General features: G+C 33.9%; 1 protein-coding gene and 2 long non-coding RNA genes across 3 annotated transcripts; all 3 read left to right on the forward strand.

The window, feature by feature from the left end:
- Positions 1-4409: 4409 nt before the first annotated feature.
- On the forward strand, positions 4410-5920 carry LOC140920599 (uncharacterized). The gene is made up of 3 exons (XR_012163319.1): positions 4410-4675; positions 4849-5213; positions 5328-5920. It is a non-coding gene; the product is annotated as an uncharacterized lncRNA (long non-coding RNA).
- Positions 5921-6346: 426 nt separating this feature from the next.
- On the forward strand, positions 6347-8054 carry LOC140920600 (uncharacterized). The gene is made up of 2 exons (XR_012163320.1): positions 6347-6409; positions 6499-8054. It is a non-coding gene; the product is annotated as an uncharacterized lncRNA (long non-coding RNA).
- Positions 8055-23514: 15460 nt separating this feature from the next.
- Positions 23515-54407, forward strand: LOC101489091 (uncharacterized). The gene is made up of 24 exons (XM_004499359.4): positions 23515-23882; positions 24664-25017; positions 25614-25746; positions 35660-35835; positions 36440-36513; positions 36730-36765; positions 36859-36949; positions 37381-37440; positions 37750-37930; positions 39306-39451; positions 40641-40742; positions 41048-41158; positions 47383-47448; positions 47543-47641; positions 48520-48711; positions 48808-48936; positions 49019-49123; positions 49483-49797; positions 49933-50120; positions 50200-50302; positions 50397-50542; positions 50697-50776; positions 51540-51688; positions 53766-54407. The coding sequence occupies exons 1-24, from the start codon at positions 23595-23597 to the stop codon at positions 53880-53882; spliced, it is 3441 nt and encodes a 1146-aa protein (XP_004499416.1). The 5' UTR covers positions 23515-23594; the 3' UTR covers positions 53883-54407.
- Positions 54408-72089: the final 17682 nt, after the last annotated feature.

Raw genomic sequence — 72089 nt, forward strand, 5'->3', positions numbered from 1 at the left:
TAAAGAATCAATTTCTTTAAATCTTTTATTACGAAAAGATTTTATATTCATATTTTATGGCTGTTAATTTATTATTTGGTTTAATTTTTGTTGTGGGATGAACTGACCCCTTACACCAACATTTAGGTACTAATGATCTCAAAAAGTTGCATGAATGATGTTTGATTGCTGCACGCGCGGGAAATTAAAAATGAGACTTTTACTTAAAAAATAATGTTTTGTATTACTAAAAAATTTGTGGTACATTGTAAAGTTATTTATTCGTCATCATTAACTTTTAATAGAAATATGGAAGTGAGATTTCATTCGCTAGTAAATAATTGAATGTCATAAATTTTTAGTCAACCTTGTTTCTTTTGAATTTCACTTAAAGAGAATTTATTTTATTTTGTACCATAAATGAATATCGATCTAACAATTGGAATATTAATTCTGCAAATGAATAAATAAATAATATTTTAGTAAACTACATTACGTTCTTTTACGGAAAAAAAATATATCAAGTTATTTTCTTATGCATCTTCAATTTATTACATGATGAACTACTCATAAGAAAAAAAAAATAGTTGTTTCTAAAAAAAAAAATTTAAGTAATATTCGGATAAAAAAAATTGGGGCGTTACACAACTTAACTTCCTAAGCCCAACAAGACTGTAAGAAGGTGTTAGCAAGGTAGTTCCAGGGAAAGCAAAGAAAGCAACAGGGTTAGAACAAGGAGATAACTGAGGAGTTATACCTAACTGAAATCAAGGGATAACAAGCAATAATGGATTTAGTTTCTAATGCTAGGTAAAACCTCTTTGCTTTGCTCGAGCATCTTCAAACCTCCTAGATTTCTTGTTTCTAGTCTTCTCTCTCCCTTAATCGGACTTACGATTTTGAGTTCATCAATCATAACCTGAGCTTTCTCTTTTTCCCTTTTTTTTCTTTTAAAACTTGATCCTTTAAAGAGCTACATTTTTTAACAAGCAGATTTGAATCATTAAGTAAGCTATCAAAATATTTTTCAATTTGATCACATAAAAGACATGGTTCAAAATTTATTACCTCCTTGTCTTCAGTATCTGCAATTAAACATAAGTTGGCTTCTTCAGGTTCCTCTGTTTCTGATTCATCAGAATCATCTCAGGTCACCATCATGGATTTTTTCTTGAAAGGGAACTTCTTTGGTACTCTTTTGTTCAAGGAGCATTCAGTTTTATAATGTCCTTGTTATTGCATCCAAAACATGTGATTTGACTTTTGTCTACCTCTATTTTGAAGTTTTCCTTTTGATTTGAAAATCTCTTTTTGATATGATCCCTTATTCTCAATGGTTTCTCCTTCATTCATTTCAAATAGTTCAAAATTTCTTATGCTTATATCAATCCTTATTTCTTTCACATGGCTTGTTCCTTCGTGATGAGTTTGCAATGTGTCTCAGACTTCTTTAGCAGTTTTGCATTCAACAATTCTTTCCCTTTCTTCCCTGCTTAAAGCACAAGATAAAAATAATTGAGCTTTTGAGTTTAGAAGTACAAATTTTTCTTCTACTGTCCAATCTACTTCTTTCATTTCAACAGAGGTTGAATCATTTTGGTCGACTCTTGGTATGAAATATTCATCTATAATGATGCACCACATTCTTGTATCTTGAGATTTTAGGAACAAATGCATTTTGGTTTTCTAGAAATAGTAGTCTGTGCCATCAAAGTAAGGTGGTCTGTATCATGACCCTCCTTCAACAATGTACATATCTTTTGACATTTTTCTTCTAGCTCTTTTTCTCTAACATTTGTTAGGTGTTCAACTTTAGAGACCGAGCTCTGATGCCAATTGAAGTAGCAATGTCAGTTTACAAGAAAGAGGAGTTTGAATTGTATATTCACCATTTTAAAAATTCCTGTTAAAAACTTAAGAAAATAACTCAAGATTGATATTGGTTTTGCAAACAGAAAACGAAGAACGTTCTTGGGTTTAACCAGAAAATGGAGAACGTTCTTGGTTAGTTAAAATCAGTAATTCAGTCTATGCATTTAACTTGATAATCAGTCAGGCTGACAGTAAATAGATAAGGGAAGAGATACCACACAAGGATATATCTTGGTTGACCCAACTCGGGTTACGTCCAGTCATCACAATTGTGAGATTTTCCAATAAATGTTCAAAACAAATAACCTTTTTGATTTTACAGCACCTAGCTCAGATCAACCTTGATCTGTTACAAAGTTAAAACATTTCCACCTAGAAAGGAGTTCAATCAGGTCACCTATCAACCTTGATAGGATTTCTTACAATCTACCAAACTATATTAAACTCTTATAGTTCGAGTTTTACAATAATGATGAGATTTTTTTGATAGAATCTGAGATGTCTCAACTCTTGTTTGAGATTCGATTCTTTACAAAGAATCCAGTACAATAATAACAAAGTAATATATGTAACCAGAACTGAATCTTTCTTTAGAAAATGAGAATTTCAAGTATGTGAATGTGAATGATTTGTGAGACTTGATAACACTTGAATTTCTGCCATTTCCCTGAGTATTATCCTTTATTTTATAGGCGTTTTGGAGCATTTAATGATGGTCAAAAGAGTTGTTGGTAGTGCTATGTCTTTTTGACCAAAACCAATATATATGAATAAAAATATTTCAACCTTTGAACACTTTTTGAAATCTGTTTGATTGGGCTGGTTTACACGTTCTTGATCAGATTTCTTTTGTGTTTAATGATCCTTTATGCTTGAGATATATTTGTTGATGTTATATCTTTGATTTGGAGACTTGATTCTGTCCAAAATAGTTTGGAGAATGATGATGAACTTCTGCAGAAAAACGAAGATTGATTTGAGCTTCTGTAGAATCGTGGAGATTGATAATCAATCTGGACTGTCAATTTTGTACTTTTTGGAGATTGATGATCAACCTGGAGGTTCAGTCTTTGATCATTCTTGATGACTTCCTGATCAATCTGGATGACTTGTACATATCAAGATTGATTAACTTTCTTGACAGTTAAGCTGAAGAAGGTTCATACTGGTTTTAACTTGTTTGATTCATGAGCTTTTGTCTTAGTGATTCGAATGCCTTCTTTGATTAGAATGGATCCTTCTTGATCCTTGTCAAGTACAGATAACATTAGCATGAAAATCAGAGACAAAATATTCTTTGAACTAATGTAGATTTATTGATCTTGAGGCTGTGATGATCAATCTTGATCTTGGAGAACATTCTTCGTTTTGTCCATAATGTTCTTGTTTCTTTATATGTTCAGTTTTTTATCTGATTTCTTTGCTTTGTTTAAATCATATATTTAAATTAATACACTTAAAATCATAATTAACATTCTTAATTAACTTTTTGTTTGTTTTCATTAAAACATTAAATTGAGATTTTGTCTCAACAATTTTAACATTGTAATGTGACTTTTGAAAATCTTATTTTCCTACGGGCATGTGTTATGGATAATGAGTTACAATTGAACTCTTCTATATTTTAAACCATAGATCCAATTTGAAAATATTGTTGGCAACACTAAATGTTATTTTTGAAATAAGATTTATATATATATAAAAAATAAAAATAAAAATTTACTCGGGTTTTTATAAGACGAAAAGAATAATTATCTTAAACTAGTTTCGAAATTAGAGTTTTGAAATTCACTTGTAACACTTTAAAAATTTGGGTGTTAATGCAAGTCATGAAAGCATCAACTACAAAACATAACATCAAAATATATGGGGCCAACAAAAAGCAACGACTCAACAACCAAGATCCATTGACTCACATCTTAACCCTAATATGATAATAATATAGCAACAAAAACTCTCTAGATAACTTCCCCAATAAACGGATCTTTCTCCACCTCTACTACAAACAAAATATTCCCCACATCTACATTTTCTAATTGAATTTTACTCCAACGAAAAATACTTATGTTTCAACTTTTGTACTTGCACTTATTACTTGAATTGTGTGATTTGGATGATAAAAATACTAACCGTTAACTTAGAATTGAATAAATGATATAGATAAATGGTTCATTCGAGGATGTAGTGTATTACATGATTGGTGGGTGTTAACCCTATTAGTTTTCTATGATTTTTTCATGATTGAATTTTTTCCCTATTACAATTTGATATTTCTAGGAACTGCAAGGCAAATGAAGTAAGTCCAAAAAAATATGTTGTAGTCATCTCCATCTAACAAAAAATATATATATAGAAATCTATATCTATCTAGATTAAAAATTCACTATAAACAAAAGTATCTACTGTGACACTCAGATTTTGTGATATTTTTTTATTTGTTACTAAAGCTACTTTTAGCTACAGTTAAAGTGTCATTGTTTCTAAACATATTATGTAAAAAAAAATTAAATACACAAAATACGGTTTTGCCCCTTTGGTCTTGTACAAACACTTGAGAAATATCTCAGGGTGATAGAATGATAAAATGATAAGCTGGTAAGATCACTCATCATCGCTGGAGCTCAATATCAGAAAGGGAACAAAATATCACATCATCACTGCAACTACACCAAACACTTAAGAAATCTTTTCTTTTTCTTTGTATTTCTCAAACCTTTTTCTCTCTACTATCTTCAACTAACTCTAATCCCCAAAACCCCTAAATTCAATTTTGAACTATCCTAAATTCATCTCTCTCGTTTCACTTTACGATTTGCAGTAGCAAGTAAGTTCTATTCTCTTTCCAAATCATTTCAGTTTGCGATATCAATTTTATTTTGGTAATCTTGCTTGTTAAGTGTCATTTTTTCGCGATTTGCTGAATGAGGTTGTGGGTTTGCGATTTTTTCTGTTTTTGCGATTCATTCACACGACACATTATCCTGATTTTTGGATTAGGGTTCATTTTCTCTGATGTCTTTTTCTCTCTCTAAACTCTACGATTCCTCTTGAAAAACTCACCTCAAAAGGTCTTGCACCTATTCTAAAGTTATAATTTATTATTATTTTCACTTTTTTCTATTTGTCAATTATCCATTTTCATTTATGTATGCATGCTACAATTCGCTAAATGTTGATTCCCATATATAATTTTGATTTGATCCCAAAAGCTGACATATGTTTTTGCTTGATTTGTAGGGAATTATTATAGCATGTTATAGATGAGTTTGGTGGATACAGAATGCTCAGAGGAAGGTTCATGTCTTCTTGAGCCTTCTGATCCTGATATTATTAAAACTGATCCTACTTCTCATTACCATAGGGTAATCTAGTTCTTCTGTTTTTTTTTTCTTTTCATTTTTTAATTTACCTCCATTCCCCCAAAAAATTAGAGGAAAAAAAAACTAATTTTATGTTTATTTTTGAATTCATGGCAGTATAAGGAAATAATCAACAAAAGAGCTTTCAAGACCGTGTATTCGTTGAATGTTTTGGTTTTAGAGAAGCATTTCTATATTATGTTGTATTTTATAGGAGTAATTGATAACTAATTGAATGCTTTTACCTCATTGTTAGTTGTTTTTATATACATCATAATTAAAGAAGATTCGAATGCGTCAGACATTCGAATTTTTGTATATATTTTCCTTAATTTGTGGTTAATTAGTTTTAAGGCATTTGATGAAGGAAAAGGACTCTAAGTTGGGTGGAGCCAATTTCGGATTGATGAGGTATTACAATCATCGGGCAAACTAGTGAGGCTGTATTCAGAATTGCATCTATTGAGGTCGTTGAAGCACAATAACATTGTAAGGTTCTACAATTCCTGGATTGATGACAAACACAAGAATGTTAACAAGAGAGTTGTTCACCTCAGGGAGCCTCAAACAGTGTGTTCACTATCTTTTGTATATGTGTTTAATTTGTTTTTCTGTTTTATTGAGATATTAGTCCTTTTGTTAGTTGGTTTGATGCATGATTTAGGTACTGTAAGAAACACAAGAAGGTCGACATGAGAGTATTTGTTAAATATCGGACTCAGGTGTGATTTATTTGAAGTATTTGTTAAATATCGGATAGTATCTTGTATTTTAATTTGATTGTTTAGAGTGATTTAAAGCCTTTCACACTTGACGAAAAACTATGATATCTTAGCAGTACATAGGGTCATTTGGATCAGTAAACTAGTTTCTATTGCCCTTTTAAGATGGAAATTAAATTAGTGGAATATTATTACACTTGCATCTTTGAGAGTTAGAATTACTTTTCCTCTCTCCTATCTTAATATACTTTTGAAAAGTGAACATTGAAACAAAGCTTTTTTAATTGTGAATTCTTAACTAAGCTAATGAATACAATCAAGTATTATTTGCAAATAAAAGTAACGGTAACAGCAACACACCTACTTCTTATGTCTTTATTTTGCTTCAAATTATTTAAACAAACCATTTTCTTTGAACAACATAAGTGTTTCATTGTCGCAACATGTGATCGTGACTTGAAGAGGAGAATCCAGAAGGTAAAATCATTTATCATTTCTCTGATTATCAATGTTTTGATGTTTTGGACATGGATGCATGACCCATTAACTTGGTTTCTGTATTTCAGATTCCTAGTGTGCCAATAATGTACATCACTAAAAAGGTCAAGAGTGTAATAGGTATGTTCAGCTATATTCAGTAAGTGGCAGAACTAGTCTTCAATTCATGTTGAATAAGTAAGTTGCAGCCTCTAGTAGCAATTTTCTACATCTTGATTGTGGTAATTGAAAAGCAAAGAACATGTTAAATAGTAATGACAAACTTCATGAGCAATGAACATTCATTTACATTGATTTCGGTCTTAGCTCTGCATGGTCCACAATTGAAAAAATCACCTAAGCGTATTGCATAGAGATGATGGCTTTTTTCTTGAACTTTTCTTATATATTTACATAGATACTTGATTTTGATCTTTAGATTAGGACCCTAGGTATCACCTCTTATCTTATAAAGTGCTTATTATTGTTTTGATTCTTAATTAGGGATGACTTCTTCTTTGTTAGATTTTTAATTCCTCTTACAGGATATTAATTTTTGCCATTCAATCCATCTAAGGCCAGTTCAATCATTCCCATTTCAATGCTTTTGTTTCTAATAATTCCTCTTACACTCTGAATGCAACATTTCTTGAAACAAATAGTAGCATTTTTTGGCATTGATTTTTGCCCTTTTTCTTGACTCTCTTTTGCTCTTTTTGTTAAATCTATGACTAAACTAGCAAATATTTCTTTATATCTTTAACTTTCTAGAAGACTCTAGGTCTTCATTTTGTGATTTGAAGACTTATGCTTTCAAAATGTAGTATTAAATTAATTACTGCAATACCATAGAATCATACACACAGAGTAGATAAATAATAGTCTATTCAGGAATTGCATTTTCAAAATATTTGGTTCATTTGTATACATATCAAGCACCTAATGACATAAAGCAGCAAGGGGAGGCATGTTCTGATCCAAAAAAAATTATATATGAATCTAATACAATATATATACTTTTTAAATTCCTTACTTAATGTTTTTGTTTCATTACAGATTGATGCTCATGATGGTGGTGTTAATGACTTGGGATTTTCATATCCAAACTGTTGAAAGTGTGAGATTTTAGAGAAAAGGAGAAGAGAAAATAATAAGGGTTTGAATATTATTGATAATAGCTTAATGCTGACTTGATTACAAATGACTCAATACTAATCTCTATTTATAGAGAAACATAAACTCAATCCTAAATCAGGAATAAATCATAATAAATAATGAGAGATATTATAAGATATCTCTATAAATATAAATTGATCCTAGATAATAACTCAAGATACTCTAATATAATATAAAAGATATTATAAGATATTTTCTAATATTCTAACACTCCCCCTCAAGCTAAAGCTTACTAAGCTTTAGCTTGCTACAAGAAAATATTTTGCTCCACAAAATAATAAAAAATATGGAGAGGCAACTCAGGGATGCATGCGAAGTCGGAGAGAATTGCTATAAATATAGCCTAGCCAGATAGTCTGATTAATCATCAGCCTGAGAGAAATTCATGGATGGCAATTGAAAAAAGCAAGCTCCGTTCTTCTAAAAAACTGCATTTGGAAGCTTCAAACCAATAATAATGGAGAGGCAACTCAGGGATGCATGTGAAGTCGGAGAGAATTGCTATAAATATAGCCTAGCCAGATAGTTTGATTGATCATCAGCTTGAGAGAAATTCATGGAAGGCAATTGAAAAAAAGCAAGCTCCGTTCTTCTAAAAAACTGCATTTGGAAGCTTCAACCCAATAATAATGGAGACTCAAAATATTTAAACTAAAATCTGCTTCAAGGAGAGAGAGGCGTGCTTCAAGGAGAGATTACAATATGTAGGATTAAAATATGGATTACAAACTTTTATAAGATGTTATGTGTAACACCCCGTTTTTCAAAGCGAGGGTATATTTTTTTTTTAAAAGTAATTAAAAACAACCAAAGAATTAAATCAGGAAATGCCTATGGATAATTAATTGAGTCACTATAATTTACAAGCAGCGGAAAAGTTTCTCCGATTATAAATTCCAAGACATTTACACAACAACAAATGGTACCTGGAACCCATTCAAATAAGAAGTCAAACTGACAATATTAGTATAAGTACAGTTTTCCAAACTAAAAATACTCCAATCCAAAAAGAAGGACACCTAGTCCCTATACATCATCCTAATCTGATCATCCTACCAAAAAGCTATACACCCTGAGTATCTCCACGCGCCCCGTGAGATCCTCCTAACGTAACTGCAGTCAAGCGTTCCCATCTCCATTCCCGTCCGTAGGGTACGAACCGGTAGGACCGTCCTGACTCTCATCTGAGGGCAAAGCCCAGATTTCCACAATAATTGTAAAGGGTCACCAACCAAAAAAATAACAGTTAACACATAGCAATTAAGATTTTAAATGCTCAAAATAACCTTTCAACTAAGCATGCACCTTAAAAGGGTTTCCATATGCCAAACATGCATAAACAAGGTTGAGAAATGAAGTTTTTAACAAAACAACATTGTTGTATTCGAATACAGCATCTCTGTATTCGAATACAAGGCTGTTTCAGCATTCAGCAAAAAAAACAGCATGTCTGTATTCGAATACAACAGTCTGTATTCGACTACACAGCAAGTCAGTAGCAAAATGTATTCGAATACAGCAGTCTGTATTCGACTACACAGTAAGTCAGTGGCAAAAACAGCATGTCTGTATTCGAATACAACAGTCTGTATTCGACTACACAGCAAGTCAGTAGCAAAATGTATTCGAATACAGCAGTCTGTATTCGACTACACAGTAAGTCAGTGGCAAAAACAGCATGTCTGTATTCGAATACAACAGTCTGTATTCGACTACACAGCAAGTCAGTAGCAAAATGTATTCGAATACAGCAGTCTGTATTCGACTACACAGTAAGTCAGTGGCAAAAACAGCATGTCTGTATTCGAATACAACAGTCTGTATTCGACTACACAGCAAGTCAGTAGCAAAATGTATTCGAATACAGCAGTCTGTATTCGACTACACAGTAAGTCAGTGGCAAAAACAGCATGTCTGTATTCGAATACAACAGTCTGTATTCGACTACACAGCAAGTCAGTAGCAAAATGTATTCGAATACAGCAGTCTGTATTCGACTACACAGTAAGTCAGTGGCAAAAACAGCATGTCTGTATTCGAATACAACAGTCTGTATTCGACTACACAGCAAGTCAGTAGCAAAATGTATTCGAATACAGCAGTCTGTATTCGACTACACAGTAAGTCAGTGGCAAAAACAGCATGTCTGTATTCGAATACAACAGTCTGTATTCGACTACACAGCAAGTCAGTAGCAAAATGTATTCGAATACAGCAGTCTGTATTCGACTACACAGTAAGTCAGTGGCAAAAACAGCATGTCTGTATTCGAATACAACAGTCTGTATTCGACTACACAGCAAGTCAGTAGCAAAATGTATTCGAATACAGCAGTCTGTATTCGACTACACAGTAAGTCAGTGGCAAAAACAGCATGTCTGTATTCGAATACAACAGTCTGTATTCGACTACACAGCAAGTCAGTAGCAAAATGTATTCGAATACAGCAGTCTGTATTCGACTACACAGTAAGTCAGTGGCAAAAACAGCATGTCTGTATTCGAATACAACAGTCTGTATTCGACTACACAGCAAGTCAGTAGCAAAATGTATTCGAATACAGCAGTCTGTATTCGACTACACAGTAAGTCAGTGGCAAAAACAGCATGTCTGTATTCGAATACAACAGTCTGTATTCGACTACACAGCAAGTCAGTAGCAAAATGTATTCGAATACAGCAGTCTGTATTCGACTACACAGTAAGTCAGTGGCAAAAACAGCATGTCTGTATTCGAATACAACAGTCTGTATTCGACTACACAGCAAGTCAGTAGCAAAATGTATTCGAATACAGCAGTCTGTATTCGACTACACAGTAAGTCAGTGGCAAAAACAGCATGTCTGTATTCGAATACAACAGTCTGTATTCGACTACACAGCAAGTCAGTAGCAAAATGTATTCGAATACAGCAGTCTGTATTCGACTACACAGTAAGTCAGTGGCAAAAACAGCATGTCTGTATTCGAATACAACAGTCTGTATTCGACTACACAGCAAGTCAGTAGCAAAATGTATTCGAATACAGCAGTCTGTATTCGACTACACAGTAAGTCAGTGGCAAAAACAGCATGTCTGTATTCGAATACAACAGTCTGTATTCGACTACACAGCAAGTCAGTAGCAAAATGTATTCGAATACAGCAGTCTGTTCCGGTACCGCGAGTAAAACCGGTACAATCTTCGCTCGTAACGTCGCCTCCAAATTGGTCCCCTAGCACCGTAGCGTGGTAGTGAGCAACTTTCCCTTCTAACTCTTCGCGAAATGAAGCTTGGATCTAGAAGAAACGGAGGGGTTTGTGTTTGGATCTCAAATACCGTTTTTCTTCGTTTTCGAATCAAAGAGGAAGAGTGGAGTTGCGAAATCCTTGTTCTAACTCTCACCCAACCTTGGGTTACTAGTTTTGAAGAAAAGAAAGCGACGAAAATGAAAACGAGAGAAAGGAGGGAAATTGGCCGCGGGTCAGAGGAAGAAGACGATGGAATGTTTCTTTCAGTTTTCCTTCCTTTTTCCTTTCCTCTATTCTCTTTCGTTTCTATTTCCTTTCCTTTCTTTTCTATTTTCTTTTCCTTTCCCCTCAAACAAACATATATACATAAATATATATATATATATATATTACTTACTTTAACAAATATCTCCAAAATATTATTAACTTTGGCTAAAAAGCCTCCGAGCCAAAATCCAAAATACACAAAAATACATAAAGCACACTTTAAAATTACGGGTCTTACATTATGTGGTTTAATTTTCGCGAATGAGTGATTGTATGTGTTGAAAGTTTGAATTTTTAGGATTATATTGGAGAAAGTTTGATTTTTTATGTCGTATATGATGAAAATTTGAATTTTTATGATGTATCGATGAGAATCTCAATTTTTATGATTATTTGTTTATGAAAATATGATCTTTATGATATGCATGTTGACAAATTTTATATTTACTATAGTTGTTTATGGATATATGATTTTCATGATAAGTGTGGTAAAAGATTGATCTTTGTCATAGTTGTTTACAAATACACAATTTTTTAACACCCCGATATTTAACAAGAGTGTAATGTTTTTTATAAAAAAAACAACTAAACAATTTTGAATAAAATATTCATAATCGTACTTTAATTTAAATCAGAGTAAAATATTTAATTATAAAATTCTTTTCTAAAAATGACGATTAGAATCATTGTTGCAATATATAAAATGATTTTGACACAATTGACTTATTCACAACCGAGCAATTCACCTTAACAAAAAAAATTCACAACTATTTCAGATACATAACTTTCATTGCGACAACATTACAATAAGGAAGGAAAAATAAGAAAAATTCTAAGTTGATCTTAAACTCTAACTGAGTATAATTGGGTACTGAGGACCAACAGGTAGCATCAAGCTTCAATGCTTCTGATCTCCACCCCAAATCATTGCTCTGTCACATCTTCAACGTCGCTGTACTTCCCACACGACTCAAAACTCTAAGAACTTGAGGCATAAGTCTAGTCCACAATAATAGTAGAGGGTCACGATCTAAAAACAAGGCAACAACATTGTCTCAGGTGTTGATGGTCAACCTTGTTCTTGCAAGGATTATTGAATCGTGCTAGTCTATGAGAAACTGCACCTCGGTAAACAGTATTGGTCTGTGAGAAGTTGTACATTTATGATTTACGCCTCTCGAGGAGGATTTTGAAATTCTAGAATCATGTGTAGTGGTATATAAGTGTTGTATTAAGGTACTTTGTCACACGAGTCATGTTTGTTATATGATGATATATTTATATGTCTGCTTGTTTATCACTTGATACCATGTCATGTTATACTTATGTGTTTTGTATTTTCGTATATATGTTGTTTTTAGATCGTGACCCTCTACTATTATTGTGGACTAGACTTATGCCTCAAGTTCTTAGAGTTTTGAGTCGTGTGGGAAGTACAACGACGTTGAAGATGTGACAGAGCAATGATTTGGAGTGGCGATCAGAAGCATTGAAGCTTGATGCTACCTGTTGGTCCTCAGTACCCAATTATACTCAGTTAGAGTTCAAGATCAACTTAGAATTTTTCTTATTTTTCCTTCCTTATTGTAATGTTGTCGCAATGAAAGTTATGTATCTGAAATAGTTGTGAATTTTTTTTGTTAAGGTGAATTGCTCGGTTGTGAATAAGTCAATTGTGTCAAAATCATTTTATATATTGCAACAATGATTCTAATCGTCATTTTTAGAAAAGAATTTTATAATTAAATATTTTACTCTGATTTAAATTAAAGTACGATTATGAATATTTTATTCAAAATTGTTTAGTTGTTTTTTTTATAAAAAACATTACACTCTTGTTAAATATCGGGGTGTTAAAAAATTGTGTATTTGTAAACAACTATGACAAAGATCAATCTTTTACCACACTTATCATGAAAATCATATATCCATAAAAAACTATAGTAAATATAAAATTTGTCAACATGCATATCATAAAGATCATATTTTCATAAACAAATAATCATAAAAATTGAGATTCTCATCGATACATCATAAAAATTCAAATTTTCATCATATACGACATAAAAAATCAAACTTTCTCCAATATAATCCTAAAAATTCAAACTTTCAACACATACAATCACTCATTCGCGAAAATTAAACCACATAATGTAAGACCCGTAATTTTAAAGTGTGCTTTATGTATTTTTGTGTATTTTGGATTTTGGCTCGGAGGCTTTTTAGCCAAAGTTAATAATATTTTGGAGATATTTGTTAAAGTAAGTAATATATATATATATATATATTTATGTATATATGTTTGTTTGAGGGGAAAGGAAAAGAAAATAGAAAAGAAAGGAAAGGAAATAGAAACGAAAGAGAATAGAGGAAAGGAAAAAGGAAGGAAAACTGAAAGAAACATTCCATCGTCTTCTTCCTCTGACCCGCGGCCAATTTCCCTCCTTTCTCTCGTTTTCATTTTCGTCGCTTTCTTTTCTTCAAAACTAGTAACCCAAGGTTGGGTGAGAGTTAGAACAAGGATTTCGCAACTCCACTCTTCCTCTTTGATTCGAAAACGAAGAAAAACGGTATTTGAGATCCAAACACAAACCCCTCCGTTTCTTCTAGATCCAAGCTTCATTTCGCGAAGAGTTAGAAGGGAAAGTTGCTCACTACCACGCTACGGTGCTAGGGGACCAATTTGGAGGCGACGTTGCGAGCGGAGATTTTTACCGGATTTGCTCGCGGTACCGGAAACGCACGTTAGAGCTAACGCGAAGGTAAGGGCTCCTTCCAAACTTTTAGTTTGCATCTAGGGCCTTATCTGTGGTTGTGTGGAAACGAATTGTGTTAGGATTGGAGTATTGTTTTGGGAAAAATGAATTTACCTCACGTATGTAAGATTTTGAATAAATGAAATTTATTATGTTGATTTGTGTTCATCGTATTTGGCATGTTCATACTTGATGTTTGTTGATTGATGTGTTTTGGTGTGAATTATGAATTGAATGTGAGAATTTGTTTGAGTTTGTTTTGTGTGGAATTTGAAAACCATTAAGTTAAATGAGTATTAAGAATGGGGAATCTCTTAATGTCTTGTTTACTTAATGTGCGTTTGTTTGTGAAAAATCGTTTAAGTTAACTGGGCGTTAAGAATGGGGAATCTCTTAATGTCTCGGTTACTTAATATTTGTTTTTGAAAATCGTTTAAGTTAACTGGGCGTTAAGAATGGGGAATCTCTTAATGTCTCGGTTACTTAATATTTGTTTTTGAAAATCGTTTAAGTTAACTGGGCGTTAAGAATGGGGAATCTCTTAATGTCTCGGTTACTTAATATTTGTTTTTGAAAATCGTTTAAGTTAACTGGGCGTTAAGAATGGGGAATCTCTTAATGTCTCGGTTACTTAATATTTTGTTTTAAAGAAAAATCGTTTAAGTTAACTGGGCGTTAAGAATGGGGAATCTCTTAATGTCTCGGTTACTTAATATTTGTTTTTGAAAATCGTTTAAGTTAACTGGGCGTTAAGAATGGGGAATCTCTTAATGTCTCGGTTACTTAATATTTGTTTTTGAAAATCGTTTAAGTTAACTGGGCGTTAAGAATGGGGAATCTCTTAATGTCTCGGTTACTTAATATTTGTTTTTGAAAATCGTTTAAGTTAACTGGGCGTTAAGAATGGGGAATCTCTTAATGTCTCGGTTACTTAATATTTGTTTTTGAAAATCGTTTAAGTTAACTGGGCGTTAAGAATGGGGAATCTCTTAATGTCTCGGTTACTTAATATTTTGTTTTAAAGAAAAATCGTTTAAGTTAACTGGGCGTTAAGAATGGGGAATCTCTTAAATGCAGCCTCTTAGGTGTGACTTTTGCGGAGAAGCACATATGAATGGAAATTGTGCTGATGACCTTGCCGTACTAGTAGAATATGAAGATTTTTTTTTGAAAGTCACAGAAAACGACGAGCGTTACATTAAAAAGATCTATTGGGAACAAATTCTACCTCCTAAAATTCTATCCAAAGAATCAAATGACAAAGACTTTCACATTACAGACGTTTTGGTTGAATTCATGAAGAATAACATGTTTCACTTGAAAGATTTGAAAGTCAATGTGAGAGGTTATTTGAGCAAGTGGTTAAATTTGAGAAGATGGAGGAGAAGTTGAAGATTGAAGATAATTTCATTGTTGTGGTAGAAGAAGATAAGCAAGAGGAAAAGACGAACGAGGAAAAGAAAAAAGAAGAGATTGATAAAGTTCGAGATTCAATCTATTCCTTGTTCATCAATGTCCAATTGAAAAGGACATGGAAACAACATCTTTTATTTCTTAAGTTCATGGAATTTCTACCAAACAAAAAGAAAAAGAAGGATGATGTGTTCTTCCTGTCATATATGCCACCTTGACAGTAGTTGAGACGTCAAGCTCAAGACACTAAACGAGCGCTTATTGGGAGGCAACCCAATTTTATATCCTTTGCACCGTATTTATTTATTTATTACATTTCAGATTTATTTTACTCCATAGGTTTCCAATTTTAGTCTCTAATTGCTAGTTTTATTAGTTTTGATGTTTGGTATGAGCAAGGAATCAAAAAGATGCATTGAGAAGCGATTGTATAGCTCCAAATGACAGAACACGCGCCCAAGTGCGCCCAAGCGCTTTTTCCAGTATACGGGCGACCATAGCGGAACAGGAGCAGATGATCTAAACGAGAATCCTTGAGCTACTAAACTGAGAGAAGTTTTCTTTCCTTTTTGTTTCTTTCTGTTGTTTGTCTTGTTTCTTTCCGTTTTCTCGTTTTCTTTGTTTAATGTCTTCTTGGTTCTTTTGTCAATGTTTGAGAATCTACATAATGAAAAGGTGAAGAAAAAAAAAACGGTAGAATAAGGTGGAAATGTATGCCTAACTCCAAGTGGTAAAGCCTACTATCCTAAAATGTCATACCCTTACCTAAGCCCCATTACAAACCGAAAGTCCTCCAAAAATGTATGTGTTTACTGCGTTGTGATTGCTAACTAGAATTTTTTCAAGCCTATGGTAGCGTGATACATGTTCTAGGATTTGAGTGATAAATTTATAACCCTTCTAAACACTTGAAAGAAATTTTGGTGAGATTGTGTGAAGAGAGAGTTGAATTTTATGAATGAATGCCAAGGTGTACAAATCTTGTTGTCTTTATTTTTGAAAACAACCATAGAGCATGATGAATGTTTTGCAGTAGCAAGAACTTTGAAATTTGAGTTTGATGTAATTTGAGAAATTGAATTTAAGTGTGAATTTAACAAGACCAGATATGAAATTAATTGTTGCTTGGGGACAAGCAATAGATTAAGTTTGGGGTTGTGATGACTCTTCATCATATGCATATTTTCCCACTATTTTAGTCTTATTTATCCTCAATCATTAGTTAAATTAAGGATTTATTTGATATATTTTGTTGATTTTTGTTCTTTGAGTTAATAAAATGTTTTGCGTTTTATTTTAGTGATTAAGTAGGGATTTTTTTTCGTAATTTTACATTGCGTTGTGTTTTGGTGCAGTGCTGAATTTTTGTGAGAAATCAACATGACACATGTAGAGTATTTCAGCCATATCTGGAGTTGTAGATGTCCAATTGGAGTCAAACCAAGTGCAAATGAAAGCTAAGAGCCATATCTACAACCTTCATGAAGCCACCGGAACCGAATTCAGACTCGAAAGAGGAGAAAAAAGTAATGTACGCCGGACAACAGATGCTGAGCGCGCCCAAGCGCAAGCCAAGCGCTTTTTCCAGCATTTGCTACTGCCCAAACACGCTGGAGCGCGTTTTTCTGCGCCTGGGGCGCACGACCCGCACCAACAACCATAAAAACACAGATTTTTACTGTTTTAGGGATCTTTTTCACATTTGGGAAGTTGGGAGACTTGTGCCCTAGCATAGAAACTCAAAGATGACCGTTTCTAACATCATTGGAGCAGTTTTATCAAGAACCATTCATGAATCCTTTTTGTAATTCTTCTCTAATCTTTATCTCTTTTATTTCTGTCATGAGTAACTAAACCCTATTTGTTAGGGATGAGTGTAACAAGATGAAACCCTTATTTTTATGATTTGATTTCTAGTTATATGAATGAGTTTATTGAATTATTTTCTCATCTCTGTGCTTAATGCTTTTTATTGCTTGATCAACATTAAAATGTTATACGATTTGTATTTTGAAACGGAAGTGAACTTTACGAATGCTTGAGATGAGAAATTCATGAATTTGTAGTCTAGACATAGGTGCAGGTCATGAAACCAATTAAATTAGTTGCAAAGCAATAATTTACAAGAGAATTTCTATACGGTAATGCTTAATTCTAATCTTAAATCTACTAAGGAATTAGGGGTTACTTTGGAATTAAAGGTTCTGTTACTAAGACATTAGGGCAAGAATAATAAAGAGAATTCGGTAATAATTCAATAAAGGAATTCAATAACTAGGATCAAATTAGACATCAAGGTTGGATTCGAAGTGAAACTCATCCCTGACATTTTTCTCAATTTATAAATGATCAATTTTGCTGCTGCTGCCAATTTTAAATATTATTTCAATCAACTTGGGAACCTTTTGTTCAATTTTAGTAACTAAATATAATTCAATAGTAAAACGCAATCCTTGAGTTCGAAACTCGGTACTACCGTTTTATTATTAACAAATAGCAAAACGATAAACTGATTGTTTCCGTTATCAACAAATTAAATTTCGACTCATCAATTATCGGATCCGATCATTTTTCAATTATGATTAACATTCCCAATTCGATTTCCAGTAGTTCCAGTTCCACCAAGAATCTGGTCAACGAATTGAAAAATCTTGTCAACCAAGAAATCCTGAAAGCGGGTTTCACCTTGAAACGATTATTATAGAAGATAAAAACTAAAAAAAAATATTGAACCAACAATTTTGAAAGAAACCATTTTGAAGTTGTTAATTTTATATTTTTTTAGGGTAGAAGAATGAAATATTTGGAGTTAATTCTAAGTTAAAAATGGTTATAATTTAATTACATTAAGAGTTTATCTTTAGGTTAAAAAAAGTTATATTTTAATTATATTTAAGTTTAACAGTGTTACAATTTTTGTAACGGAAGTTGGATCGAAGAACTATTTTAAAAATAAACTATATTTATATGGATGTGAACCAAACAAAAAAACTTACGAAAACTAAAATAAAAAACAATTATAATTGCAAAGACCAAAGATATATTTAAACGTTAAAAGTATATTAATAAGAACAAAAACTCTCATATTAAAAATTATTACTATATTTACTAATGTATGCATTTTTAAAGCATTTTAACACCAAGATAATACTTTAACACTAGCCTTTGACTTATTAAAGCGCTTTTAAGCGTTGTCGTAGGTATATCTTTCATAGCACTTATTGAGTAAATGTTATAAAGTGTGACTTTTTATAGCACTTCCTTGAAGAAGTGCTATTAGAGACAAGGTTATTTATTTTAAATTCTCAAAACAATTAAGCTAAATTCTATATTCAAACAACCATGTTGTTTCCTTATCGCAAGATATACTCAACTAATATATAACACAATATTGGTTACACAACAATACAAATATCAAAATATTGAAACCCTTTCGTAACATATATTCAATATCATCAATAGTGCTCCATAACTAAATGTAACTAATGTAAAACCTCTTATTCACATCGATCTTCGCCTATGCCATAAACCACTAGTTTATCTTTAGTTGAATATTGAAACTTCACATATAACTCATGTATCTTAATTTGTTGTTTTGGTCATCTCTATGTCCCTTCGTGCTCATTGCCATTAGCCTCGTCATCTAATTGCCCATGTAAATAAACAAAACATGACTCAAGAAAAAATCTTCTGTTTTTCTTTGATATTTTATCACAAGATATACTATTGCAAAAACAGCATATGTAAGTAAAGAATACTAATAAAAAGAGACTTTGTATGAAACCACTATGACGAGTTTCACAAAACATTCTCTAAATTTTTATTTCATGGTAAAATTGTTTGCACACAAAGCATACCACTTTTTCTTTTATCCTAAAAGTATATTTCTACAATGAGTTCCACATTTTATCGATTGACATCTACAAACATGAAACTAAAACTCATATCTTGCAATCTCTCGTACAAGTAAAGTGTTTATTTGCACAAGAATAAAAAAAATGAGAAATATAACAAATGATGAGTAAAAGCCAATTATATAAACACACACAATTGCTAAAAAATCGTTAAATAAAATTGATTTTTCAACCACAATTGAGACTCAACCAAGTATCTCAAAAATAGTTTACAACTGCGATAAAACTAAAAAAGTGAAAAATGTTTTTTAAGACATGTTTTAATTACTAGAGTATCAAAAGAGGCTTCACGATTTCAACTTCACCTTGAGAAGCATCCTCAATATTATAAATAGTTAGAAGCAATTAAATATAACAATCGACTCATTTAAATCAAAGACACATAAAAATATCACATTAATTACCAACAAATATATACACACAAATAAGTAAATATAGCTTTTATAATTTATATTACTCATTAAATCAAATATGTATAAAATTATCACATCACAACAAACTCATATATAAAGAAAATTAATCACAAAATTAATCAATATATACTCTAAAATAATTTTAATATTAAATTAATTCTTTAGAATTCTATTTAATTAATAAAATAATTTATTATAAAGTTTGGGGTGTTACAATTCTTCTCTCGTTAAATTTTGTCATTGGAATTTGGGGTGAACAATAAACGAACTAATATCTAACTAACCACCCTCAAGATTCAAACTTAATCTTTAAAAAATAAACATATTTAAGGAAATCACTGCTCATTTAAACACAGTATGTCAAGAATCAATTAAGATAGACTAACATGTCAGTATGTCAGGAAATCACCGCCGTTGGTCCGCACCATATATGCGCCGTCGGCTCGCGAATCTGCTCTTGAATTTTTATCCTTTACATTTGTAAAAGTCAAAAAGTAATAAAAGTATTTTCTTAAAATAAAACGATACACAAATCAATATACAACACATCACTCATATTATTATTATTATCATTATTACTATTATTATCACCATTATATTGTTAATTTATTTTGATATGTATATAAAGTAAAATTAATAATAAAATCGATCGATACATAAATATTTTCTACCCAAGAACTACGTGAGTTTTGATTTCCCTATTGCACATGGGGATACGTAGGAGCAAGGTCTTTCCCTTTGTCAAACCAAATTAATAAAAAATATTTTTCCTTCTTTCATTAATGTAAATAATTTCTTTTTTAATTATTATTTTTCGGGTAAAAATAAATAAATAAATAAATAGTCTGCATATAATTAATTATAGGGTAACCGTTTTAACAGACGTTATAGGATGGTAATACTTTTCCTACTCGTAATCGATTCCGAATCCGAATTTTTTGTTTCAAAAATCAATATTTTAGATTTTATCCAATTTTTCCTTTAATAAAAATAAAATTGGTGGCGACTCTTTTTCCGCGGACAAACCGGACGCGACAACATCGTATATGTTGAACAAGTTGCAACTTTGGATAATTGGATGACACTTCTAGAAATGGGATATGTGATTGCTTTTTCGTCGCATTATCACTTTACCAATCGGAAACATTTTTTTCCACTTAGAAGTCCACCACCCACAACTATGTTAGATCATCGCATGGTAGTTATTGTATTTGTTAAGAATTGTCATTCTGTATATGTATTAATTGTGATATTTAATTTATGTTTATCAAATTTTTTATAGTTTAATAAATTATTGATTTTAACAAGTTTACTTAAAGTCAAATTCTCCTATACTACCAGCAAATAATTTGTGAAAAAAATATTGCACTGAAGAAGCACGACAATATGAGTTTATTTACAATGGTCTCATGCGACATTGGTTGGAGATATTTCCACACACGATAAATGAACATATTGTAAGCATAATAGTTGATATTTAATATTGTATCAATTAAAATATAACGGTTGTTATAAACTATCAAAATCAGTATTACACAAATCTTAAATATTTTAAATAATCAAAATATTTCAAACATAATACATATCCAAATTATTCCCTACATTAAAAAATACATTAAATAATTTAGTTAAAACAATACATGACTAATTAATTTAGTTATGTCACAATTTTTATAATTAATTTACCATTATGTTAACTTGTTCATCGGCGACAGGTTCTCCAACCGAAGGATCTTCATGAACAGATTCTCTACGAATGATGTATGGATGAGAAATTATACGAAACTACTTCATATAATCATTCGAACAATTTGCAGATCCCTATACAATTGTGCCATCATCCATTACATGGACAACGTATTGCATAAACAATATGTCCATTTCATCTGATGCGGTCGTCTGACCCATTATCTTTAACGGTGAGCCAAAAATGGTTTGGACATGACCGTATTGACGCAATACCCTGTCTGGGAGATGAGCATACATCTTCGAACCCCAACGTATCCACCCTCTAAATAAAGAAACATCTTCAAACGGTCGCTTCACTCGATGCTTTTCAAATGGTGTCCAATATACGTGATAAACATCAATCTCATCAAAAGCTTTCCTAAATGGAAGAACCAAACTCTTATCCCTTTTTGGCTTCCAACTAAGTGCTCTAGGAAAATCCTCAACATAACTAGGAAAAAGTCTACAACAATCTACACATAATATTGGGAAATGCTCGTAGACCCACGTCTGCACATATATATTAACATATCATTAGTTTATAATTAATAATAGAAATTATTAACATAATAAACAACCATATAATTTATCTGCAATAGTGTCAGATACCCATAAACTGTTCTGGTATGATGCATACTCGTTTTGAGAAGATTATCATAGAGATAAGCAAGAGAAGCAACACCCCATGCATATCCCTCGCATGAATTAAGGTTTCAGAAGCAGTCTAGATAAGCAACGCTAAATGCGAAGGCACTCTTGCCACTGAAAAGGGTGCAACCGACCAAAAATAAAAGAAATACCATCGCAACCATCTGCCAATGCTGGTCACGACAGCGCTGATAGTATACTTCAAGTAACCAACTAAATCAAACTATGGTTGTTCGTGTGACATTAAACTCAACATAAGCAACAACCTCAGTAACTTCGAGAAGTTCAGCCAATATATTTGCACCAGCATCCTTGTTAAATACATTAACACTGAAGAATGCACCAGTGATGGGTATATGTAATAGAGAAGAGACATCATCTAGAGTAATCATCATCATCCCCATTGGAAGATGTATTGGTGTCACGATGCCACCAAGGCAAAAATGATCCATTTGTCTATCATTTCGTAACTCCATTTTAAAAACGAATATAATTCAAAACTCTTAACCAATTGTTCAACCTCTTGGTGTTCAATCACAACTTCTTTTAATTTTTTTTTTTTCTGTTGCTAAATACTTTTAATTTCCCACGATCCTTAAATAAAATAAGCGAAAAAATATAAGTTAAAACACATTATGACAATAACTATTAAAATTTTAATATAATTGATAAAATTACCACACCATCCCAAAATCGAGTGGCCACATGATCACCAATGTCCTAAGGTGAGACCTGTTAACCGGACCACCAAGATATCCATCATCATGTGGAGGTTCATCTATGTCCTCTGGTTGGGCTTCATATTGTGCCTCTTCCTGTTGAACCTCTTGTGCTTGCTGCTGGTGTAATCGTCGTTGTTCCCGTTCAGACCTGTCAACAAGCTAAGCCCGTGCGGAAGCGGTTGGTCTAACACGACGACCCTCATCATTAGAAGTACCCTCATTAATTATAACTCGACCATCTCTTTAAGTAAACATAGTGCACACCATATATGCATAACCAAATCATAATCAAAATCAAAACAATAAAACCTACGTGAACTGGTTTTACGCAAGTCCTACGTTAACTGAGTTCATGTAGCAAGTCCGTAAACGTACATGAACTCAATTTGCATACGTGAACTCAAATCACGTAGGGTATACGTGAACTAAGTTCACATATATTTTTGGATTTGCAAGAACAACAACAACACTACATGATTTTCTAAGCTTGCTTGCATAAAACATTGATAAATAGAAACAACAACAATATTATAAAAGAAACGACAACAATATTGTAAAAGAAACAATAATAACATTGATGCTTACTTAATTGAAGATGATTGGAGATCATGAAGATGTTGAATATGATAAAACTGTTGAAGATGATTAAAGATAAAATAAATAAAGTTAGATGAATGAGGATGAAAATTAAAATAGAGAGAAAACATTTTGAATATATATATATATATATATATATTTTTTTTTTTAAAAAAATGAAGTGTGTGGATAACAAAAGTGTATACAGACAATAAAATGCTAATATAGTCGTAGTCGTTATTTAAAAAAAAAACACGCACAAGATTTGGCAGCTTTCAGTTTTGAAAAATTACAAAACTGCGCTCCGCATTTGAAAGGCACCTTCTCTCATTCACTCGTTGCAATGGAACTGACAGAAGAACAGAGAAAACAAATGGAAGCAAATCGCTTAGCTGCAATCGCAAAACGAAAAGCCTTCTTAGAATCTCAGCAACCTCAACGAAACCCTTGGCACCTTTTCAAATGCCAAAAATTCTCTCAACCCTCTCAACCCAAACCCAACACTAAATTCCTCGCAAGACTTGAAATATGTTCTCATGATTCTTTCTCAATTACTCCTCTCCCTCTCCCCAATTTCCCTTTTCCAACCCTAGATACTTGCTTCCAAATTATCAACGACATTATCTCCCAAGTATGTCATCTCAAATCATTTCACACACTCACTCGCCATTTCGTTTTTTTATTTATTTTATTTATTTATTTATTTATTTTTTAATTTAATTTGTATGCACCGACAATTTAAAACTGTGTAGCATGGACAGATACACCTAGTTATGTTCGATTTCTTATATTTTTCAAATTATTATCCGTGTCAATGTGTTACTTTGGTGTTTGGCATCAGTATTTGTGTTAGTACTTTATAAGTGTAAATGTTTGGCATCCGTGTCTGTGTTAGTACTTTATAAGTATAAATTAGATTTTTTAAATTATTATCGGTGTCAATGTGTCGGGATCGTATTTGGTGTTCTTGTGTTAGTACGTTATAGGTGTAAAATAGATTAACATAGACATTCAATAAGATTTCATCATTTAGATGTTTGTTTATATATTCTAGAAAATAATCTTGTGACATATTTGGATGATGACATCTAATTTAGCGCAAAACTTTTTTCCTAACATATTCAATCAAATCTCACTGTATGTATAAATATTTGTGGAGATCTTGTAAGAAATTAGTATAACAAAGTGGCATTATGGTGTAATTTGATTGGATAAGTGTATAAAACAATTTTACATTTGTAATGCATAACAATTAATCTCTTAGATATTTGGGTAGGTATTTTAGAAAATAGTTGTGAAATATCTAAATGGTGAGATCTTATTTGGGCGTATGTGTAAAATTGTTTTAAACTATCCGTGCATAAAAAATAAATTTCTTTTTTTTAATTTTTATTTTGCAATTGTGTTTCTAGATGAATGTGGATCCATCGCATTTTACTCAGACAAGCATGGGCGGAAAAGCTTGTGTGTTTAAGTTGACGGACTATAGAACCGTTTTGAAGCTGTTAAAGGCAGAGATTGAGGTGGAGGAGATTCCTTGGGTGACTTTCAATGTCGTCGATACGCTTTCGCATTTGGAGGGGAGGTGGAATCCGGTGAGGCCAGAGCATTTGAGTGATGATGAGGTTGATGGTTTGATTGGGAAGTTGCCTAACAGATTAATTGATGTGTTGTTGCCGTTTCAAATGGATGGTTTAAGGTTTGCACTTAGAAGAGGTGCTCGATGTCTTATTGCCGATGAAATGGGACTTGGAAAGACTCTTCAGGTTCCAATCCTTTGCTCTCGTTTAATTTTTGTTAATTTTTCTTGAATGTTTCTAGATTTAGAGGGCATATTTGATCCTTCTTTTGGAAGTTTGATAGGCTTATTATTTGACATAAACATTTAAACTTGTGTTTGGTTAAACTTACAAAAATAAATATAGCTTATGAACTATATGTAATTGTAAGCAAGGTCTTAATTTGTGCTCGTGGTTTTGTTGCAGTTGCATTGCAATTCTTGATACTTTGGAAAATTTCCAAAATCTTGACGTTGAGTCAACAATCGCGTCGCAGATGACTTTTAAAACATTGCCTATAAGTTCTTTTAAGTTAATTTCAATAAGCTTATGGTCAAAAGTTTGACATAAATTCTCACGAGATACAGTTATTGAATAAACTCCTAGATGGCTTAACCTGCTTATCAAATGTGCCCGTCGATGGTTTGTCGTTATGCATGACTTATATTATGATGATAGGATACTGTGATGTTATTTGACCCCTGTAGATCATTTAATCTGACGGAAAAATGCTTTTGTTGTTATTATACTTGTTGTTAAATGAATGATGACCTGAGATGTGTATTGTTTGTTTGTTTTTTCAGGCTATTGCTATTGCAGGATGTTTTGTTGACGAAGGATCTATACTTGTTGTTTGCCCTGCTGTTTTGCGGTATTCGTGGGCTGAAGAACTGGAGCGGTGGCTTCCTTTCTGCTTGCCAGCTGATATCCATCTTGGTAATGTTTTGTGATTTGAGTTGTGTATGGTGTTGTATACTTGTTGGTATTCGTTGGCAAGGTTGGTGAAAACTGAGAAGTAGATGCATTGTTTGTTCTTGAGAAGAATGTAGGATATTTGTAATAACAATGCAGTGCTGTATTTTAGTTATGAACTTGTAACCATTGAATCATTTCTTACTATGCACAGATATAGACTTATAGTTGTCTTCTATTGCATCATACTAGAATTGGTTAGGTGAAACATGGTATTGAAATTGAATATAGCACTTTTAGTACACGGTAGGATTGGTTAGGTGAATCAGCCACATTTTAAACATGGTTTGAGAACTTTACCATAAAAGGAACTGTGCACGGGTTGAAGTTTTGTTGACTTGGAAGTTACTTAAGAGTAGTTTGCAGTTACACATTACTTATGAGTGGTACGAAGACAGGGGAAGAGAGGGGGTAAAGAGAAAGGAAATAACTCAGTTGCAGGAAAAGACCTAGGTCTTGGGTTATCTATATTTCTTTTCCCATTTCTGGTGCTCTTTTCTCTGTAATTTTTTTCACTGATACTGACATTACACTGATGTCAGTAGCCGAAGTGAGTTCGTACACTAAAATTATTTTCTATAGAGATCTTTTTTTTTTTTTTTTTTTGTGCTTTGGCTGTGATAGGAGGACTCGTTCACTCTGCCTCTGTTATATCCTTTTTTTACAGTTTCTCTTATAAACAACTCTTTAGGATTATTGGATTCTAAATTGTGGCTGAGAATAAATTATTTACTAACTGATTATTCTGTAATTAATTTATTATCATATTATATAGGACATCTGTAGTGAATATCAAGGGACCTTGTACAGTAAATCCCTTCTATTTATTTATTAGACTAGGGAATGCTGTATTTAAAACCAGAATTGTAACCATTCTGATTCAAGAAATGAAAAAATCATTTCCTCTATAATTCACATGGTATTAGAGCAAACCTGGTCCAAGTGAAAAACACCAGTATTCCATGGCTGAAGAATGCAGTTCAGTCACAGACCAAAACACTAAAATGACAGCTGGAACTTCCACAGTTACCAGCCTGACCGAAAACACCACTATACCCATCACTAGCTACAAATTAAATGGCCAAAACTACACCCAATGGGCAAGATCTATCCGGATCTTCCTTCAAGGAAAAGGGGAGGAAGATTACATCTCTGATGATGCTAAAGAGCCAGAGAAAAAGGACCCCGACTACTCAAAGTGGAAGCTAGAGAACAACTTAGCCATGACATTGCTACTGAACTCAATGAGCACTGAAGTTGACAAAAACTTCATGTATTACAGCACTACAGCTGGGATTTGGAGCACTGCCAAGGAGACATACTCAAATACTGATAATACTTCCGCCATATTCGAGATCAAGAGTCTCCTCCGTGACCTGCGACAAGGAGACACCGCAATCACTGATTACTACCATACCCTCACCCATTACTAGCAGTAGCTGGATATCTATGAAAATATAGTATGGAAATGCCTTGAAGACAACAAACAATACAAAAAACTGGTGGAGAAAGACCGAATATACCAGTTCCTCCTTGGCCTGAACAAGAATCTAGATGATGTAAGAGGAAGAATCCTTGGATCCAAACCTCTGCCCAACATCAGGGAAGTATTTTCAGAAGTGAGAAGAGAAGAGAGCCGAAGGAAAGTCATGTTTGGAAGCACGGATCAAATCTCCATTAATGAAGGTTTAACCTTGGCTGTGAAAGGAAACTACAAAAAATATACGCTCCCATGCTGCCACATCAGAAGGAGGCAAAGTGTTGGCAGCCCTAGCACAAGGAACAAATGGAGATGTTGCAAAAATTGCTACAACAATCCCTTCAAAACACTTGCACACACTCAACTGCTGCCTTGACCCAAAAAGGTAATTCTTCATGTGTTTATTTTGTTGACAAGGAAATATCTAACTCATGGACTGTAGACTCTGGAGCCTCATACCATATGACTGGGGATATCATTCTATTTGATGACGATTCTCCATGCAATGACAATTCTATGGTACGAATAGCAGATGGCACAAAAACAAAAGTGATTGGTAAAGGCTCAATAATCTTCTTAAAGGACATTACTCTTAACTCAGTTCTTTATGTTCCAAAGTTGAATTGCAACCTTTTGTCCATAAGTAAATTGACTCAAGATCTAAATTGTTTCACTAAATTCTTGCCTCACCTATGATGTGAATTTCAGGATCTGGATTCGGGGAGGAAGATTGACAATGCTGAGGAATGTGCAGGTCTCTACTTCCTTCAAGCTAGTGAATTCAAGAAGAGAATAAATAATTCAGTCTATGTTGCTGCATCAAGTGGTGAAAACCTAGAGGAAGTTGTCATGCTCTGGCATTATCGTTTATGACATCCAAACTTTATGTACCTTGAAAAAATGTTTCCTTCTCTATTCAATAATAATTCAAATTTGTTTCAATGTGAAATCTTTCAATTATCCAAACACTAAAAAAACCATTATCTTCCTCAATCTTATAAACCATCCCAACCTTTCTCATTAATCCGTAGTGATGTTTGGGGACCTTCCCGTGTTAAGAACGTAACTGGTTCAAAATGGTTTGTGACCTTTATAGATGATCCATACACGAGTTACTTAGGTGTTTCTTATGAAAGAAAAATATGAAGTGGGAAAAATCTTTGAGAACTTCAACACTATGATCCAAACCATATTCCAAACCAAAATCCAAGTCCTACGAACTGACAATGGCCGTGAATACTATCACCATTCCCTCAAATCTCACCTTCTCAAGCATGGAATAATTCACCAAACCAGATGTGTGAACACACCACAACAAAATGGTATTGCCAAGAGGAAAAATAGGCACCTCGTGGAGGTTATTAAGTCTCTTATGTTATCAACTAATGTACCAAGTCATTTTTGTCACGAATTAGGGTTTGATGCCCTTTTTGCTTTGATATTTCTCGGTATAAATAATCGTTACAACATTTATATCTAATAATTACAAATTAAGAGGATCAAATCAAATCCTGATTTGTCTAACTAATTTTAAGAAAGCTGATAAATATAATTATAAATTATTATTTATTTCCTGATTCACATCCCCCCTCAAATTGATGCGGCTGGTCAAGAAGCATCAATTTGCTAACTAGAAACTGATGGCGCGGGCGAGGAACAACTTTGGTAAGAATGTCTGCAACTTGAAACTGAGTATTGATGTAAGGGATGGATATAATCTGATTATCATAGGCCTCACGGATAGAGTGACAATCTACTTCAATATGTTTGGTGCGCTCATGAAAAATAGGATTTGCAACAATTTGAATAACACTTGTATTGTCGGCATAGAGAGACGTCGGCTCTGTTTGAGGGAATCCAAGTTCAGCCAAAAGACCACGAAGCCAAATTATCTCAGAACAAGCAGTAGACATAGCACAATATTCTGATTCTGTAGAGGATTTAGAGACTCTTGTTTGTTTCTTACTTTTCCATGATATCAGTGAAGAACCGAGAAACATGCACCAACCGGTGACTGATCGCCGAGTGTCGGGACACCCTGCCCAATCAGCATCACTATAGGCAATCAATTTGGGAACTGTGCCAATGGGAAAGAAGAGACCTCGTTGAGAGGTACCTAGCAAATAGCGAACGAATTATGCGACGAACTGCTGCTAAGTGAAGGTGGCGAGGAGAATGCATGAACTGACTTACTTGTTGAACAGCAAATGATATGTTAGGGCGAGTAATTGTCAAATAATTAAGACTACTCACAAGTTGTCGATACAATAAGGGATCCGACAATAGATCACCCTCATCGCGGTGATATTTCACATTAACCTCAAGAGGAGTATCTACCGGATTAGCTGATTGTAGGCCCGCCATAGAAATAAGGTCCGTCGCATACTTATGTTGATGAAGAAATATACCCTTTGAGGTAGAATGAACCTCAAGGCCAAGGAAATACTGCAAGTTTCCAAGATCTTTCATATGAAATGCAGTTTGCAATTGATGTTTAAGTGCTTGGATAGATGCCTGGTTAGATCCAGTAATAACCATATCATCAACATAAAGGAGGAGCAGAACAATGCCTGTAGATGTGCGATGAATAAATAAAGAGGAGTCATGTTGACTTTGAATGAAGGAGAAACCAAGTAAAGTGGAACGAAATTTCTCATACCATGCTCTAGGTGCTTGTTTCAAACCATATAAAGAGCGTTTGAGCTTGCACACACCATGAGATGAAGAAAATAGACCTTGAGGAGGAGTCATATAAATATCTTCAGTGAGATCACCGTGAAGAAATGCATTCTTCACCACATCCATTTGATAAATGGTCCACCCATTAGAAGCAGCTATAGAGAGTACAGTGCGAACAGTTGTCATTTTGGCTACCGGTGCAAATGTCTCATCATAATCAATTCCATATTCCTGTTTGTTTCCTAAGGCAACCAATCGAGCCTTGTACCGATTCAAGGACCCATCAGAATTCAATTTAATAGAATACACCCATTTACAACCTATGGGTTTGATATGAGGAGGACAAGAGACAATATCCCATGTGAAATTCTCTTGAAGAGCCTGAAGTTCCTCATTCATTGCTTTTATCCATCGCACATCTTTAACAACCTGTGAGTAACAAGTAGGAATAGATATGCTAGAGAGAGATGCAGACAAAGAAGCATGTGAGGAATTATACCTGTCTGGTGAATATCTATCGGGTGCGCGAGACGCTCTGCTAGAACGCCGTGGTGCAACCGCAATAGGATCAGGTGGCGGATCAGGGTCGAGAAGGGGGGTTACAACCTGTTGTTTGTGTTTTCTAACATATACATTTCCTGGTTTAAAACGTTCTATAGATTGAGGCATAGTAGAAAAATTGGGAAGAATAGCAATATCATTCATGGCATAAGAAAGACAGTGAAACATAAATTGATTATCAAAAAATGTTACGTTCTTAGAAATGCGAAAGCACTGGTTAGAAACATCATAACACACAAAACTCTTATGAGAGTTACTATACCCCATAAATGCGCATTGAGCAGATTGCACTCCAAGTTTATGTCTTTCAAATGGAGGTAGGTGAACAAAACACACACATCCAAAAGTATGTAAATCACTATAATCAGGCTGAATTTTAAAAAGACGAAAAAAAGGGGAGTCAAGATCAATAACTGTAGAAGGAAGACGATTGATCAGGAAGACAACTGTGGAAAGAGCCTCCACCCAAAATCGAGATGGTACATAAGCTTGAAGAAGTAAGGTGCGCATTACATCAAGCAAATGACGATTCTTACGTTCTGCCATTCCATTTTGTTGGTGGGTATTTGGACATGATCGTTGAGACAAAATACCTTTTTGCTGAAGACACTCCTGAAACTCATGAGACATATACTCACCACCAGAGTCAGAGCGAAAATTTTTAACACTTGTTTGAAATTGAGTTTCAACATATGTTAGAAATTTCTTAAACATAGAAAACGCTTCAGATTTGAACCGAAGAAAATATATCCAAGTAAAACGACGTTAATCATCAATAAATGTGACAAAATATTTATAGTGAGCATGAGAAGTTACAGGAGACAATCCCCATACATCACTATGAATCATCTCAAAACACGTGGAAGCACGATGAGCACCAGACGGAAAAAGAAGTGTTTTACTTTTAGCCAATTTGCAAACAGAACATGGCATAGAGGCATTAGAAACAACATTTTTATTTTCCAATAAACCAGTTTTAACTAAATGAGATAAAACAGTAGAGTTTGGATGACCCAATTTTCTATGCTAATCCTCATAAAAATTCAAAACACTATTACAAGCAAGAGATAAATGATTGAAAATAAATTGAAGTGGAAACAATCTTCCCACTTTAGGCCCCTTCGCGATCACCTTCCCCGACACCTGCTCCTGCACAAGACAACCATCACGAGAAAAATTAACATTACAATTGTTGTCCACAAATTGTCCAACAGACAATAAATTGGAAGCAAGTTCAGGTGATACAAGCACATCCCGAAAATCAGAGTTGATATCACCAACATTAGTGATAGAAATAGTATTACCATCAACAATTTGAATTTTCTGATTACCATGATAAGAATGTAAATTGTGCAAGAATTCAGAAGAACCCGTCATGTGATTGGATGCACCAGAATTAAGAAACCATGGATTCGAAACATTGGAAGACTTACCCTGAATTCCCAAGGCTGAAAGGGCAGAAAGTACCATTTGTTGAATCATTTCGGGCTGTAGAGCACCACCATTAGAGGCACTAGGAATGGAAGGACCAATTGCAGAGCTCTTAGTGGCATGGAATGCCTGCACAGAATGTTGTGTTGGTCGTGGAGGGCGCGTGGGACAATCAGAGATAATATGACTTTGATTCTTGCAATAATTACAAAATTTCATATTACAACTACGAGCGACATGTCCAAACTGTTTACACGAGAAACATTGGACTTGTCGCATATCACGACCTTTACCTCGACTTTGAGCAGCATATGCAACAGGTTCAGAAGTGACAACATCATGAAACATGGTTCCTTGAGTAAAGAGACGTTGTTCCTCTCTGAGAAGTTCACCAACACATGTATCCAAAGAAGGAACAGGATTTCTGTTCAGCAAAGCACCTCTAACAACCTCAAATTCTGGACGAAGTTTCATGAGAAATTGATCCCGCTTGCTAGTGTCGTACACAACTTGGACATCCGCGAGAGAAGTCTTGGGAACCGCAACAAATAGAATAGCAGAGTGTTCTGTCCATAAATTCAAAAATTCAGAATAATATTCTTGAATTGACAAATTACCTTGTTTGTAGTTGGCTAACTCTAGCTCCAAATGAAAACGTTTGGCAGTATTGTCTTGGTTGTAGATACGCTTCAAATAGTTCCACATTTCTTGAGCAGTTGAAAACGAGCGCAAATTATTGATCATATGAGGATCAATAGTATTGAGAATCCAAGAAATAATCTGAGCATCTTTGATTTCCCACGCATCTAACCAGCGCTGCACTGCATTTGTGCATGACAACCAACCTAACAAAGGAAAGTTAGAGCCCAAATCCTTGAAATGCATATTCTTAGGATACCCACCAAATAAGAAGGGATATAGGTGCTACTGCCCCATAAGCAAAAAATTCTAACATTCCATGGATGTAACCTTCTTTGAAAATCAACCTTACTACCCAAAAGTTGGCCTTCAGGGGGAGAGAGAACAAAACATAGCAGAATCCTAACCTTGGGAAACGGAACAACATTTGCAACATGAAATGGCACATAATTTACAGTAGTAGCAGCATCATTTGCAACATTTTTTAGAAACAAAACAGACCTCCATACAACAACAAGTTGTAGAACCAGAAATTGACCTTGTGTCTAGAGAAACAGGAAAACCTGCAACCAGATATGAGACATAACCGGAAAAAGAACTATTGGTGTACACAAGGAAGAAGAAAACTCAAAGGGAGGAAGAAATCTGTACATCTCCAAGGCCAATTCAAAATTCTGAACTTAATACAGATTTAGAAATTCTACCAGGTAATATTATTTTTGAGCCTAATGATAATTGTGGTCTAAATGAGAATGATCTTAATTTACCAATTGCTGTGAGGAAAACAGTGAGATCATGCGCTCAACATTCAATTGGCAATTATGTATCTCATAGAAATCTTTCACAAGAATACAAGGCCTTCATCACCATATCGGATAACATAAAACTTCCAAAAAATATTTAAGAAGCTGTCCAACATGTTGAATGGAAGGCTGCAGTGGAAGATGAAATTAAAGCATTGGACAAGAATGGAACATGGAAATTTGTGGAGCTGCCAGAAGGAAAAAAACCAGTTGGGTGTAAATGGATCTTCTCAATAAAGCACAATGCTGATGGGAGTGTGAATAGGTACAAAGCCCGCTTGGTGGAAAAGGGGTTCACCCAATCATATGGAGTGGACTATGAAGAAACATTTGCTCTAGTGGCAAAACTAAATTATGTTCTTGTCATTATCTCGTTAGCTGTAAATCTAGATTAGACATCAAGAATGCCTTTCTAAATGGTGAACTCGAAAAAGAGGTATACACGAAAATACCACATGGCCTAGAAACTCCCCAAACAATTGGCAAGGTATGCAAGCTCTAGAAATCACTTTACGGTCTTGACCAATCCCCACGGGTATGGTTTGAAAGACTAGCCCGAGTTGTTACGGGTCACAACTTTACTCAATGCCAAACCAACCATACAGTGTTTGTCAAGCATTCTATTGAAAGGAAGGTGGCAATATTTATTGTTTATGTGGATGACATCATAATCTCAGGCGATTATGACAAAGAGATAGAAGAACTGAAGAAATTTCTTGCTAAAGAATTTGAGGTCAAGGACCTTGGACACCTAAAATATTTTCTTGGGATGGAGATTGCTCGTTCCAAACATGGAATCTACGTATCCCAAAGAAAATACATGCTAGACCTGTTGGAAGAAACAAGAATGTTAGGGTGCAAGCCAGCAGATACACCGATGGAACCTAACATTAAATTGACAGAACAAGAAGGTAGTCCCCAAGTTGATAAGGAGAGATACCAAAGATTGGTAGGAAAACTAATTTACCTAACTCACACAAGACCAAATATTGGTTACGCAATGAGTATGATAAGTCGTTTCATGAATAAGCCCACTAAAGATCATATGAAAGCTATGACTCGAATTTTGCAGTATCTCAAAAAGACACCCGATAGAGGTCTTCACTTCTAAAAGGACCCAACTAGGAGTGTGAAAGTGTTCACAGATGCAGTTTGGGCTGGTTAATTGACTGATCGCAAGTCAACAAGTGGGTATTGCACATATGTGTGGGGAAACTTGACTACTTGGAGAAGTAAAAAACAGTCGGTGGTGGCCAGAAGTAGTGCAGAGGCTGAATTTAAAGCAATGGCTCATGGCATTGGCGAGGGAATTTGGTTGTAGAGAATGCTTAAGGAACCTTGTACAGTAAATCCCTCCTATTTAATTCTGATTTATTTATTAGATTAGGGAATGCTGTATTTAAAACCAGAATTGTAACCATTCTGATTCAAGAAATAAAAAGTCCTCTATAATTCACAAGGATGAAAGAAGTAAAATATGTATAAGAAATGGTGGGATGAGAATTAAGAACTCGAGTGCTTCTCAAGCGGCTAACCCTAGAGTCCAAACCCTAGGTCCTGCAAGGCTGCAAGTATATTCTAATAGGCCTAAAGCTTGTTAGAGGTGACGAATGTGTTTGTTATTCGGAGATGTGATGCAAGGGAGTGGTTAAATGAAAGAGAAGGTGGATCCAAATCTAATGTAAGAAGGGAGGGGTAGTTTCTGTAGGGGGTGTGAATGTAGTTGGTCTTAAGGGTTTCCTCCCTATATGGTAGGATTGCATTCTTGTATCCTATAAAGTTTGCATAATACAAATACATATGACAACTTTAGAATAACATTGAAAATAATTTACCCAAGTACCATTGAAACTGAAGCCTGAATGTACAGTAGACTATCTTCACCTCAGAAGTATGGCCTAGTAATCACCAAGGCTATGAATGGAATAATTGTCTTGAGACCTTACAAGAAATTTTATGTTTATGGATCAAATTATCATTTTGTTATGTTTGCTATTTTTTTTTTCAACTATTGTTTTCATCCTGTTGGCCCTAAGGTCTATGCTATGTTGGATTGCTGTTATGCACTATGCATGAAGTCAACTAGTCATGTGCATAAATGAAAAATTGAATATGGAAATGAGTTTCAATTTTATTTTTGATCTACCAAATTTTTGTAGACTAAGCTTTAATTATTGAATGTAACTTTACCTTTTTGTTGGATGGTTTTTAACTCGTAGCTTTGTTGCAAAGCTTCACTTTCTTTCTTTAGCTAGTTATCATTTACTTGTTTCTTCTAATCCAGTTTTTGGCCATCAAGACAATCCTGTAAATCTAAAAAGATGCCCCAGAGTTGTGGTTATTTCTTATACCATGCTTCATCGTCTAAGGAAGAGCATGCTTGAGCTTAAGTGGGCTCTTTTGATTGTTGATGAATCTCATCATGTACGCTGTACAAAGAAAACCGAAGAACCAGGAGAGGTATGCTTGGTTTCCATCTCATTTTCTGCTTTGTAAAGTATAAACACATAAAGTTTACATTATGAATAGATACATACTTCTTTTGTTTGTTATGGTTGATATGTATGTGGCATTTTTAGAGAGAAAATATCTTAGGGTGAGAACTAAGAACCCTTATTTTGGTGACTCTGCAGTATCATTGTATATCTGTAAAGCTTTTCCATTGCCTGTAGGCATATGGTTATGCTGCTGATGTCAACTAAACAAAATAACATTGGGAATTGGCATAAGTTGTGACGCTTATTTATAATTTTGGGGACTGATATGAATTTGGATGGAAGACTGAGATTTAGATTAGTGGGTTCAGAAGATCTAGATGTGGCTGGGGGGTCAAATAATCATCATTTCACCAATCAAACCTTTTTAGTTCAAGTTTATTTTTCCTTTTGGATTAACTTCTTATAGACAGAAGATTCACGTTCTTAATTTGTGTTGTGCCGTCTTGTAATTTAATGTGTTATCCTTTATGTCTTTATATCTTTATATCTTTATATCTTTATATCTTTTATTTGGCTAAATCCTAAAGAGGTATTTATATTTTTTCATATAACTTTTGTTTTAACAGATAAGGGCTGTTCTTGATGTGGCTTTGGAAGTCGAGCGTATCATTCTGCTATCAGGGACACCTTCTTTGTCAAGGTTGTAGCATAGGTCATAGCAAGCTAGCTGCATATGCTCTGATTTTAATAGTAATCATTGGATATGAAAAATCTAATTTTAAGATTTTGGTTGTGGCTCCATAGTTTTTAATTTTCTGTTCTATGTTGTAATTTGGGTTACTCTCTTCCTTTTTATTATTTAAATTTTTAATGTTTTCTTATATCTTATGGTACCTTTCTTCCTAGGTGCTGATAGACCGTATGACATATTTCATCAGATAAATATGTTATGGCAAGTATATTCTTCTTGAACATTTTCCATATTTAATTTCTTTTTCTACTAAGCCTACTAATTCATTTTCTGTGAAATGCCTCTATTTTACAGGCCAGGTTTGCTGGGGAAGACTAAATATGAGTTTGCAAAAACTTATTGTGATCTCAAATATATCAAGGGTTTCCAAGGAAAATATTTTGCGGTAATCCTGTTAGAAGAGCTCCTAATATTCTGTCTCTGTGGTGTATACACACGTGTTTATCTTGTTAATTATTATGAGTATCTTCTAGTTGCTATTTACCTTTTGCATTGTTTATATTAGGAATTTAGGATGATGACTGATGCTAACCCATACCATGGTTGGTAAAAATATTGGATAAGATATTGTTGTTGTTGTTGTAGAAAATGATCTACAATTGTAATGTTTTCTGTATAGAAATTTTCTTTCTCTTTTTTAACCTCATTCAAGTGCTGCGCAGTACTGATATTTTTAAAGATATCATAGTACTGATATTTTTTAACCTGCAACAAGTGAAAAGTGATAAAATTTATATATTTTGATCAATATTTATTTTTGGGTTGTAATTTGTTGTTAAAAGAGGAATTGATGCAAATTATGGGATTATATTACAGGATTATTCGAAGGGTGTCCGCTTGGAGGAATTGAACGTGTTACTAAAGCAAACTGTTATGGTGGGCATTCTTTATATTAATTCTCGGCAAAATCAAGTTGATTTATGAGAAACTGTTATTTAAAAAACATTGAAAGATTATTATAATATTTATTTGTCCCTAAGTATTTCTTGAGAATTTTAGAAACTCTTAAACCATGTCACATGATATGATCTCTAATTTTTTACCTGTTAGGTAGATTTAGTTTAGGGTGCAATCCTTTTTCAATGTTTATTTTATTATGCCTGCTGGATTGAGTATAACAATGTTTTGCGACACTTCTCCATGATTGTAAAGATATGGTCTTATTATGTATTTCATGTCTTGTAGATAAGGCGGCTCAAGCAACATGTGTTACAACAGTTACCTCCAAAACGCCGGCAAATTATAAGACTGTCATTGAAAAGATCAGATATAGTTGCTGCGAAAACTGCTGTTGGGGTATTGAAGATTGATGTATCTGAAAATGGAATTGAAGATATGCCGTTGGATAATTTGGATGAACATGATGGTATTGTGAAGGAATCATTGCCTTTATTACTATGTTGAACTACTGGATTTGTGTATCAGCTAATGACTCCCATAATAGCTTTCGTTCAATATTGTCTCGGGCCTCACATGTTAGGATGAAATTGCTATTTTTCTGAGAAGCTTATGAAATTCCGTGTAAATCCATTGCAACATAAAATGTAGCATTAGTTTGAATTATTTATCATTTGAATATGAATAACTGAATTGTAGTCTTAATCTGTTAGGTCTGTTAGTTGAGGCAGTTAGAGTTAGTTAGGATTAGTTGGGATGAAATAGCTAGAGAGATAGACTATGTTTTATAGAAATAATAGGAAAGGATGAGTCTAGGAATTTGTGAGAGAATTGGGGCCTTTGAGCAAGGGAGGTGTGCAAACCCTTGATGATTTGCAAGTTTGTAGAAGTATTTAGGGGACAAAATATCTATTCTTCTATTCTTTCTAATAAAATAAAATACTGGGTTTTTTATCAACTGATATCTGAATTTCAAAAGTTGGTGCTATGGATTTTGCATCTTCAAAATGTGATTTCAGTGTTTGATAGAGACGAGATTTATTGGTGGATAATCAATGTTGATCAACATACTCAGACCATTGAATGTGGAGAAGATATCAAGGGTTGCTAAAGTTTTGATTTTTGAAACACCATCCTCTCAATTGGTGGCTTTGCTCAAGGGGGAGAAACCAAAATGTAATATGACAGGTGTGGGTTGGTAATTGCTGGTGGTTTTGCTAGCGTGGTCAGTGGTGGGCGTTGGAGATGGCAACTAAAATCTGCCTGACAGTCTGCGAGACAGTGGTAGAATAACAAATTAGATTGGAATTGGTTGGAGATGGCAACTAGAATCTGCCTGTGAGACAGTGGTAGAATAACAAATTAGATTGGAATTGACCGTAGTGGTGGTAGCAATGACAGTTGCATTCAAATGTGTCAAAGGTGGTTGAAAAGATGAACATATGTAGAAAAAGGGTTGAGGCTGGAAACTGGAGATGAGACTGTTTACGGCAAACAAGTCCATTTCCAGCCTGTGTGATCTGATAACATTAACAACCAACTTTTGGATTGAGAAACATATTATTTTGAACCAAATTGATTCTAAACTTCCAAACGTTAAAACCCGATAATACCACTTTAACATTAACACACTTATTCAGGAAAAAAAATTTCATATACTCATTAAATGTTTTAACTATACTTCCATAGAAATCTCACTTGGTATTTTATGTTGCTCAAAGAGAATGCCATGCTACTTTTATTTGTATCCTATCATTTCCAAATAGTTGTGTCGCTTGATTTAAACTTTACTAAAGTGGAAGAATAATTTAAATGTTTAATTTCTTCATCCTATCTATTGGCAGGAAAGCTTACTTATCAGGAACTTGGAATTGCAAAGCTATCTGGGTTTTGTGAATGGCTTTCCTTTCATCCACTCATTGCGGGATTAGAGAATGCTTCAAAGATGATAATTTTTGCTCATCATCACAAAGTTCTTGACGGAGTACAGGTGCATTTCTCATCAGTTGGAAGCTATAGTTAATTGAAAGAGTTTGTTGCAGCTCTATAGTTGTTCATCTCTGTCAGTTGGTTAGTAGTAGATCTAACCGTGTCAGTAATTTGTTAGAATTCTATCAGAGTTCACTATAAATATCAATTCAATATTCATCTTATTGGAGAAAAACCCAATTTTCACGTTGACTAGATTTTAGAGATATGACTTGAGTTTATAAAGCTTAATTAATTCTCACCTTACACGTTGGTTTTGTGTGGTCGAGTATGAAAAAGTTTATGTTGGTATCAGAGCCTATCATAGATTCATTGTTGGGCTACCCATATTATAAATGCACCAACCCAATAGCTATGGGTGTCGGGGTGTATTACTAATGTAGAAAAACACAAGTAAAGATATGGCCTAAAATTACTCACCTTACTAGTTGGTTTTGTAAGGATGAGTTAGTGAGTTAGGTCCAACTCTAAATCTAAGAATCAAAGTGTAACCAAGACACATTGGGCCACCCACTATCTAGCCACTTGGGTGATGCTCCAGATGTCCGGTCCTAAGTATGAGCGAGTGTGTTGAGAGTCTAACATTGTATGTTTAAGTTGAAGGCATCGCTCCAGGCAAGTTTTCTAAGGATGAGTAAGATCTAACACAAAATTGAAGATAAAGCTTAGACAATCCTTACCTTACTAGCCATCAAATTATGTGGGGTTGTGTAAGGTTCAAAATCTAAGTTTTGAATTGGGTTTTTCTCATTCCAATAAAACCAGTGAAATATTTTGTTCACTTTTCTCTCAGATTCCCTCAATTTCTCATAACCTTAGGACTCTAATATAAACTAAATCCCTTCGGCTATATGTAACATGGTGTAGTGACTGCAGTAATTCACTATTCTCCTTTTTACTTTTCTCTGTTACTTGGCTGGCTACCATCATATGTCCAGTTTAGTAAATCATGCTACCAGTCTACCATCATGAAGTAATTCAGAAGTTGCTGCTTCCTTTTAAAATCACTTTGACAGTTTGTGACCTAGTTTAGTAACAAGAGTAACTCATTTTGTTTGTTTTGATTTCTTTTCCTTTCATTTGAATGGGTGATCATCATATTGCATATTAATGTTCGCCTTAGGGCTTTGATCCTCCACAAACATTTAAATTTTATTTCTGATATAAAACTTGTCTTCTGAACCCTTCAGGAGTTTATATGTGAGAAAGGAGTAGGTTTTGTGCGAATAGATGGACATACACTACCCCGAGATAGACAATCTGCAGTAATCTCATTTCGATCATCACCAGAGGTATTGTTATTGTTGCATGGGTGCTTATAAATTGTTCTTGAAATCAACATGTCTCATTCAAGATCAAGTCTGGTACAAAATCATTAATGAGCAGTTTACATTGGTAGTGAATAAGAGTCGTGAATTACTTAAAAACAACCATATTGAACATTTTTGCTAGTATCAGACTTTCGATCTTTCTGTGTCATATTGCATGTACATGTGTGGGTTCTGTGTTAAGTGTCATCTGTATCATTACATGAGTTTGGAGTACTTTACCTGCTCATCAGACTTACTTTGACTTGTTAGTTACATGTGAATTTCAGGTTAAAATTGCGATAATAGGTATTCTAGCAGCAGGTTTTGGACTTGATTTCTCGACAGCACAGGATGTTGTGTTTTTGGAGCTACCTCAGAGCCCAACGACGATGCTTCAGGTTCTGTTCGATGGAATATCACATCATAAAAGTTTGTTTATAACTATTGTTGGGTTGTAGGGTAGGCCTTGATTTCCAGTCACTTATGTTTTATCTTGTCATGACAATTGGTTATGAAAACATTGTTTGAGTTGTTGAACTGTTTGTGCAAATGAAAGATCAGTATAGCTGCCAATGATTTTATAGAAGATTGACTTGTGTAGCAAAAGGAAAAATGAAGTCCTATTGTTGTTGATTTGCAATAATAAAGGTCATTATCACGTATCAAATGTCTCTTAGTCTGGTGCTGGATGCTACAATCATCTAATGCACTGTAAACACTAAACACATTTAAAGATGATTCTCTTAAAAGGAACAAAAGGAATGGGAAACTTAGGTTCATCTGTAAAAGATACTTGATAATCATTTTGCAAAACAGCACATGGTTGATTGAATGATGCAGTTTTGATATGTATTACCTGTGGGCTATGTGATAGAGCAGAGATAAGATAGAATTAGATGAAAAGAATTATTGTATTAATTGATAAGAAAACAGAAAATGATTTCAGAGCTAATGCTCCTCAGTTAGAGAAAACAATTCTCTTACTGCCCAACCTATAAGGTGTAACTGAAAAATGAAAAATCCATCCAGCTATCTCTGCACACACTCCTATTTATTAGTGGAATATTAACTCCTATTTATTAGTGGAATATTAATTCTTATTTATTAGTGGAATATTAACTCCCTATGCCAGCTAGGCAATCATTATTTTTCTGCATTCCCTTTCTTATTCTTTCTCACATATACTTGCCATTGCTTAGGCCCCACCTCATCTCTATTTACTAAGAGATCCCCCTCATCACTTGTGGGGCCCAACCCATTCCTATCATCACCCCCACCTTCAACAGTAGCCTTGTCCTCAAGGCGCAAATCAGGGAATTGACTCTTCAGCAGCAGTTCTTCTTCCCAGGTAGCATCTCCGACATCCATGCCTTCCCATTGAATCAACCATTCTCGCTTATGCTGCCCACCATCAAACTTATCCCTCCATGACAAAACCTTAGCAGGAATAATATCCCCAGTGTCAGACTCCAAAGTGCTAGGTAATTGAGTTGTAGCAGTATAATTGCCTACAGCTTTCTTCAATAGAGAAACATGAAAAGTAGGATGTATTTTAGATGTTGCTGGTAACTGTAGCTTGTAAGCAACCTGCCCTATCTTCTTAATGACTTGATAAGGACCAAAAAATCTGGGAGCCAATTTTTGATGAATTCTATGCACCACCGATTGCTGTCGATGGGGACGTAATTTGAGGAAAACCCAATCACCAATCTCAAATTGAACTGCCTTGCGTTTTTTATCAGCTTGGTATTTCATGTACTCTTGAGCTTTGAGTAAATTAGCTTTCAATTGACGCAAAGTTTCACCCCTGTCTCTTAACTCCTGGGCTACAGCTTCTACTCTGATTTCTCCCTCCAAAAAATGCACCAATACTGGAGGTCTCCTGCCATACACCACCTCAAAAAGGGTAAACCCTGTGGAAACATGGAATGTGGTATTGTACCATAGTTCTGCCCAAGGAATCCAATGTGCCCATGACTTAGGTTGATCTGCAATAAAACAACGTAGATATGCCTTTAAACAACGATTAACCACTTCTGTTTGGCCATCAGTTTGGGGATGGTATGCCGAAGACATTTTAAGCACCGTACCTACTAGCTTGAACATCTCTTTCCAAAAAATACTCACAAACAAGGGATCACGATCACTAAGAATTGACTCCGGAATTCCATGCAGTCTAACCACCTCCTTCACAAAAATAGCAGCAATGGAGCGAGCAGTAAATGGATGTTTAAGAGGAATGAAATGACTATACTTGGAGAGACGATCCACCACCACCAAAATAGCTTCAAATCCATTACGTTTGGGCAAACAATTAATGAAATCCATAGATATCTCACTCCACACCAAAACTGGAATAGGTAGCGCCTGTAGTAACCCACTAGGCGTAGTCGCGGCATATTTTTGACGTTGACAAGTGTCACAAGCTTTCACAAAATCTTGCACCCTTTTCATCACCCCTTGCCAATATAACGTGCCTGCCATTCTCCTATAAGTGCGTAGGTAGCCGGAGTGACCCCCACTAGGGGAAGAATGAAAATCCTTAAGTAGATCTTCAATAAGTGGTGAATTAGCCGGTATAACTAATCTATTTTTGTAGAATAAGATGCCACCTTTTAAGGAAAACCCAGGTTTAGCAGTAAGATCCTTTTGAATAGCCTCCACAATGCTTTTAAGCCAGGGATCCTTTGATACCTCTTGTTGCAATTGGCTGCTCTGCTGCCAAATAGGATAGGATTTAAGAGCATGAATTTCAGCATCCTCATGTTGTCTAGATAAAGCATCAGCCACCTTATTCTCCACTCCCGCCTTATATACCACCTCAAAGTCAAAACCCAACAACTTAGCCATCCATTCCTGTTGATTTGTTGTGGTAATATGTTGCTGTAACAAGTGTTTTAGGCTCTTTTGATCAGAATAAACCACAAACCGCCTTCCTAACAAATAATGTCTCCAATGTTGAATAGCTAACACCAAAGCCATTAACTCCTTATCATAGGCCGATTTAGATAGCCTAGATGATTCAAAAGCCTTGCTAAAATACGCAATGGGATGTTTAGATTGCAACAATACAGCACCAACCCCTTTTCCAGAGGCATCACATTCAATTTCAAAAGGGAATTTGAAATTAGGCATAGCTAAAACTGGGGCAGTTGTAACAGCTACTTTTAATTTCTCAAAAGCTTCGGCAGCCGCAACATTCCATCTAAAACCATCCTTCTTTGTCAACTCGGTCAAGGGTTTAGCAATATTCCCATAGTTAGCTATAAATTTTCTATAGTAACCTGTTAATCCCAAAAAACCCCTCACCCCCTTGACTTTCTTAGGGACTGGCCATTGTAACACACTGCTAACCTTGGCAGGATCCACAGCAACCCCTGCTTTGGAAATGACATGACCCAAGTATTCAACTTGGTGTTTACCAAAAGCACACTTCTTTCCGTTAGCCACAAACTGATGTTGTTTCAAAATGTTTAGAACCATCTCCAAGTGCTGCAAATGAGCAGTCCAACTATCGCTGTACACTAGTATGTCATCAAAAAAAACCAATACAAACTTCCTTAAAAAAGGCTTAAAAATATCATTCATCACTGATTGAAAGGTTGCAGGGGCATTGGTAAGGCCAAATGGCATCACCATAAACTCATAGTGACCCTCATGAGTACGAAATGCAGTTTTATGAATATCCTCTTCCTTCATACGAATTTGATGATAACCAGATTTAAGATCAATCTTAGAGAAATAACCCGAGCCATGTAACTCATCTAACAATTCATCTACCACAGGGATAGGATACTTATCTTGAATTGTAACCTTGTTAAGTGCACGGTAATCTACACACATGCGCCAAGATTGATCCTTCTTCTTGACCAAAATAACGGGGCTAGAGAAAGCACTAGTGCTGTTTCGAATCACCCCCTGCTGCATAAGGATCTGAATCTGTTTTTCAATTTCATCCTTGTGTAAATGAGGATATTTGTAAGGCCTCACACTTACCGGACCAGCACCCTGCAGAAGTTCAATGGAATGGCTAATGTTTCTTGTAGGAGGAAGACCCTGGATTTCTTTAAATACAATAGCAAACTGATCTAACAACTTTTGCAACTCCTTAGTCTGTTGATCTGAGACACGAGACACTTGTGAACCTACCACCTCCATCAAGGTAGGCCATTCGCAGTCTGTTATCAGCCGGGAAGAAGTGATGATGCTTTGGAAAGTAGCCATCTTCTCATCTAAGGCTTGGCCAAGGAGTTTCACCATACTGCCCTTATGGTTGAACACCATAGACATTTCTTTCCAATCCATGGTCACCTTCCCCAAAGTTTCCAGCCAAACAACTCCCAAAATCAGATCCACACCCCCTAACTCCAACACATAAGCATCAAAACAAATCTGCACCGTTCCCACATCCATCTGAATTCCCTTACACCTACCCATAGTTAGGACACGATGACCATCTCCTAACTTGACGCCCAAGGGAGTAGAAGGTACCATAGGCAGCCCTAGAGCTTCAACCACCTTAGGAGATATGAAATTATGCGTGGCTCCACTGTCAATAAGAACCAAAATAGGCGCACCTTGCAAACAGCCCTCTATTTTCATTGTTCGAACCTGGTTTGGAGTGGTGGATACACCGAAAACTCCCATCCCTTTACATTCTAACTCCTCTTGTGCAATCTCTTCTTCCGACTTGGCCTCCAGCGCCACAATCTCTCTTTCATCGTTGACCACTTCATCGTCCCCCAAGATAATTAATCGTAACTACTTCGTTGCGCATTGATGGAGGGGATCCCATCGTTCATTGCAACAAAAACAGAGTCCCTTCGCGCGACGCTCATTAACCTCTGCGCTTGGTAAATGGCGAACGCCGCGTGAGTGACGGCGTGAAACGTCACCAGAGTTAAGACGTGAAGGAGGAGTAGAATTTGGAGGGTGTGTTGACCTGATTTGAGATCCAAGACCCAGCCCGGTACGCATTTTACCCACATTGTTACTAGTCTGGTTAGGGTTTGCAAATCTGTTCCCTTCCCCTTCGCGATTGGCCCAAATAGGTTTTTGAAATCAGGCCCAAGAACCTTGACCCGGTTTGTAGCCAATTGCATCGCTAAGTAACGATTACGAGGCCTGAAGGTACGCACACGAGAACGAATGTCATGACGTAAACCACCAATGAAATAACCAAGAAACTGTTGTTCTGGTAAATGGCCACACTGTGAAGAATACAATTCGAATTCAACAATGTAATTCTCAACAGATCCAGATTGTTTTAATTCCTTTAATTCTTCAAAGGGATTCTCCAAACGACCACCACCGAAACGAACGATCAACGCCTCTGTCAAACTCTCCCAAGACAGATCCTCCGTAGAATCGTGCCATAAATTGAACCAATGAATTGTAGGACCTTCCATACTGAGCTTCGTCAATTGAATTCTCACATCTACCGAAATGCGTTGTACGTCGAAATACGTTTCTGCTCGAGTGATCCAAGCCACTGGATCATCACCGGTAAACGCCGGCAATTCCACCTTCTTCGCAGCTAAACGAAACTCATCTAACGGCGAGGGAACCGCTGTAATATTATCTTGAGACGTCGTCAAAGCCCTCTGAATTTCAGAACCAATGAAGTCACATAACGACTCAATGCTTTCCTCCACACGTCCCAACCGCTCCTCCACTCCGGTGATTCTTGCGTCCATTCTGGTTTGCATGAACGTAGCAGGTTGGACCAATTGATAGAGTAGAGATAAGATAGAATTAGATGAAAAGAATTATTGTATTAATTGATAAGAAAACAGAAAATGATTCCAGAGCTAATGCTCCTCAGGTAGAGAAAACAATTCTTTTACTGCCCAACCTATAAGGTGTAACTGAAAAATGAAAAATCCATCCAGCTATCTCTGCACACACTCCTATTTATTAGTGGAATATTAACTCCTATTTATTAGTGGAATATTAATTCCTATTTACTAGTGGAATATTAACTCCCTATGCCAGCTAGGCAATCATTATTTTTCTGCATTCCCTTTCTTATTCTTTCTCACATATACAGAAAATGATAGAGCAGAGATAAGATAGAATTAGATGAAAAGAATTATTGTATTAATTGATAAGAAAACAGAAAATGATTCCAGAGCTAATGCTCCTCAGTTAGAGAAAACAATTCTCTTACTGCCCAACCTATAAGGTGTAACTGAAAAATGAAAAATCCATCCAGCTATCTCTGCACACACTCCTATTTATTAGTGGAATATTAACTCCTATTTATTAGTGGAATATTAATTCCTATTTACTAGTAGAATATTAACTCCCTATGCTAGTTAGGCAATCATTATTTTTCTGCATTCCCTTTCTTATTCTTTCTCACATATACTTGCCATTGCTTAGGCCTCACCTCATCTCTATTTACTAAGAGATCCCCTTCATCACTTGTGGGGCCCAACCCATTCCTATCACTATGAGACAACACTTGTAAAGTTTTCTTTATTATGGAAATGTCATGTAGTTTGTTTGGTGTAGTGTACTTGTAGAGTTGTAGTTGATGATGAAGTGTAAATGTGGGGGTATTTCTGATATCCAAATAACGCTTTAAATAAATAATAATTCATGTTAACATGTTTTGAAGGCCGAGGACAGAGCTCATCGACGGGGTCAAACAAATGCAGTTAACATATACATATTTTGTGCAAAGGTAATTAGGTTCTCATTGATTATAAAGATTTGGGATGAGAGCTTATTGTGAAATGCCTTTGTCAAGTCACTTTTGTTGGCATGACCGTCTGCAGGATACTTGGGATGAATCGCATTGGAAAAGTTTGAATAAAAGTTTGCATCGTGTTTCATGTACAACAGATGGAAAATATGACTCGATGAAAGAGATAAAGGTCTCACTTCAATGTTTTTTAATTCAACTATTATGTGTCTGGAAATTTTGATCTTATAGTTTGTCCAGAGTTGTAATATTCAAACAAATTGACAATTTTATGCTCTGAAATATAAATGAATACCCTCTACGATGGATTTGAATCCTTCTTCCATCTCTATCTCTCTCATTATTTCTCTATTTTTTTATCATCATCTTCTCTCTCCTCTCACCCTTGTTTTCTTAATGTAGAGGAAAGATGGAAGGAGACGATCCTATTTGCTCTACAACTTATGTGATTAACAAATAAATTATTGGCCTTTGATGATATGCAATGTTATTGTGGAATAGTTTAGAATCAATGTCTTGCATTACAAAACGAAATTGTACATATTTATAGCCACCATGTAAAAGCCACCCCACAATGACTATCAAACGGCTTTTGGTCAAAAAATTGCCACGCCATGCATCCATGGCTGCCATTTGACAACACTGACATTATGTACATTTTTTTTTATCTTTAATTGGATGCAGATGAATTCCCTTTCCAACTTATGGGATGACCAAAACAGATTGGTGGTCTTTCCAAGTGATATCATTATCGCAAGTCTAGCATTTAGTTATGTTGAATAATTTATTTGTCATTAGTTTTCACTATAGTTCTTGGACCTGTTGGGCTCTAATTTGGGTTTCAATACTGTGCAACCTTTCCTGTGTAAAGATTGTCAGAGTCCCAACTAATGAATACCTAATTAGATACACCATTTTCTTGGCCATTATCTTGAAATAAAAATGATTGACATAGGTTGCAATGTTTGACTAGTTTACTTTTTTTTTATTTATTTACATTTTTTGTTCTCTTGTATAACATCAGTTTCTTTTGGTGATGTTGTGTGGCAGGTTGAAGGTGTTTCTTATATAGACCCAACCTTGAAAATTGACAGATCTGAAGAACAATCTGCATGCAAAGATGCATCAGATGAAACAGAATTGGATAAGCAACCCTCTGCATTTAAATCAAATGAACCAGAAGCAAATCAAGATGATGAATCTGGTCTTGTAGATAACACAAATCAGGGTGCTAATATTACGGTAAGACTTAGTTTATACTTTTAGGTTGTTTTTCCTTAGTGTTATTCACTCTATTAGTTGCTTCTTTCTAAATATTGTATTTTGTTGGTAGAGTAGGTTGATAGTGTTTCCTGCCTAGATTTAGGCAAGATTTCAGTTTTGGATGAAAATCTTGATGTAGATGATTTTAATGGTGGGGATAGATGTTCTGAAGAGAGTTTCGAGGACAACGATGAAGTAATAGAGGTAGATTTTTATTGCAGCTTTCTAATGGTGCTATAGTTCATGTGTTTTGTGAGAGGGTGGGAGTCTTATTTTTCTGTTTCAGGATAAGGAATCAACTTCAACGACAGATGCAGTAAATGGCCAGCCCATTCATCCTGTTGAAACTGAAGGAGATTGCCCTAATCAAGTCAATTCTCTTCGATTTGAGGTAAAATTCATTTGTAAATATTTTGGTTTTCATTGTACAAGAAATTTCTGCTCCTGTCAGTGATTGGCTTGATTACTATAGTATTGTACATGATAGAAGCAAAGTTATCGAAACTAATTTCTGTTTATTCAAGTTTGTTTATGAAATAAGTAATAGAGCTTGCACTCTGTGGGATTCATGCTTTTCTTTGGTGTATTTGGTAAGAGAAGAATCCCACATTCAAGTGGATGTTGGTACCATTACCTATGTTATAGCCTATGGGATAGGGTTGTGTTTACAGCCTCCCTTGGTGTCATGCAAAGACTGGATTGTAATTGATAGTTCTCATGGCTGCAAAAAAACATTTGTTTGCTCTTCAGGTGAGTCCATACACTGGAAGGATCCACCTTTATACTTGCAATCCGGGCACAGATGTAAGACCACAGCCACTTTATGAAAGTTTTCGACCAGAAGACCTTGAGTTGCTGAGTCCTTCTGATGCTGATGAGAAATGGGATATAGAGTCTGCATCTGTCAAGGATAACCCTGCTTATAGGAATGCTCTTCTGGATTTTGCAAATGAATGGAAGAATTTAAGGTCAATTGAACGCAGGAAGTTACTTGGAAAACCGTTACAACTTCCTTTGGCTGTTGAATTATGCTACTTGAGTGAAAGTAATAACCACAACAGTAAGGTGGGCACACTACGCACTTGAACTCTGTTTTAGTGGATATGATCTTTTCAAAAAAAAATTGTCCATCCCTTGTAATATTATTTTGGTTCTTTGTATATATATAATGTAACAAAAGTCTACTATTGACATTGACAGGGATTAATAAATGGTGGAAGCAAACGGCGCATGACTCCTTTAACGGAGATTAGCTATACTTTACCATCAGATGCTGTTTGGAAAAAGGTTTATCTTCGAAGTGGCCTTGGTAAGAAGGAAAAAGAATACACTCAAGGCTGGAGTCTGAAAGATGAGCCACTTTGTAAGCTTTGTCAAAAGCAGTGCATGTATGTCCCAAACAAAACATGTATTGCTTTTAATATTTTATATTAGTGTACAATCTACAATTAATAATTACACTTTCAGGGGTAATAATGCCAAGACACCTGAATATTTTGAAGATCTTTTTTGTAACCTTGACTGCTATCAAGAGTATCGTATGAGAACTAGCAGCCGATTCCTTCGTCAGGTTATTCAAATCTGAATGTTTTGATTAATTTTTTTTTTATGTAATTTTCATGTCTTTGAGCTAGATTTTGAAGTAAGTGATATGAAATATTCAGGAACTTTTCCAAATTGAGCAAGGTGTGTGCACAAATTGCCAATTAGACTGTCATAAGCTTGTTGTGCATATAAGACCTTTGTCCTTGGAAAGACGACAGGGGTACATTGAAAAAGTAGCACCAAAAATTGCAAAGCGGAAGAAGATGTGAGTTTATAATAGTGAAATACCTAAAGTCAATTCTGTTATAATTTTAGCAAACAACATTCCAGGCTTGTAAAAAGACTGACTGTTCCAAAGCATTAATAATTTTGCTTATTATCTGGAGTACTCTTTTGAAACACTAGTTGATTATCTGCAGGCTTGAGAAGCTTGTCAACGACCCAAGTGAAGGCAATGCATGGCATGCTGATCACATTGTTCCAGTATATAAAGGCGGAGGTATAATTTCTTTTAAAGTCCAATCCTACATGCTTCTGTAAGAATTTTAGTATCAATTTTAAATTGTAGTGACCTGTTATTCCAGAAATGACCATTGATACTTCCAACTAAGATTTTGATATGCTCAAAGGAAAGGCCGATATAGAAATCTGGTTTTATGGGAAACATTCATCTAGTCAGCTTGTATTTGTAAACCGGGTATTAAGATATAAATATGTCTGCAAATAGTAGATGGGGCTACCATTAGCAACCCCTATAGAATTTTTTTCATATTTTCTCTCTCAAAATGTTGACATCCTGAAGTTAACTTCCAGAAACTGTTGACTTATGATGTGGGGTAATTTACCATCTGGAAGTTAACTTTCAGAAATTTAACAATGTTTCGATATTAACTTTCGAACTATTTGATTAGTTTTGTCAGGATGCAAATCTCAGATGTCTGGAAGTAATATCTCATTTTATTTTTTAAAATTTGCAGTTATTACATATTTTAAATTTTGTACTAAATTTGTTTGCTCATTTTTTGACATATTTAAAAGTTTTTAAATTGTCACTTATTTTTCGAAATTCTCTGAAAATTGCACATTAAAATAAGAAAATATAGAATGCATACATAAATAAAAGTCAAAATAAAGAATACAATGTTGGTCATGTCTTCTTTCTTCTCAGCTGATTGTGTCCTCCCTGTAATTTCCTCTACCTGCTAAAAAAAGTGACATTTTAGCTGTGTTTGAGTTTATACCTGATTTAATCAATTCTATAGGTGAATGTAATCTTGAAAATATGAGGACTCTTTGTGTGGCCTGCCATCATGACGTTACTGCTGTACAATGTGTTGAACGACGCATTATAAGAGCAAATGCCCGGAAACAACTAAAAGTTTTGATGAATGCCATGAAAAATAGTATTGAGGTATGTAGTACTAGTAAGCTTAATTCTTTCTACTGATGCATTGACACACATTCTCTTAAATATGAAAATTAATTGAAATTTCAAAATAAATATAATTTGTTTACAAGGGTATTTTTGCCATTTACATATAATATATCATATCTTTATTTACATTCTAATAAATAAAATAGAATTATTTGGTTACTGATGATATTTTAAAAAAAATTTAAATTGTTTATCTAGTACAGTCAATGAATAGTTTTAAATATAAAATTATTTCATTACTTATTATATTTTAAATATTATAAATTATAAATATTTTTGTTAATTTATAATATTTAAAATATAAGTTAATTTAAAAAAAAATTAATATGTTTCACAATGATAATTTTGTTATTTAAATATAATATATATTATATCATGTCATGATGAGATGTGTACCAAATATATGACAATAAAGTGTTATCTTGTTGGTTATCATGTGTGTATCAAATACAAGATATGATAATGTATATCCTATCCTTATCCAGCTTTACATCCTTTATCCTATCATGGGCATCAAACGAGCCCTTATGGTGTGCAGTGTGTTAGTTTGCCGTAAGTATTGGATGGCTTATCTGTATGTTATCCATATGTCAAGCATTTATCCCGTTTGGGTTAGAATAAGATTTATATTCAAAGTTTGGGTTAGAATTAGATTTATATTCAAAGGTTGATCATCTTTTAATTGACAAATGCATGTCAAATGCATACTAAAAGTTGAAAATATCCTTGCAGATCTACATTTTTGTAAAAACTTGCACATATCTACAAAAGGATTTTTTTTATAACTTATAAGTAGTTTCAAGTAGGTGTGGACATCAGTCAGTTTTGGGCCAGAATTCCCAACCTGCTTCTGCCCTCAGATTAGGCGGGTGTCGGTTTGGTTGGATGGGCGGGTGTGTGGGTGGATTGAAACATTATGAATGAACAGATAACCCAACTTTCAGTAAACAGAATTTCAAAGTCATACACAGAAAATTCTAGAAAAATAAAAAACTTCACTATTGATGATCTTCATCAAGCACAAATAATATATACAAAAAACATCAAAATATTGAACTTCATTACTTCAACATATACAAAACACAGAAATGCCGAAGATCATCAAACTCATGCCAGATCTGCTAGCGGTGGCAGTTGCAAAGATGGGTTTTAAGACGACAGAGAGGACAGTGGACAACTCTGCAAGGCATGAGCAGCAGAGTGGCAGATCTTTGTTCTGCCAAGTCGCTACACGAAACCCCATCCTGTTGCGGTTTCAAGCGGTGGCTGAAGCGCAACCAATAGCTGTCAGATAACATCCAAATAGAGGCTGTAGCGGACACTACAGTTAAACTAATTTTAAATTTGGAATAATTTTGATTTTTGGTCATTTTGTCCTGAAATAGTAGTTTTCCCAGCTCATCTTATAGCTGTTCCCTCGGTTAAGGATTAGTATTTGGTTTTTTTATCAAGCTATTATCAAGTTATGATCAGTTATATATCTCCATAATTATATTTCTTGCTATTTCTCTCCTCTTTTTATCTAAAACTCAACTTCAACTAAGACTGCATCATCAACAAAAAGTGCACTTTTGCACCATTTCTTGGATATGTTTGAGAAGCGCGTTTAACACATTATGATCCACACTATAATCATTGTAAAATGTTTTGTATTTCCACCTTGTGTTCTAACACCAATTGTATCTCCATCTTACATATCTTTGATTGCTCAAATAAGCAATCTGAACACCTAATACTAATACTAATCTATATAAAATATGCTATCACTCACACCTGACACCATTAACCAAATCATTTAGTTGTGTGATAGTAATTATTCAAAGTTTAGTTGGCTAATAAGGGTACAGTTGTAAACTGCCATGCTATATTTAAATGACTTGTGGCTTGACTCTGTCAGTTGGAATTGTGACTTAGTAAGGTTTATTTTATGATGATATTAAATTTTAAAATAGCTAACAATAACATTTAGCAAGATAGCCTTCAAGATGGTAGAGATGAAACTTTGATGACTGTTATGAGCTTTTATTCACTTCATTTTCTGTTTAAAATTCAGGATCATCGGCTTCAAGGCGAACAAGAAAGTCTACTTGACGATGAGGTTTTAGTCAAGGTTCCTGGAAGTTCCTATTCTCTTGCGAACATCCAAGAAAGTGGAGATGCAGCCTGTTAAGGATCACAAACAACTACATAAATGGTCGCAATTCAACCGAGTTTGTTGTAAATTAAAAATTATGGGGAACTGCACATGGTGCAGTTGCAACTACCAGAGATGATCGTAATCTGCTTGGAAGTGGTTATCATGGTATGGTGTACTTCGCATCAACCTTGTTTATCCTTATTTTATTGCGGTCGAACATTCTATTTTAACTGCACAGCCTATGAAAAAAATTCCTTGAGGAAATTCTTTTGAAGAATAGCATCTTGTCCAGTTTGAAAGCGAGCAATAGTTAACATGTGAACAGGAAGCACTCAAGCCTGAGATTAAGATAACCACGGAAGTGTAGTGGCAGAGTTTGGGTTCATCCTTATGTAAACATATCATTGATTTCAACCATTTTTTTGTGTATAGTGTATTAGGGAAACGTTGATCTGAAATTACATGGCCAGATTGTTGTGCCATGGTTCATGTTCTGATGAATTATATAATAGTTTCCAAATGGAAATATAATATTGAAATTGTACATTTATGTAATACTATCGAACATGTAAAAGAATATCCATTTTTTTCAAAACAAACAGATATTGGATGGAATAAAGTGACAAGGACTTGTCTTCTGTCACATGGGGACATAGTAGGCTTTAACTAAAAATATGGTCTTCATTAAATTAAAAAAAATGTTTGATAGCTGTAATTGTAGATATGCTTTACATAAATTTCGACAATTATAAAAATCCAACCTGCTTTACATTATGATATAGCTGCCTCCACTAAGGCATTACTTTTCACCCCTTTGCTTCTAAACAAAACAGCCTTTCATGTTTCAGAAATATAGTTTTAGAGAGTATAAATTATCCAAAAGCGTTTTCTCGACAATACAAAATCAGTGTTTTTCTAGATAGATACTACATCTGAACTCATGTTTAGGGGTGAAAAGAGTTTTCGTTCTACAATAATGCTTGTGCACTAATCCTTGACCATCATTAAAACACGAACCTCATTGGCAATTGCTGCTGATACATGCTTGTGAAATTTTCGTTGGCTATGGAGAACCCAAGCATCCAACTACTTATCATGCGCAAGACCTATGATGGACTATACATCTTCAAAGTTGATGTGATCATGAATTCATTTATAAAAAATAAACACCCAAATTAGTATTTATGCACATGAAGTTTATTGTACCGATTTAATTTTTGTTTAATTGCTTTGGTATTATTCTCAGTGCACATGGTTTTTAGTTAACTCCTATTGGTCCAAAGATTTGGGTCTCATTCATAAGGGATTTGATTTGGAACTATATCACAATTTTCATTTTCAATTGGCTAAAGATTTATCATTCAACTATTATAATTTGAAAGGCTAATTCAAAGGCTAAACGGTTATGGAAGAAGGTCATCGTTCAACTATTATAATAATGGTGGGATGCCTGAATTTTGGGGTGTAATTTTTTACTCTTAATTAGCCCGTTTAAGTTTAAAATTATAATATTAAAAATGCTAGTTTGCTATGGTTAGCATTAGAATTAGAATTTAATTTTGGTTAGTTAAATTTTAATTAGGTTATATTTTATTTATTAGAGTTTGAGTCAATTGAAGCTATACTCTATTTTATGAAATGAAGAGATAATTTGACTGAGTAAAAAAATTGAGTTTATTCTCTTTAGGTTCTTTTGAGCCATCTTTGAGCTTTTCGATTTTTCTATAACCGGTTTGGCATCTTCCTTATTTATCAATCATATATTGTGGCATCTTTCACCAATTTCACCACCGCGACTCCTAATTTGGTTCGGATGGCTGCAATGCACGTATCTCTCACAAGACATCTTGTAAAGAAAATATTATTCTTTTGTTTGGCTTCCATGATTAACCACTAAGAAATAAAAATTTAATCTTGGCAAACAACTCTCAAGAAAGATGAGTAAAAATTGAAACTTTTAATTTTTATTTCTATTCTCTAGTCTTTTTTATAACTAGTGTGTAGTCCGTGCCACGTATAGGAAAAATTATTCGATCAATCAAAATGATATAATTTACATTCACATTTATATCTATTATAAATCATAAATAAATAAAATATTATTACAAGAGAAACAAAACACATAATATTATATATAATAAAAAATAAAGTGTGTTTAAATTATAATTTAAAATGAATATCATAAATACAATGAATGTTGTTTGGGATAATTGATTATACATTACGAAATACTTCATGATAAACTACATTAACAGTCTCGTCATAAATTTGATCTTCATCATTTAGAATGACAACTTCACGATATAATTGTCCATGTGTGAGAACTGGTTAAGGAAAATATATGCCAAAACTCTTATTACTTATCATTGTGAAACAAAGAGTCAATGAAAAGTGTCTCTTCATAAACATAAATGGTAAACCCCGAACACTAAGAACCATATTCATTATTGGAATTGGAATTTTATTGCCCGCAATTTTTCTTGTGATGAAAGTTTCCCCTAATTAATTCTTGTCCAATTGAGTGATTATAATTTTTGTTTCATTACACAACCTAGAAGCTTGATCAATATTCCTCATTAACATTGTAGGACAACCAACTTTAAGTATCAACTTGCGATTTGGAATACTTGAGCACATAATTTCGTTGAAGAATTCAACAGTGAACCATTAACTTTGTAGATCATTTGCATTAGATTAACATATTGAATATGTACTCAGATATTTCATTTATTCACCTGGAATCTATGACAAGAGGGTATTGTTGACATGCTCGACATCATCCAAAGTTAGAGCAAGGATCCCTTATTCCTGAAAAAAGTGCAACATCATGCATATTCTTTAAACTTTTTAGGATAAGTGAAATCTATAATGGTGCGTAAGGGATCAATTGTGTCATGTATAAATAAATCATCTAGAATTTTGACACATATTTTGTCATTCTTGTCGCCATAATTGTCTCAATTCCCTATTAAAATAACCCAATCAGCAAAATTCTTGGCATCACATTGTTCATCAAGTATGGTTGAAGCATGTAGCTGCATATTGGTCGGAAACCTCAAGACTTTACAATACTTCCATAAGATCGAAGCGTTGATAGAAGCAATCAGTATGTCTAGTCTCGAACCTCTTCGAACTACAAACAATATATGACTAAAATCACCACCTAATACAACCGAAATTCCACCAAATGGTTTGTGTTTTTTGTCTACCCCAATGGAATACTTAATGTAGAGTGGGTTGTACGACCTCTTAGTAGTAACAATGATACAATGCCACCTGATGCCACATTAAGGACTATGAGTCCTTTAGAACGCAAACCAACTGACAATGTTTTCTAGATAAAAGTTTTCCCCGCCCCGCTAAAACCGTACAGAAAGAGAAATCCACCACGTCCAGACTCTATAGAACCAACAATTTGATCATACACCTCTTTGTTCAGTGGTAAACATGTTTATAAGTTCATAATAATACCTAGTCAACTTATCTCTATCGTAATTGAGTTGATATCCAATAAATTTATTTCCTAAATTATTTCCGACTGAAATATATGGTACAAGCATGGATTTAAGATTCTTAAGAGACCTTCTATTTATGTGCAGAAATTTCTCTATTTCAACTAAACAAAGGTTCTTCAATTCTTCTTCGCGAATTTGGAAATTTGTATTGTATGTTACCATAATCTTGTCTTCTGGTTTGATTCTAATATCAACAATGAAGTTAACAATGTAACTGTAATACAAAGTTTTTAAGAGTCGTTAGGAGTAACACGAAAATTATGCATGATGTAGACTTCATCTTCCTTAGTAGTAGCTAGTTTCAAAATTATGGATAAAGTCACGACAAACTGTTGCATGTAATTTATATCCCTATAACAAAATAAAGACAATTAAGTTAGAAACTATCTTATAGGTGTGATAAGAAGAGAATTGAATGTAATATCAATATATACACTCACATTGTAATCTATTAGTACCATTTCCATCGAGAAAGGTAATGAAAAATTGACCCAATCTGCTACCGTCAATAATTTCAATACTTTTGCAATGAAGCACCAATCGTCCTTTTGCGAGTTAACTTTGTTAATTCTATGGTATTTGAGTACCATTGTGCTGAAAACTTTCTGACTAAATGTGTAGTGGTGTTAAAGCTAACACAATATGTATGACCTTTGTACTAAACAATAAAATCAATGACACACTATATAGAATAAAGTTATAGAATAAAATATTGTTATAATCAACATAAAACAAATTACCATATTTGTATAGATGAATCGGGGAAATCGGAAATTGAATGGGAATAAATTGATTAACAATCAATAATAAATCATTGCTTGAATTTAGTATTGGTATACTAATCAGCAATGTTACATATAGGGGTGAGAATAGACTAGGTCAGACCAGACTTTGAAAGGCCTGAGCCTGACCTACGATTTATTTTTTAGGCCTAAGCCTGGCCTGACTTTTTTAAAAGTCTGGCTTGACCTGGAAGCCTTTTTAAAAGCTTATTTAAAATAATTTTTAAAAAATATGAAACAAACATCCTTTAAACCCTAAAAAACAATTTTTTGTGTCAAATAATAGATTTTTTTTTTCCTGAAACAAACATTCATTATTACCTTTTAAACAAATATGGAAGACTACTGAGTGATTGACTAATTGAACAACTACCCAATATGAAATGACTACCAAATATGGAATGCTACCGAATATGGAACAACTACTGAATATGGAATGCTTACCGAGTAATTGCTTAATTGATATAATTTAAAATAGGAAATAATATTATTAATATAATAATAATAAATAATATTAATAAATGATAAAATATATATAGGCTGGCCTGTCAGGCCTAATAAGCTTTTTTATAAGCCTGAGCCTGACATATTTAAATAAATAGGTTTTAAAAACGGCCTAAGCCTAGCTTTTTATTAAATAGGCCAGGCCAGACCAGACCATAAATAGGCCATACCATAGGCCCCTGACGGACGGCCTAGTCTATTATCATCCCTAGTTACATAGTACGATTTGTTTTTTCACGAACAAATCAAGAAAGCTAAAATTTTAAGTTAGGACAACTAACAATACATCGAGGTAGATTATAGTTAAACTAATTAAAAAATTACTCGTATGACATTTGCCTTTTGTTATTATTTAAGATTGAATCAATTAGTATCTGTATACTAATTTATTAGTTTATTATTATAAGCAGTTGTATATAGTACTACTCTATATCAAGCTATAAGAAAAAATGAATTAAATAAATTTAATGTATTTGGTCTACATTTCTATATTATATTTCCACTCCAAACATATCACTTTAATAATATTAATATTAGTATGTCTAATTATTTTGTAAGAAGATGTGGGATATTTAAATAATATTTTAGGTATTTTTTTATTACTTAGAAAAAGCAATTTTTGGTGGTACTATTAATATATGTTTTTTGTTGTTGTATAGTTTAATTTTGGTAAATTCAAATATGGTTGTTTATCAAAATGGCCTCATTATAGAAAGGGTTTGGGCTTGTATCCACAATGGTTATCATATATAGAATGGATTTAGGGAGCATCTATATTGAAAAAAATGGGTACAAAATCGGGCATAGTGACACAAATTTTCAGATATTAAAATAAACTAAATGTTATCTTTGAAGAGATTGAAAAATATTTTATTAAAAGTATTGTGTGATATTACATTTTAGTGCATTTAAAATTGAGAAATGATTATGTATTGGAAAATAAATTCATAATTTAAGATGGACAGTTTCTCTTCAATGATGTCATGTCGACTGATTCTCATGTTAAATCTATTGTTTCTTTATCTTCAACAACTCCAATAGGAGAATTATATTCAATATCTGAAAATTTATTCAACATATCTTACACAAATGATGCAAATAAAAATTATTTAATAATCATTATTTTTAATAAACCCACAAAATGTAAACCAACAAATTAAGTTTATTAGTTGAATAATTTATTTGCTTGAGCAATTCCCAAACAACAACAACCCTTTCAACAAATCCATCCATAACTATGTTCGACTGCGATAAACAAATGTATTAATGACATATTAGCCAACTAAAAAAATAGATTAGTATTTATCCAAAAAAACATATATACATATTAAATTTAGAAATTCAAAAATTAAACTTGAATGACTTTCAACTTTGCAATCAAGTCTGGGTTATTTGTGAGTTTCTTGGCTCTTTATGATATTTTAAATCGAGTTTCACGACTCACATTCGAATCAACTTTGAAAAGAAAGTATAATCTACCGGATTATAAATTTCTTTGGGAACGATTCGAGAAGAAATATCCTATAACCACTAATCAAATAAATAATGTTAATATGTTTAATATATAGTGCTTGTGATACAAAAAGGACGAACATACATATCCCAAATTTTTCAATCAATTCTCATGCTGATTTTTTAAACAACATGGAAGCATCTCGATCAAATATAACGAAGGTTGTTGAACCTGTTGTGTCATTCTCACGGAGTTTAATTCGATAGCGAGAGGAAACATTCATAACATGTTTGTTACATTTTCCACAATAATATATGCACTCATCAGGGATTACTTTCTTATTGCATATGCCGACTGTGTACCATCAGTCGTATGTGTCAACAACATGTTTTACGGTGTCACTCCTAGCAATGAATATAAATGTATAAATTCAATTGAAAACAACTTAAAAAATAATTTATTTAGATAGTTTATATGTAAAATAAATATGTTATATATAAATAATAAACTAATAATTAGTCATAAAGAATCATACTTGATTCCTTTGAAACATTTCAAATAATTCGACGGGACATTTCAAATCCCATGAAATTTGAAATCTTTTCAAATTTCCATCACAAAATTATCCAAACTTGATTAGTTTGAAGCATTTTAAATCTTTTGTAAAAATGTTTAAAATGAAAAAAACTCTAACATTATCTCTGTAAGAAGTGATCATGGATGAAAATCCATAAATGCTTCCATTAAGAACTTTTTTATTTTATGAAAATGGTATTTGTCACAATCTTTCTTGTGCAAGAACTCCCCAACAAAATGAAGTTGTTGGAAGACATAATAGAACTTTACAAGAAATGACTAGAATTATTTTGAAAGAATTAAATGTTGAGAAATATTTTTGGACTTAAGCAATTGACACTTGTTGCCCCAAGGCACGTATCATTCACAAGACATCTTATAAAGAAAATATTATTCTTTTGTTTGACTTCTATCGTTAACCACTAAGAAATAAAAATTCAATCTTGGCAAACAAATCTCAAGAAAGAATAAATTACTTATGTTTTTGATGAAGACAAAGACCAAAGAAAGTGATCAAGTTGCAAGCTAAAAAAGAAGTCAACAACCAAAGTTAACTATAATCAAATATGCTAGAAGTCTTTTAATGTAAAGGTACATGATGCAATCTAATATTCTTATATTTCAAATGTACATGAGAACCTTTCATTTTAGCATATGCATCAAAAGAATTTTCAAAGTGTCAAAATGCATTAACAATGTTTGAAAATAAAAGTCTTTGATAAAAATCAATGTATTCGACTACAACATGTTGTAGCCGAATACAGACTCAAGTCAGTAGCTAAAATTGAACAACTGTATCCAACTATGAGATGGTGTATTCGAATACAAGTACCAAGTCAGTAGCAAAAACTGGACTTTTGTATTCGACTACGAGATGGTGTAGCCAAATACAAGTGCTAAGTCAGTAGCTAAGACTACACATTTGTATTCGACTACAACGTGGTGTAGCTGAATACAAAACCAAGTCAATGGTAAAATTCACTCAACTGTATTTGATATACAAGAATGTGTATTCAAATACAAGCTTTAAAATTCAAATAAAATTGAACATTACAAAGAGGTGTATTTGACTACACTCATGTTGTAGCCGAATACAACTGCGAAACAATGCAATTTTTCAGTTCAGATTCAATCTGGATCATTGCATATGTTCATCAAATCTCTAGGAACGATTACCACTAATCTGAAGTAATGTCTAAAGAGTATAAATACCTCATAGCTTCAGACTTAACATCATACTCTTCTCCAAATCTTTTCATCAATCTAAGAACAACTTTGAACAAACTTTATGAAATATTTTGATTTATTCAAAGTCTTAGTTTCATATTTCAAGTACATATTTTACATTGTCATATCATTGATAAAGGTTATTTATTGTACTTGAAATTATATTAGATTGTTATCATTGTACTCAAGTGTCATACACTATTGATTTTAGTCAAAGTGATTATTATAAAACCATTCAAGTTATTGTGTAAAGTGAGGAAAGTAGTGTTGTTTCTTGAAGTTTTGTAAACTAAGATAATGGTGTGCTATCTTAGGGTGATTGTTAGAAGTTTGTAGTAGAAGTCTTAAAGTTATACTTGTACTTATTCTGACAAATAGTGGAAAATCTCTAGTGATGTGCAAGAGGACTGGATGTACCATTGGTTATAAAGGAAACCAAAATAAACTGATTCGTTCTTTATTTTTCTACCATTTAGAGTTTTTCATACATCATTCCTAAACACAAAAATAATCCACTAAGTCTCTAAAAACCAGAAAATTTATATACACCTAATTACCCCCACCATTCTTAGGCGCGCCTCTATACTTACAATTGATATCATAACAGGTTCTAGTAATTTGCTCCTCGATCCTTATTCATGGCTTTCGCACAACTAATTTTTAGAGATGGTGGTAGTAGCAATAAACCACCTTGCTTCGTTGGAGAACACTATGACTTATGGAAGATATGCATGCAACCATATCTTGAGCCACAAGGAGATGATATTTGGGATGCAGTAAAAAATGGTCCTTATGTCCCAAAAATAGTCATCGACAATAAAGAAGAAAAAAAGATAAAAGTGTCATGGACAAATGATGACAAAAGGAAAGTGTTGTTTCATAAAAAAAAGCCAAAAATATGTTACAATCGGCACTTGGAATGGATGAATACTTTCATGTGTCTCATTGCAAAACCGCCAAAAATATTTGGGATACTCTTGAAGAAACTCATTAAGGAACTATTGAGGCAAAACATTCTAAACTCAATACATTATCTCAAGAATATGAACTATTTCGAATGCAGCCCAGAGAATCTATTCTGGACTTACAAAAAATATTTTCTCATCTTACCAACCACTTGACGACGCTTGGCAAGATCTTCACTAATGATGAATTGAACCTCTAAGTTCTAAGATAATTAACAAGGGATTGGCAACCTAAAGTAACGACAATTTCTGAAAAGAAAAGCCTATCAAGGATGTCTCTTTCTGCACTTTTCAAAAAACTTTAAGAACATGAAATTGAACTTAGAAGGCTAGAAAAGAATGAAAGTCAAGAAAAGAAGCCAAATAACATTTCCTTAAAAGTAGAGTCAAAAGACCAATCAATGATGAGAATTCAAATGGAGATGAAAACACTACCTTCCTCGTAAAGAAATCTGGTAAGTTCCTTAAAAACGATAAAACTTTTAAAAGGAAAAAAGTTTCAGGAAGAAGGATGTTTCCACTTCAAGCCAAAACTTCTCTTGTCTTGAGTGTGATAAGCAAGGACACATAAAGACAAAGTGTCTAAATATTGTCGAGAAAATTGCTCTCAAGAAGAAAGAATTCAAAAAGGCGTATATAGCATTGGAGGACATTGAAGTCAGTTCATCCTCGGATTCGGAAATTGACGAATGTGAAAATCTTGCTTTGATGACATCACACCAATCTGACGAAGAAGAGGTTAGTAACAAAGACTCCTCTCATAATAATGATACTAATAGTGAATTAATTTTTGAGTGTAATGATGCTCAAAATGCAATTATAGAATTACTTATGGAATGTAAAAATGTGTACAAAATAGTGTCAATTCAAAAGAAACAAATTTCATCTCTTAAAGAGAAAATTGACACTATGAAAAAGATTCTAAAAAATTAAAACATAATTTTACATGCAATAAGTGTAACTCTCTTTGTTTCAAAATTGTCCAGTTAAATAGAGTCATTGAAAGATATGAAAAGGGACAAGTTGGATTGAAAAATGTTCTTAATATGAAAAGATATTCCAATGACAAGAGTGGTCTTGGTTACTCAAAATTTGATAAACCAAGTATAAATAAAACCATCTTTGTTAAGGCAAGTGACCAATCCAACAAAGAGAAAGGTATAATTATCCAAAAAGATCATCGATACTATAAGAAGAATGTTATTCAAAAGAAATATCATATACATCCATATAGAAGTAAATCTACTCCTACATGCTTTTATTGTGGTCTAAATGTCCACACACCTAATGCTTGTCATTTTAGGAATTTTGGTGTTCCAAATGGGCATTATGTGTGGGTCAAGAAAGGTACTAATCCTCAAGGACCCAAAGCACTTTGGGTACCTAACAAATCTTGATCTTATTTTGTAGGTATGCACACAAAGTACCTCTAATATGTGGTACTTGGATAGTGGATGTTCAAAACACATGACCGGTGACAAAACAAAATTTTCAGCTCTAACTCTTGAATCAAAAGGCTATGTCATAACAACAAGGGAAAAATTTTGGGCATTGGAAAATTTGGTGCAACCCCATCTCCTTCAATTGAAGATGTTCTATATGTTGAAGGATTAAAGCACAATCTTATTAGCATTAGCCAACTTTGTGACAAGGGTTACAAGATAGCTTTCAACAAAGATGAATGCATTATCCAAAATGAAATATCAAATGAAATCCAGTTTGTTGGTAAGCGTTTTTGAAAAATATTTTTATAATTAATCTTGATGATTTATCCTTGAAAACGAAATGTCTTATGGTAAGTGACAACAATGATGCATGACTATGGCATAAAAGATTTGCACATATCCATATAGATCATTTAAACAAGTTAGTCAAGCATGACCTTGTTGTAGGCTTACCAAAGATGAAATTCATTACGGACAAATTATGTGATGCTTGTCAAAAGGGTAAGCAAACTAAGATTTCCTTCAAACCCAAGAATATTATGTCAACCTCAAGACCACTTCAATTGATACATATGGACTTGTTTGGTCCATCAAGAACTAAAAGTCTTGGTGGAAATTCATATGGACTAGTAATTGTTGATGATTACTCAAGGTTCACTTGGACCTTATTTTTGGCAAATAAAAATGAAACTTTTAAAGCATTTGAAAATTATGCCAAACTAGTCCAAAATGAACAAGCAACAAAAATTGTATAAATAAGAAGTGATCATGGAGGATAATTTCGAAATGCTTCTTTTGTAGAATATTGTGAAGAAAATGGAATCTTTCATAACTTTTTTGCACCAAGAACACCTTAACAAAATGGTGTTGTTGAGAGAAAGAATAGATCATTGGTAGAACTTGCAAGGAGCATGCTAAGCGACTCAAGTTTACCAAAATACTTTTGGGTAGATGCTGTAAGTACAACTCGTTATGTATCCAATCGAGTAATAATTCGACCAAGAAGACTCCCTATGAACTATACAAAGGTAGAAAGCCCAATATCTCTCACTTTCACATATTTGGATGTAAATGTTTTGTGCTAAATAATGGTAAGGAAAACCTTGTAAAATTTGATGAGAAAGCCGATGAAGGTATCTTTATTGGTTACTCATTATCTAGTAAAGCTTATAGAATTTTTAATAAGAGAAATTTGATAGTTGAAGAATCTATGCATGTATCATTTGATGAATCTAACCCCTTTAAAGAGGGTAAAATTGTCTCTTGTGATGATGATGATTTTATAAGTAATGATATAAACAAAGACAATCAAGTTGATCAAGCAATTCAAGAGAATGAAGTCAACATTGAGCCGCAAGATCAACATAATCTTCCTAAGGAATGAAGAACCCATCAAGATCACCCCATTGACAACATTATAGGTGATATCAACAAATGGGTTACTACAAGACTCAAACTCCAAGATGCTTTCTTGAATATGGCATTTGTTTCTCAAATAGAACCTTCCAACATTAGTGAAGCACTTAATGATGATTAATTGATACTTGCCACAAGAAGAAATAAACTAGTTTGAAAGAAAAAAAGTGTGGGAACTCATTCCTAATCCTGGAAATAAACACATCATTGGTACCAAATTGGTGTTTAAAAATAAACTAGATAAAAATGGTATAGTTGTTCGAAACAAAGACAAGGTTGGTTGCTTAAGGATCCAATAAAGAAGAAGGGACCGACTTTGATGAAATATTTGCTCTGGTAGCAATGTTAGAAGAAATCCGTTTATTACTTGTTTATGCTTGCTCTAATGAAGAAGTACATGTCAAACAGCCACGTGACTTTAAAGACTTCAAGAACCCTTCACATGTCTTCAAATTAAAGAAAGCTCTTTATGGTTTGAAATAAGCTCCAAGAGCTTGGTATGACAGACTAAGTAACTTCTTATGTGAACGAGAATTTGAAAAGGGTAAAGTTGATACGACATTATTCATTAAAGAACTATTGATCACACTTTACTTGTTCAAATATATGTTGATGATATCATATTTGGATCAACCGATAATGAAATATGTGAAGAGTTCTCATTAATCATGCAAGGAGAATTTGAAATATCTGTGAGGGTAAATTTAAATTATTTTCTTGGATTTGATTGCGTTTCAGCAAGTGTACTGAATCGTTGCAAGTCATAATAAAACGGTAGTACCGAGTGTCGAACTCAAGGATTGTGTTTTACTATTGAATTATATTTGATTACTAGAATTGAACAAAAAGGTTCCCAAGTTGATTGAAATAATGTTTGAAATTAACAACAATAATAAAATTGATCTTTTATAATGAGAAAAATGTCAGGGATGAGTTTCACTTCGAATCCAACCTTGGTGTCTAATTTGATCCTAGTTACTGAATTCCTTTATTGAATTATTACCGAATTCTCTTTATTATTCTTGCCCTAATGTCTTAGTGACAGAACCTTTAATTCCAAAGTAACCCCTAATTCCTTAGTGGATTTAAGATTAGAACTAAGCATTACCGTATAGAAATTCTCTTGTAAATTATTGTTTTGCAACTAATTTAATTGGTTTCATGACCTGCATCTATCCCTAGACTACAAATTCATGAATTTCTCATCTCAAGCATTCGTAAAGTCCACTTCCGTTTCAAAATACAAATCATAGAACATTTTAATGTTGATCAAGCAATAAAAAGCATTAATCATAGAGATGAGAAAAACAATTCAATAAACTCATTCATATAACTAGAAATCAAATCAGAAAAATAAGGGTTTCATCTGGTTACACTCATCCCTATCAAATAGGGTTTAGTTACTCATGACAGAGATACAAAAGATAAGGATTAAAGAAGAATTACAAGAATGATTCATGGATGATTCTTGATAAAACTGCTTCAATCGCGTTCGAAACGGCTGTCTTTGAGTTTCTATGCTAGGGCACAAGTCTCTCAAGTTCCCAAGAGTCAAAAAGATCCCTAAAACAGTAAAAATCTGCGTTTTTATGGTTGCTGGTGCGCGTCGCGCGCCCCAGGCGCGGAAAAACACGCTCCAGGCGCGCGTTGGCAGAGTCCAACCTTGCGAAATGCGCTCCAAGCGCTCCAGGACGCGTTCCAGGCGCATTTCATATGCTGTCTGATGTATTTTGCTTTTTTCTCATCTTTTGCGTCTGAATTGGGTCCCGGTGTCTTCATGCAAGTTGTAGATATGGATCTTAGCTTTCATTAGCACTTGGAGTGACACTAATTGGACATCTAGAACTCCAGATATGGCTGAAATACTCCACATATGTCATGTTGATTTTTCACCAAAATTCAGCACTGCACTAAAACAAAACGCAATGTAAAATTACGACAAATTCCTACTTAATCAACGAAATAAAAACAAAAAACATTTTATTAACTCAAAGAATAAAAATCAACAAAATGTATCAAATAAATCCTTAATTTAACTGATGATTGAGGATAAATAAGACTAAAACAGTGGGAAAATATGCATATGATGAAGAGTCATCAGGACTCCACATTATACAACTCAAAAATGGCATCTTCATAAATCAAGCAAAGTATTGCAAGGAAATGTTAAAGAGATTTGTGATGGACAACATCAAACAAAGTGCAACCCCTATGGGCTCCAGAACCTATGTAGATAAAGATGAATATGATATTTCAATAGACATATCAAAGTATCGAGGTATGATTGAGTTTCTTTTATATCTAACGGCCAGACGACCATATATTATGTTTAATTTCTGTTAATGTGCAAGGTTTCAAGCAGATCCTAAGGAATCACATCTCGTAACAGTAAAGCGAATAATGAAATATTTGAAAGGAACGATCAATGTTGGCTTATGGTGTCCAAAAGGCATTATATGTAGTCCAGTTAGTTATTCTGATTATGACTATGTAGGATGTAAAACGGACCGAAAATGCACAAGCGAAACTTGCCATATCTTAGGTAATGCATTAGTATCGTGGTCCTATAAAAAGCAAGCTTGTGTGGCCCTAATACTATTGAAGCAGAATACATAGCAGCAAACAATTGTTATGCACGAATTCTATGGCTCAAGCAGCAGTTATATGACTATGGACTTGATCTCAGATGCATCTCACTAAGATGTGATAATACCAGTGCAATCAATATCTCGAAGAACCGAATCATGCACTCTCGGACTAAACACATTGATATATGTCATCACTTTTTGCGAGATCGTGTGCTCAAAGGCAATGTTGAAGTAACATTTGTGGATACACATAATCAACTAGCATATATCTTCATAAAACCATTGTCTAAAGACTCATTCTACATGATACAAAGAGAACTTTGGTTTTTAAATGAAAATGATCTCTAATGCAAGGTATCTATACTTTGTAAGTCACTTCTCTTCAAAATATAAAATATTCATTTGATATGTTGATAAAATTGATTCTTTGATTTTTATGTGCTGTCTAAAGATGAATATGTGCTCTACATGTTGTCTTTTTAGTGAAAATTCGGCTTAAAAACAATTTTTGACATCATAGCCGAATTCACATTGTCAGTATTCGAATACATGTTTCTAGAAAATCTTGTATTCAAATACAACTAATGTGTAGTCGAATACAGAGTCGCAATTTCCCTAAATATAAGCTTTTACACGTTTTAGGTCATTTTTCATAGTTTTAGTAGTCGAATACAAATTTTCTTCACTTCCATTTCTTCCAAAATCTCATTCCATCTTACATGCAACAGTTACCTAATCACTATACTATCATACATTGCATCTAAGATCACTCCAAACTAAAAAGTGACACTTCAAACTCAAATTTCCCAAACCCTAAATCCCCATTTTTCGAAAATCAAAAAATCTTCACTTTCACCATGGATGCCTGGAAAAGCGGTTCCAGTACAAAGCATGTTGTAGTGGGTCCTTCAAAAAGGAGAGCTATAATTGATAATGTGGCAAACTTATCCCGATTGCTTCATTCACCAGAAGAAATCGTCTGTTTCCGAACCTACTACTCAAACAAAATGTTTATCACTTCTAAGTATGGTACTCTTGATTCTTTCTATGCTTTTAAGTTTCCTAAGTTACTTAAAGAACAACATTTATAAGCTTTCATTGGTTATAATGGCCTCATATATCCTGATTTAGTTAGGGTATTTTACTATAATCTGTAGAAGGAAGGGTCTAAGTTGGTGTTTCAGGTAACAGACAAACACATTGAGTTAGAAACTCAAACTATTGGAGAAATATTGCAGCTACCATTTAATTGTTCAAAACCTAGGCCCGAAAATTTGTGTGAATGGGTAAATATTACCAAATATGATGTTTATGTTTGATTGTGTCGGTTTGACAAAGACACCATGGAACGTAAAATGGCACAAGTTGGTTCCGACTTTGTCAGGCAACAATATGGGGTTGGAAATCTGACCGTATACTACAGGCTATTGCATTATTTTCTAAGTGTTATTATGGTTCCTAAGGCAAACAATTACTCTCAAATATTTGAATTTGAGCTTTAGATCATGTTTTTCATGATATAAGGATATGATCCCAACTGGTATTACTTTGTATGCTCTGTCCTATTTGCTTCCAAGGATGCTACTGGTTTACTTTATGCAAAAGAGGTCATCAAAATCTTGGATCATTTTAAAGTGGATTTTTCAGGAGAATTTAGGTATAAACCATCCGAAGACAATTTGTTCGATTTGAACGTGCTTTTGAGCATGAAGATAATGTGGAACGAACATCTTTAGGCCTATATCCATAAAGGCGATCTTGGCCAAACATCTACTACTATCTAAGATGACAAAGACGCTGATGAAACGACATCTGATGATGATCACGTTTCAAATAGCATGGTCATGGACAAACTCAACTCTCTACAAACCTTCATCACTACACAATTTCAGAATATGAACACTTTCATCAACAACAGCTTTCAAACAATGGAGACCACTATTGCCCAAACCCATGAAACTTCATGAACTCAATAGCCTATCCGTCAAAATTGACAAACTTCACTTCCCACCAGATGATCATATGTAGTTCGATACTGAAATTGAATTTTTTGTAGTTTGTTTGTCTTTGGTTGTACCTCTATGAATATTGTTTTTGCATGGGGATGTAAAACATGAACATGTTTTAATTTCAACTATGTGATGTTTTTATTCCCTACCTTGTGTGATGTTTTTATTCCCTATATATGCTTTGTATTTTGTTTGTTGTTTTTCCTTCTTTTTGATCATGTCAAAAGGGGGAGAAAATTGGTATGTTGTTGTTGTTCAAAACTTTTGTAGGTCTTCAAAGTGTTTAGGACATAATGGCATGAACTCAAGCTCAAAAGGGGAGTAAACATGTATTACGGGGGAGATAAATTAAAACGATCAAACGCTTTGAAGTCTCACCAACAACAAAGTTTTGTCATTATCAAAAAGGGGGAGAAAGTAAAATACTTATGTTTTTTAAGAAGACAAAGACCAAGGAAAGTGATCAATTTGCAAGCTAAAAAAGAAGTCAACAATTAAAGTCAACAATTGTCAAATATGTTGGAAGTCTTATAACAAAAAGGTACATGATGCAATCTAATATTCTTATATTTCAAACGCACATGAGAACCTTTCATTTTAACATATGCGTCAAAAGAATTTTCAAAGTGTCAAAATGTGTAACACCCCGTTTTTCAAAGCGAGGGTGTATTTTTTTTTCAAAAGAAATTAAACTAAAACAGAGAAATAAATAAGGAAATGCCTTTGAATAAATAATTGAGTCATTATAATTTACAAGCAGCGGAAAAGTTTCTCCAAATATAAATCCGAAGCATTTACACAACAACAAATGGTACATGGAACCCATTCAAAAAAAAGATGTCAAACTGACAATATTAGTATAAGTACAGTTTTCCAAATTAAAATACTGCAACCCAAAAAGAAGGACGTCTAGTTCCTATACATCAACCTAATCTGATCATCCTACCAAAAACTATACACCCTGAGTGATCTCCACGCGCCCCGTGAGATCCTCCTACATAGCTCCAGGATGAGCATTCCCATCTACATTACCATCCGTAGGGTATAAACCAGTAGGGTCGTCCTGACTCTCATCTGAGGGCAAAGCCCAGATTTCCACAATAGTTGTAAAGGGTCACCAACCGAAATTAACAGATAACACATAACATTTAAGTTTTAAATGCACAAAATAACCTTTCAACTAAGCATGCATCTTAAAAGGATTTTCCATATGCTAAAAGTTCATATAATGCTTGCCAATTAACAATAACAAAATGTTAAGTAACCGAGACATTAAGAGATTCCCCCTCCTTAACGTCCAGTTAACTTAAACGGTTTTCAAAACAAAATGTTAAGTAACCGAGACATTAAGAGATTCCCCCTCCTTAACGTCCAGTTAACTTAAACGGTTTTCAAAACAAAATATTAAGTAACCGAGACATTAAGAGATTCCCCCTCCTTAACGTCCAGTTAACTTAAACGGTTTTCAAAACAAAATATTAAGTAACCGAGACATTAAGAGATTCCCCCTCCTTAACGTCCAGTTAACTTAAACGGTTTTCAAAACAAAATATTAAGTAACCGAGACATTAAGAGATTCCCTCTCCTTAACGTCCAGTTAACTTAAACGGTTTTCAAAACAAAATGTTAAGTAACCGAGACATTAAGAGATTCCCCCTCCTTAACGTCCAGTTAACTTAAACGGTTTTCAAAACAAAATGTTAAGTAACCGAGACATTAAGAGATTCCCCCTCCTTAACGTCCAGTTAACTTAAACGGTT

This window comes from Cicer arietinum, chromosome 5 (assembly GCF_000331145.2).
Source record: "Cicer arietinum cultivar CDC Frontier isolate Library 1 chromosome 5, Cicar.CDCFrontier_v2.0, whole genome shotgun sequence".
Taxonomy (NCBI): Eukaryota; Viridiplantae; Streptophyta; class Magnoliopsida; order Fabales; family Fabaceae; genus Cicer; species Cicer arietinum.

Bases quoted from the DNA above. Each gene is read 5' to 3' on its own strand.
- LOC101489091 (XM_004499359.4), top strand. From the start codon at position 23,595: ATGGAACTGACAGAAGAACAGAGAAAACAAATGGAAGCAAATCGCTTA. The intron at 37,441-37,749 runs GTGGGCATTCTT...CATGTCTTGTAG, and splicing joins TACTAAAGCAAACTGTTATG to ATAAGGCGGCTCAAGCAACA. The intron at 49,124-49,482 runs GTAAAATTCATT...TTTGCTCTTCAG, and splicing joins TCAATTCTCTTCGATTTGAG to GTGAGTCCATACACTGGAAG.